Source organism: Schistocerca piceifrons, chromosome 8 (genome assembly GCF_021461385.2).
Source record: "Schistocerca piceifrons isolate TAMUIC-IGC-003096 chromosome 8, iqSchPice1.1, whole genome shotgun sequence".
Lineage (NCBI taxonomy): Eukaryota > Metazoa > Arthropoda > Insecta > Orthoptera > Acrididae > Schistocerca > Schistocerca piceifrons.
Window position 1 is genome coordinate 96,618,024 of NC_060145.1, and position 72,089 is coordinate 96,690,112.

Here is a 72,089-nt window from a genome sequence, read left to right on the forward strand (position 1 = left end):
TCTGTAACTTTATTTGTTTAAAAGATACAATAAATTTAAATTATCAGTATTTTCAGTTGAGCATCAGATCATCATTTACTTCACACAAAACACATTGAACGATGACAACATGACATCTTATTGAATCATTAGGTAATAGAATATTTGTTGTGAAGTTTAGTGCATAATAGTTACTTTTGTTCTTTATTTATTTCATTGGTGCAATGCTACTGGCCATGGCATTCAAAGCTAAGTAGGAAATCGTATTGGTTTTTTGTAAAGGAATATGACGATGGATATTACTATTACGTTATTTAGAACGTGAAAGTGGTCAACCTTTGATTATTTAAATATGTTAAAATGTAAAATAATATTGAATGAGCTGTAGCCATTCAGATGGACGGCTTCAGTCAGTTGAGCGAGGATATTCGGCGCGCGGGATACGCGGCTGGCGACGGGCAAAGTGGACAGTGCTGGTGCAGATGCGAAAGAGGACAGTTCCGGCTGGAGGCACCAAAGGGTACAGTTCGGATTGAGACTCGAAGGCGGACAATCTGCCTTTATGTAGCTAGGAAGTGAAGCGACTTAAAAAATTTCGCGTTATGTGGTATCACGGGACCTGGTCTCTGAACGGTGAGCAGCTACACATCTGGCGTGAAACCTAACTTTTCGTGTAGATAACTTGTATTTCGCGATGAGATTGTGAATGATCGAACTGTGTCAAATGGATATGCACTCGAGTATAACAGTAACTCTAAATACGGCCACTTTCGCTATTAGTTTGCTTTCAGAATAAACATTATTCTAACCAAATCGCAACTGTGTGGCCTACATCATTTATGGGTCGTTAAGTTAGTTCCCGATATTATTAATACTCTTATTATATATTACGTTAACTTTGTATTTCGCAAAATTGCTATCAGCCAGACAATTTAACCCAGGGTTACAAGTGTCTATTTTAGGGCGTGTGATGCGACACTTGCGGTTCAACCCCTAGACGATATTGAGCCAAGATATTTCGATGAAGAGGAACCACATGTGAGCCCGAACACCTTTGGGATGTTAGCACGCACCACGGCAGTTGAACATCCTGTGGTCCACTGTACAGAAGCTGCATCGAACCATTCTCAAATGGTATCCGAAGAAAATCCATATCGTTCTGCAGCTTGCACCACAGTATGCACAATGACATGTTGACTTCGCTCTCCACTTTCTCGCAAGGATTGAAGTTGAGGAGGGCTGGCCCTGTACCATCCTATGGGCAGATGAAGTTCATTTTCTCTGACGGGTGAAGTGAACACACACCATTGCTAAGTGTAGGGATCTCCACCTTCAGTCACTGTGCATGAAGTTCCTCTGGATGATGAACATGTCGCCGTATGATGTGGGTTTATGGCTGTGTACATCATTGGCCCATTATTTTTCGGACAGGCTGGCGCTCAAGGATCAAACCGTGCCGTGTGACTGGCCAGCGGTACTGCGATATATGCAGACGCGTTGAACTCTACAGTTTTCATGCAAGATGGGGCCCCACTGCACATCGCTTGTGAAGTTCATCTGCTTCTCCGAAACACACTTGGAAACAATCGAATTATCAGCCGATCAACTGATCTCACTCCCTGTGATTTCTGGTTGTGGGGCTACCGGAAGGAAAGGTTTTATCTGGTGAACATTCACACATGTGCTGACCTGAAGCATATCAAAGAGGTAGCCAGCATACTTATGGACATGCTTCGTTTTGCTGTGCAGAATGCAATCCTGCGCTTTCAGACGCTTCCGGACACCGATGGGCGCCATATTGAGCCCGTTTTGTAGCAGTAATGGTGCCGGTGTGTAATGGTATGATGTCCCATAGCGCCACATTAAAAGCGCTTCAGTTAAATTGATTCTGCATTATTTCTCTACCCCATATTCTTGACATTAATGCTACCAAGTTATGTACTCATATGGTATTTAGCTTCTGTTTTATAACATGTTAAATAGGGAAAATTTAATCTTATAACCACCCGGTACATCTGTGGTATTGCCAATAAAATCCCTTTAAGCGCTTACTACATAAAATATGAAACTCGCTTTCTGATTTTCTACTTTAAGGAATTAAACTGTTCGAGGCAAGAATTACACTGACAATTGCTGAAACCAGTGCTCCGCAACAGCTAGGCTTCACAATGATGCTACTAGTCTAGAGGTGTGGATCCGTGAAGTTAATAGACTAGAGGTGGTGTGCATTTTATAAGCTACCGGATACAGTTAATGAGTCACACCCCCATGGAGGAATTTTGCAGAAGTACGCATTTGTACAGATGGGACACACGGACTGGTAACTACGATTCTGAGCAAACGACATTACTGGTATTGGATGAGACAAGGATTCCTATGTGGCTTTCTCATACTAAAGTCCTGTCACTATTCTTTGACTATGTAAAAACTGAGGTTGGAATCATTTTACCGAAAGTTTTCACATCAGAAACCTTTCTTTAACGCGTGGACGATTTCAACGGGAGCTCCGAAAATGACGAAAATGTACATGGCACGTAAACAAGGCCTGGAGGGAATACATAAATATTAAAGTAAGAGGCCGAGAGAAACAAGTTAAGGCGTACAAGATCCCCACGGCATTATTGTGGGAGCGACATGCTTCTGCACTTCAAATTATGCTCCCTGCTGAAATAACAAATTTAAAGCGTGATTCTCGTACAGTAGAGTTTGTAACCCACTTTCTGGAAAACAGTGACCATAATACGCACTGCTGGACGAATTGTTACTCACTGCAAGCCTGGATGAAGACGAATTATGCATATCGAAAGAGTGCATCACACTTTCAAATATACATTACCGAGCCAAAGAAACTGGTACACCAGCCTAACGTCGTGTAGGGCCCCCGCGAGCATGCAGAAGTGCCACAACACGACGTAGCATGGACTCGACTAACATCTGACATAGTGTTGGAGGGTATTGACGCGATGAAAACTGCAAGGCTGTCCATAAATCCGTAAGAGTACGTGGGGGTGGGGATCTCTTCAGAACAGCACATTGCAAGGCATCCCAGACGTTCTCAATAAAGTTCATGTCTGGAGAGTTTGATGGCCAGCAGATGCGCTTAACAACAGAGGAGTGTTCCTGCAGCCACTTTGTAGCATTTCTGGACGTGTGTGGTTTCGCATTGTCCAACTCTGTCAGAATGCACAATGGACATGAATGGATGCAAGTGATCAGACAGGATGCTTACGTATGTGTCACCTGTCAGAGTCGTATCTAGACTTATCAGGGGTCGCATATCACTCCAACTGCACAAGTCGCACACCATTACAGAGCCCCCACCAGCTTGAAGAATCTCCTGCTGACATGCAATGTCGATGAATCTGTGAGGTTTTCCCCATATGTCCATCTGCTCAATACAATTTGAAACGAGACTCGTCCAACCAGGCAAATGTTTCCAGTCATCAACACTCCATTGTTGGTGTTGATGGGCCCAGGCAAGGCGTGCAACTTTGTGTTGTGGAGTCATCAAGGCTATACAAGTGAGCCTTCGGGTCCAAAAGCCGATATTGAAGATTTTTCGTTGAATGGTTTACAAGCTGACACTTGTTGATGGCCCAGTATTGCAATCTGCAGTAATTTTCAGAAGGGTTACAGGATCCTTTTCCGTCCTCTGATCTTGATAACCTGCCATTGTAGCAGCAGTAACCGATCTAACATCTGCGCCAGACATTTGATATCTTATACAGCCTTTGCAGACCGCAGCGCCATGTTCTGCCTGTTTACATATCTCTGTATTTGAATACGCAACCAAGATGGCCGCCGAGTCAGATCACGTATTTTCTTAGTCCGCTAAAAGAACTTATTTAAGAGGAAATAGTGTCAAATTAAAATTTTCTTGGTTTTGTATACTTGCTGTGGTGTCCGTTCCTGTCACACAACTGAATATTAGCGTCCCAGCAGCGCTTGTTCTTGAAAAAACTAGTTCTTTAGCTGAAGCCCCGATAATGGCGACGTAACCCGAAATTTTGCGTGACATAAACACAAAAAATTCTATTCAAGTTTTCTTGATAGTGCAAATTCGTTTAAAAAAGACAGCTACTAGTTTCATCAGTGTCTATTGTTGCAATAAAAGTGTAATTAAACGTTTCTAAATAGTATTTAACTGACACATTTCTTATTGTTTACTAATTAGATAGACGTGAACTAGGCCTAAATTTTCCGAGTTATAAACGTGAAAAACCTGACCAAACACGCCTGATAACGTAAACTCTCTAAAAGCAAATTAATTACAAATTCATTCTTCTGTCACTGTATCTCTAAATCAGTACAAAAACAACAACCACCGCACGTAAGACCTTTCTGTCGTTTTTTGTTTACTCACACCCAATCTCACGTCCTTGACAAATTTAAAACATTCTTTAAACTTAATTATTCTTTCGAAACTGACCATGAGTGAGAAATGTGAGAGCTGTTATAGGGTAGTGAGTAGAGGGATTTGTTGCCAATCTTGTAGGACATATTTTCACTGGGGTTGGGGGGGGGGGCGGATGCAGTGGGGAGAATGTTGGAAGAACAGAAGAGGCTCTCTCCTGGAACTGCAGAGTATTCAGTAGGAACATTTTGATTAGGGAACAGGAAAGGAAAATCTGTGCCTTCAGGCACAGTTGGAGGAAGCAAGGAAGGAACTCATGAGAACCAAGGGAGATAGGGGGGAAAGGCAAACTCTTACTGCAGAACTACGTCAAGGGGTAGAGGATCACGCATTTATATTAGAAAAGAAACACAGTTCAAATCAAGACATGACCTTAGTACAGTAAGTGAAGACAAAACAATGAAATATCAGCTATTGAATTAACAGGACTTGATATCACCAAGAAATTAATCATTTTGTGTGTGTATAGATCTCCCAGTGGAAGTGTGGACACTTTTCAATAAGTTAACAGAAGTTCTAGATAAAGTCTCAGTGCAAAGGTCAACATAATTCTGTGTGGGGACATTAACATCAACACTAATATCATAAATGAATCCAGCAGCACCTTCATAAACATCTTTCAAAGTTTTGGCATGTCCCTATTGGTCAATAGTGCAATAGTGCTACAATGACTTCATCAGTAATTGACCAAATGGCCACAAATATGGACAGAGGAAAATGTGATGTACTGTAAAAGATCTCGGACTATCAGATCATCTCTGTCAAATAACAACAGTAAAATCAGGCATCGAATCATTCCCTAAACTAAAAGCCTACAAACGACATCTATCAGAAATCAAAATAAAAGATTTTTCAAAAGAACTAGAAAAACAAAGCTGGGATGAAGTGTATAAGGAAACCAATGTGAATACGAAATTCTCTAGATTCTCCACACTGTTTAAATTGAACTTTGAAAAGGCATTTCCAAAAGTATGCATGTGTGAATCAACATCTCACAAAAACAGATGGATAACAGCAGGTATTAAGAAGTCCTCCCAAACACTTAAACACTTCAGTTCCACAAAAAAGATTCGCAATGATCAAAATAAAAGATTCTTCAAAAGAACTAGAAAACAAAGCTGGGATGAAGTGTATAAGGAAACAAATGTGAATATGAAATTCTAGAAATTTTCCACATTGTTTAAATTTGAACTTAGAAAAGGCATTTCCAATCCAAATTTCTATCATAGATACAAAAAGATCTATATGAAGGTGCTGATTGCTGCAAAAAAAGTCATTTAATGACAAAGTAATATATAATGCAGAGAATAAAAGCAAAGCAGTTTGGGATGTTATAAGAAAGCAAATGGGGAGAGGCAAACAAGTGCAGAATAACATACTGCTAAGGGAGAAGGATAAGGTAATAAATGATCCACAACACTTAGCAAACTATGTAAACGAGCATTTTTCAAGTATTGCACAGAAGTTACAGCAAAAATTCCCCCAAACAAATATAACACCTGTAAATAATGTTGCACTAAATACAATGATGTTACTTCCAACCACAGAGAATGAAGCCAATAAAACTGTTCAAAAATTTAAAAAAATAGAGTGTCAGTAGGCTTAGATGAAGTACCAATGTATGTACTGAAACAATGCATAGGAATTATACAGGGCCCCTTAACAAATATAATAAATGAATCCTTCACATCAGGGACATTCCCAGAGAAGTTAAAACAGGCAAGAGTTGTACCTTTGCTTAAGAAAGGTAATGCAGAAGACATAGAAAATTAATGGCCCATTTCCCTGCTGTCAGCATTCTCAAGAATAATAGAAGCAATTATGAAAGACAGATTAACGAATTACCTGAATAAATACAATCTTTCAAGCGAATCACAGTTTGGCTTCTGAAGTGTCAAAAATACGGAGTCAGCCATAGTAGAATTCACAACAGTAGTACTCGATGCTCTTGGTAAAGACTCGATGCTCTTGGTAAAGATGAGTGTGTCACAGGCATATTTTTGGATCTTTCTAAGGCATTTAATACAGTCGACCACAAGATTCTATCAAATAAATTAGAAACACTATGAATAAGAGGGGTAGCTACTGACTGGTTTCGATCTTACGTAACAGATACGGTGCAAAGAGTAGAGATAACACATACTTCAAATACATCTAAACATTTAGTAAAACACTTATCAGAAATAAAATACATTAATATAGGGGTTCTGCAAGGTAGCATATTAGGACCAATACTGTTCCTGATAGACATCAATGACTTTCCCAGTGGTGTTACTTTTGGTAAAAAATTTCTCTTCGCTGATGACAGCAATATTATAATCACTGAGAAAACATGAGAACTCCTTTCCGAGAAAGCAAATGAAATTCTCAAGGAAGTTTATGATTGGTCAGTAAGCAATAAAGTGACATTGAACATAAAGCACACTAATACCATGAATTTTAGTTTGAAGAGGAAAAATGACAATGTTAAATTAAATGTAGATGGCACCTCTATAGACTGTGTAACAAATGCAAAATTTCTAGGAATGAATGTTGCTTCTCAGTTGAAGTGGTGCGAACACATGTAGGTACTTGCAAACAGAATGTCAGAAAAGAGCCGTAAGAATAATAACCAAAAAAACTAGTTGAGCTCACTGTAAAGATCTGCTCAAAACACTGGGAATTTTAACTGCTCCATGTGAATACATTTACCAGTCAGTTGTACATATCAAAAATAACATTGGTAATTACTGCACAAACAGCTCTTTCCACAACCATGCAACAAGAGATAGACTCAACCTACATTTAGCAAGAAAAAATAAACATAAAACTCAAAACAGCATTTTCTACCAAGGAATAAAAGTGTACAATAAATTATCAAAAGAGATTAAAGAAATTGCAAAAATTCACTTATTTAAAATGGCAGCTATAAAGTACCTGTTATGCAATACATTTTATACATTGAAGGATTACATAGCTAAAACAGAGTAGGGGTTTGATTAAAAAAATCTTATTCAAACAAATAATAATAATAATGATTATAAAATATCCAACATTCCACATAACATCTTTACTTTGTGGCGTCGATAGGTCATATCGACCATGATTAACACCATCTTTGGACTCTAATTGCTCTGTTGAGCCTCCATGTTAGTTTTTAGTTCTGTTCTGTATCTCAAGCTGTGTTTACATATTTGACGTACTCTCTATGTGGGATTTATTGGGAACAGTTATTGAATTCGACCGATAATCGTATCCTGTTCCCACACTGGTGACCCTGAAGTTTCTACGTCTTCTGCGTCTTCCGCACCGGGTGTTGTAAATCAACAGGTTATGCGCATGATGCCATGGCTGCCTCACCCAATGCTTTGTTCGAGGATTTGGAGGCCCAACTATGACAACCGGGCCACTCCAATCCTCTGCCAATGGTCGGCTCTCCACTAATCGACAGTGATTCGCGATCTCCAACCAAGTTAACATCAAATTTTGTTGTTTCACAACAGTCGAGTGCTACACCGTTAACTCAAACAATGGACTCAGGTTTCATGTTGCCAGACTGTGCTCACCAACATTTGAAATGTGAAGTGGATAATTTTCAGAACTGTGTAACTACCTATCGATCATGTAATTTTCAAAGTGATCTACATTCGCACATGTACTTTGACTTTCAACAGGCAGCAATGTCGGTTACAGTCATGCCGTGTGTAACACCGCCATTTGTGCAAAACGCACACGCTATCAACCACTATGAACCTATTCCGGTTTTGCCTCACTCACAAACTAATGATGCACATTTTCATGCGTCAAATTCCCCTTGCTCACCCACCAGTCCTGTTGCTCAGTTTTTCGACCATGTGGGCTCGAGCACATCTTACGGCGCATCGCCTTCCAAGAATGTTTTACCGCAACAGTGTGATCTTTAGCAAGTTTCACCCGTAATTTATTGTCTGACCACACAGGGTGTGTTCCCGATGTACACAGAAAGCCCACACTGTTGTCACACAAAGTACCAACCCACCACCCCTACCCCCCCCCCCCCCCCACAGGCACGGGGGGGGAGCCCAGATTCTGACCATTAAGCCCCTCGCCTCTCCCACAGTTCCGTCTGTGTCTACCACGCTAGCCTTCCACATCATTTCTAGGGTGGACAATTTCAAATCTGTATCTTAACCTCCGGTCCAGTTTATGGGACTGCCACACGTGTTGTGCAACTGCTTGTTCCCACGGTACTGAATGTGGCAGCCATATCATGTTTTCGTGACACGTTGCTTCGGACGTACTTGTCAATAACACACCTATGCCTAGGGCGCCATGCTGCAGTACAGCCCCTCCTACCATGGACCAGCATGCCTTCCAAGATACACCGAAACTGCCTTCATCCACCCCCCTGGCCGTCTGCTGAAGTGGCCCCCTTTATATGGGGACAAACCCGTATCATGGTTTATGCTTGTGGCGCATCTGTTCGAGTTACATCATGTGTCCAACGACAACTCTAAATTCCTATGTCTCGTCACGCACCTCCATGATCACTCAGACTTAATTTGTGTACTACTCCTCTTGCCACCACCTCCACCGAAGTACGAGTTCACAAAGAAAACAATATTGGACTGACTCGCCTGCTCAATACATGAATAAATCATCAAGATCTTGTATGAGGAGCACCAGGGGGACCGAACCCCATCACAACTGTGGTGTCACCTTCGATTACTTGTGAGTGAACATACGATGCCGGACGTTACTCTGTGGGCGGTATTGTCCACCAAGTTACCTACCGACCTATAGATTCACCTGCTACCGCACTCCTTTGAGTCAATCAGCTCTCGTCTTCGCATTGCAGACCAGCTGTATGCATTGCTATGACAACACCAACCAGCACACCGCTCACCACTGGTTTCCACAACTGCTCCTGTTTACCAGCCATCTGTGGGCAGAGGCAGAGCTCGCTCCACCTCTGCGCTGTCTACACTGCCTGGCAGTATCCGCTCACTCTCTCCTCCGTCCGAGCACTCAAGAATCATCCACACACCATACATGCCAGTACACATCCTGGAACAAATCAATGAGGACAAGCCTCCTCCACTGCCGCAGTCACCACCGCCACCACCACATCCGGCTCATCCGTATCGTTGGTACCGTAAAATTTTCGGCGATGATGCCAAGAAGTGTCGATTACCTTGCCAGCACCCAAACGCCGAGCACAGGATCTAGAAGACGCCAAGTCCTGTGGGGAACCAATTCTCGGTATGGATTTTTTGTCACATTACAAACTCTCTCTGAACATGGTTCAGATCTCCGTGCTACATCATCCCACTGACACTCAGATACTGTGCTCCCGCACTTCTGTTCCATGTTCTGTTTCTCTTGCGACATGTGAGATAGCAAGCGAATGCTCCGCACTAACAGGCGACATTGTGACCTGCGTCACTAACCTACTGTCAGAATACGACTTGGCGGCACAACTCCGCCAGAAAAACGACGAGCTGAAACAACGAATAGCACACACAATGAGCTCGTCGCAGCTTGTACCTCGCTGCTGAGACTGCAGGCCACAGTGCCGTCACCTAATCGTGTTTCTCCAGCAGACACAAGCTCGGACACTCAGCAGGTTAGTCGAAAAACATTAATTGCATGTGACGATTTGCGTCTGGTAGACACCGCACCCCCGACAAGCTCGCCACATTCAGTGCCATGTGTTTCAAACAGTGCTTCTAATGACAGTCGCGTGCACAATACGACCACGCCCACCGCATAGGCAGCCGCCCCGCGTATTGATAAACATGCCCTCTCTCTCGGGCGCCAGCCACATGACTCGGCGGCCATCGCTGTTCCCCGTGCGATGCCAACGCCTCTCTCGCCTGCGCCAGTTACCCATGACAAGGCTGACAACAGTCACTGTGCACCCCGACCCGCTCCGTGCTGTGCGTGCAGCCGACCTCTCCAAACAAGCTCACGCTGCGCTCACGTAATAGGCATGTGACTTTCGTGCTGCCTTTTCCCACTCGTGCTAACGGTTACACCTCGTTGCGCCCCACTCCTCCAAAAACTTCACGTCAGGACATTGCTCAGAATCGTGCGCAGTTCTCAGTTCCTTCCGTCACTGACGGAACGACACACATGATAATTACCACTGCCAGCCATCCTATCAGGCACAAGGTTAGACGCCTCAACCCCCTTAAGTTGCGTGCAGCCCGGCAGCAAATTAACAAACTTTTGGAGGCAGGTATCCTGCAACCATCGGACAGCAACTGGTCTTCACTGATTCACCTGATCGCCAAACACGACGGTTCTTTCCGAATGTGCAGCAACTACAGACGCTTAAATGCTCGTACCATCTTGGACAATTACCCAGTGCTGAACATAAATGATTTCACTCATATCTTATCAGGCGCCACAATCTTCAGTGTTATTGACTGTAAATGTGCCTATCACCAGATTCCTGTAGCACCAGAAGACATTCCAAAGACAGCTATTATCACGCCGCTCGGTTTGCTCCAACACAACTTCATGCTGTTCGGCCTGATACATGCGGCACAAACATGGCAACATTTCATCGACTCAATCTTACGACAGTTCGACTTTTGCTTTGCATATCTGGATGACACACTCATTTTCAGCAACTCAGCTGAGGAACACGAAAATCATTTATCCAAGGTCCTCCAGACCTCGAACTCCAATGGCGTCGACATCAACAAGGACAAATTCCAGTTGCGCCAGTCTTCTGTCACATTATTGGGTAACACCATCTCCACAGACGGAATACAGCCTCCTAAATCCCGCGTGCAGGCCATCATGTCACTGCCGTCTCAGGCTACTTAGAAAGAGCTCTGACGTTTCTTGGGTACAATAAATTACTACTGCCATGCAGGCTCTGCTGACAGACTCACTGTCGGGCAAACAGACTTCAAGCCTAAACCAGTTCGCTGGACTGAACCTATGCTGGAGGCCTTCGAGGCTGTAAAAACTTCCTTAGCTCACGGCGTGACACTCGTCCATCCCGACCCGTTGGCCGAGTTATTCATCACTCCGGACGCCAGCGACATCGTGGTGGGGGCAGTACTACAGCAATGCAAAAGCGACACGGTCTCTCCCCATCATTTCTGTCTACAGCTCAGAAGAAACGGTCCGCTTTTGATAGGGAACTTTCCGGCGGTCCATGAAGCCATCAAACACTTTCGCCTTGATGTCGAGGGCCGTTCTTTCTTCATCCTTACTGATCACAAACCACTAGTAGATGCTTTCTGTAACCCTTCCTCGAGGATCCACCCTCTCGTCATTTCCGACACTTTGATTTAGTCTCTCAATTCACAACAGCCGTTCGCTACATCAAAGGCACAGAAAACATCCTTGCTGGTTTTTTCTCACGGATCAATACTGTCTCACGCATCATTGACTTATCCAACGTGGCCACTCTCCAGGCCTCTGACGAGGAATCTCAAGCTCTCCTCGCAAATCCTCTTGTGTTTACCAAAGCCAAGTTCCCCGGTGTTTTGGACGAGGTGTGGTGTGATTCTTCTACTGGCACCCTGCGGCCATTGCTCCCACCCACATTGCGCCGGCAAGTCTTCGACACCTTGGATAACCTTGCTCACTCTGGCATCTGCACCACCACACAGCTCGTATTTGAGCGTTTCATTTGGAAAAATATTAAACGGGACTGTCAGACCTGGGCATGCAGCTGTGTCTCCTGCCAATGCAACAAAATCGGCTGCCATACCTCCCCTCCACTAGGCAAGTTCGACATTCTGCAAGTAAGATTTTGTCATGTACATACCGACCTTATCGGTCCACTACCACCATCGGAAGGCCACACGTTTATATTCTCCAGAATCGACCGCATGTTTCACGGGGTGGAAGCTGCTCCTTTACCCAACATCACCGCTGAAACCTTGGCCAAGGGTTTTGTCTCCTCATGGATTGCCAGGTTCGATTCCCTGACCACCATCACCACCGACCAAGGTCAGCAGTTTGAGTCTGCCCTGTTCACCATTTTATGTAACATCTGCAGCATTAAAAAAATTCATACAACAGCCTACCAGCCGCAAAGCAACGGATTCGTTGAACAGTCGCACTGCACCCTCAAAACTGCCCTCAGGTGCCATGTCTGCCTCTGGTCTGAGGCGCTTCCATGGGTGTTACTCGGTCTCAGTTCTACCTTTAAACAGGGAACCATCTCTGAATTCGTTTTTGGGGAGAACCCAGTCCTACCAGGGGAACTTATCCTGCCTCAAGCACCCGAGGATTTTGCCCCCTCACCGTGTTTCATTAGTCACATGCACACTCACTTCAGACATGCACAACTACACCCGCCTATCAGCCATTCCCCACTGGACACTTACGTGCCAACCGCACTCGACACTGGCTCCCACGTTATGCTCAGGGATGATTCCGTTAAACAACCCCTGCAATCACCCTGCCTCAGCCCCTTTTAAGTACTCCAGCGGGGCGAGACAACGTTCGACATTATGGTTAAGGATTGTCCTCAAACTGTTTCATTAAACAAGCTCAAACCTGCTTTCATGGACTCCGACGCCCCTCTACCATCTCAGTCAAACCCTCCTGACGACTTTTTCGCTACGGAGCCTGAAAATACTTTGTCTTATCCCACGGCGCTGTTTTCTCCAACCCATGATTCGTCATCGCCATTCGCAGGTTTTCCAGGTATGTCGCCATCCACCACATGTGCATGTTTCGCCGCGGCTTCACCGACTGCGGGAACTCGCTCTCCCACATTCAACCTGTGCTGCAATGTGCCACCACACCGCGTGGACGATGTGTCGATCGTCACCTTCGATGACCGATTGCTCGTGCTCCTAACAGACACCGGGGCCTTGCTCTCCAATGGGCAGTTAAATATTAGTGTCGTGCATAGCCTGTCCTTCCCCAGCGAGTGCGACCTGTCAGAAATTCGCGCGTTTATCTCCTCAGATTGCTCTATCTGCATTCGGGGCAGGCACACCTGCACCTTGCCACACGCCGTTCCACAAGCATGCTCTCAGGCCGGCCAACGCATCGTCAGCCTCTGCTACTTGACTGACTACGAGGTGAACCTGCCGCCAATCACTCTGCCTCTGCGCACCGTGTCGACCAAGATGGACATCCCCGTTGTACCCCTGCTGCCTCGCACGACTACTACCAACGCCGACACCCACTTGACCTCCACTCAAGCCTCACAGGTGGTACTGTGTACTGAGGGGGGGGGGGGCTGTGTGGCGTCGATAGGTCGTATCGACCATGATTAACACCATCTTTGGACTCTTATTGCCCTGACGAGCCTCCATGTTAGTTTTTAGTCCTGTTCTGTATCTCGAGCTGTGTACACGTTTATGACTAACTACGAAATATATCCCTATGTGGAATTTAATGGGGACAGTTATTGCATTCGACCGATAATCGTATCCCATTCCCATAACTTTATGTTTTTTTCCTTCTTCTTTCCTTTCTAGAAATTCTTACCCCCCAAGCTATGCTAGCACAATACTAACACCTCTTCCTCTTTCTGAGCTCAAAATCTCACTCATTATGGAGGGATGCTGACTCAGTTTTTTCAGGACAGCAAATGGGAAGCTGTACAGAAAATGGCCCAGAGATCACCAGTGTATGTGTGTGTGTGTGTGTTATGAAACAATGTGTGTATAGTGTGTGCAGTGACTGATATGCCATAAAAATATTCTGATGAAAGTATCAAAGTCAATATCTATGTACTTAGGTACATAGTAAGTGCTGGTGATGTCCTGGATGTGTCCCATATTTATACAAATAACTGAGTCTAGTAGAGGGCATTAATGCTAGGGAACATGAGTAACAATTATTGTCAATTCAACAGTTAAAATGCAGTATGCACAGTCTTTTATTAAAATTACTTCATATGGCAAAATGAGCATCTGAGTGAGCAGTGTGGCATTACATTATTTAATAAGTTATTTGTAAAAAAAGTATTGTATACCAGGAGTAAATCTAACGATTTCTCTAGCTACAAGTCTGTAAATATATGTGTGTACGAATTAGCTTATTTTAAATTGATCTAAATTTGTAAATACTTTGACATGTCCTATATCCTTGTAAAAAGAAATCTACGGATGAATAAACCTACTACTACTACTACTACTACTACATACCACTTTCTTTGGCGCTTCAGTGTATCTAACTGGAGGGGAAGCGTACTAAGCGTCTTCATAAAAGTGTTTTTGCGTTTATGACTTTCGTTAAAGATAATTTGTTTGCCCAGCTAATAGTTATGACAAAAAGCATAAATAAAGTGCACCAGTAGACGAGGACCTCATTGCAGAGGAAGACAGTTGTTGTAAAGTGCCATCTGAATCAGAAGCCGTGGAAGTTTATTTGACCAAAGACAATCAAGTGGGATGCAGCTGTAAACTGATGCATCGCGACTGCAAAACTTGCATTCATAGATATTCGTGCTCATGTGCCGATTAGAGCGTAAAATGGAACGTGTGCAGGCATGTACACAGTGTATGCCAAATGAGTGGCCAGTCGTTCTCAACCTCTGACGTTCACAAAAAATGACGAAACACATGCCGTAGCAAGCAACTATCTTTCCGCTCTGAACGAATGAGGTGCAACACTGGTGGATATCAGCAAACATCACACCTGTAGTAAGGTTGCTGTGATCGAAAAGATAAAATTGCTTCTGAGCTATTAAGGCCCATCCACACGCAACGATCTGTCTGCGCAAATGTCTGCGCACAGCACATCTGCGCAGACAGATCGTTGCATGTGCACAGAAGATTTGCACCAATCTGAGGTGTGTGCAGACCTGGAAGTTGGAGTTGGAGGTTTGAGCGAAACCTCTCAAATCTGTGGGTTCAAACTACATCTGCGCAGACAAGGTGGAGCGTATGGGCAGGCGATCGCTGCAAATCTGGCGCGAAACAGCTATTTGCTCAGTCTAGTGTTTGTATTTGTGCGCACAGGGCATTAAAATGGCTGATACTCGTCGGTGTTCTCGAGAGTCTGTGAGCGAATTCATTGAAATATATAGAAACCACCCATGTTTGTGGAAGATTAAAAGTAAAGAATATAGTGGCCTGAGACAAAAAGACAGCAGCATGCAATGCTCTAATTGAAAAATTGCGGGCAGTTGACGCCTCGGCAAACAGAGAAACGGTAATAAGAATAATAAAAAAAAAAATCGTTGCGAACTGGCGAAATTATTTGCGGATGGATGTCGAAACTTATAATTATCTCTTAAAGTTTGTAACCCATCATATTATGAGAAAAAATACTTGTATGAGAAGGGCAATATCTCCTCATGAACGGCTGGCGGTAACATTAAGATTCCTAGCAACAGGAAGGAGCTACAAGGATTTGGAATTTTCAACTGCAGTATCGAAACAAGCGTTGAGTAAAATAATACCCAACACATGTGACGCTATTTACGCTGTCCTGAAGGATGAGTTCATGAAGGCAAGTCAAGTAAATTAAGTCTGTCAGCGAACTGTTTACCGAAAAGAGTTATCCAAAGTTCAGAAATCTAGAAGATCTGGTGTAAGAGTAGATCGAGTATACCAGCCAATGTTATGGTATTTTGATCTGCTTGGCTTTCTTAGTGATCAAGAAACACCAAGACCAAGCAGGAGTACAATTGAAGATGAAATTGGAGTGTCAATGTGCCAGGAAATGGAACACGAGGTAATGTAAGTAAAACAAAACAGGTTCGCCCTGCAACTAACTCTCGCAGTAAATATACGTGGGAAAACTGCTTTTGCTTTAGCAGCCACTGTCTACACCATTTTGACCGCTTTCTCTGTTTCCTGCGGTTGGTCTGAATGTTTTTTGCAACACAAGTTGCGAACACAGACCACAACAGAACTTCCTCCAATTCTATATTTCAAAATAACTGAATTAAATTTTTGACGTTTACGGAGAGCGTACTCGCTTGCCACTGATATTTCTTTTCTACACCGACAGATAGCGGGCGAGTAGTAGATTGGGTTTTGTGTCGTGTGAACACACCACATTTGCACCGATCTTTTGCATGTACAGACAACTGCGCCGATGTCTGCGCAGACAGATCGTTGCGTGTGGACCGGGCTTTAGGCTTAACCTGCGAGACGTAGATGCTATCGAAAAACATGCAGCTTCCATAAAAGTAACGTTAACTGCTCTTCATTCCGAAACATGATAAGCACTTCATTCCGAAACATGTCAGACGAGAAAAATCATTCCTCAACGAAGACTGTTTTCATCAAAGCAGAAAACAGTTATCCTGCACATCCCCTTCGCAAGGCCTAATACAACGGAGAGTCTTTGTTGAATCATCGGAATGAAGCAACAGATGTTTCGCCGGATCACAACACAAACGTCTAACAGGAATAACGGATAAGAAAGATTACATATTAACTCCTCGGTGTACTCAACACAATGAAAGCTTGACCTTTTTTCCCAGATCGGTACACTGTCCATTTTCTCATAGACTTTAGTTGTGATAAAACAGCCTAGAGCAGTATTATCAAGTGTTTTCTATTTTACTTCTGTATTATTTGCATTATAGTTAGGCATGGATGTTGCCCGGGAGGGGGGGGGGGGGGGGGGGGTGCTGTCTGTGCCAGGTGGCAATTTCGGGGAGGGCCAAAATCATATTCTTGAAGGAAAAAAACTTGTTTCACGAAGCGCCTAGCACCCAGCGCACGTTGGTCTATCGATCATTCATATTATTTTGAAGTGCATCCCATTTGGTTTTTGAACATTTTTGAAGACATTGTAAGTTGATTTCTCAACGAATCATAAGTTGCTTTTTGAATGCGTGCATAGTGTACGTGACGTCTCTGCCGAGAGAACCTCTGTCGCATCTAGGAATACAAAGCATTACCGTAGACAAAAAGAGGATAGGACTATACGAGCTGAACCGAATAAACCGAACGTGTGAATGCCAATCGCTGTTTGTCTCTATGGCTAAGTGGGCGTGCGAATGATTAGCGTTATTATAATTATTAGTGATATCGATAAACTCAGACTACCAGTATGGAAATAAACGTCTAACAGGAATAACGGATAAGAAAGATTACATATTAACTCCTCGGTGTACTCAACACACTGAAAGCTTGACGTTTTTTCCCAGATCGCTACACTATCGGTTGTACAGTCCCCGGTTAGCAGCCGCTAGGTTCTGTTCTCGGAATAGCGAGGGAAAACGCATTGTACGAACACGTAAAAACGCCCTACCAGAGAATAAATGAGGGATACCTGTGATTCTTGTGGGGTTAGTGAAATTAACTGGAGGATAAGTTTTGACAATGGCAGGAATAGTTACAGAATTAGAAATGCAAAGATTCACGGTAAATGATAAAGAATTATTTTTTCTTTATTGAGTTTCGATTCCCCCCGAAGGGGGCGGACTGGCAGCGGCGTAGTATGCCGCTCTTCAGCCTACAGACTTTGTTTTAAAAAGATGAAGATAATAAATAATAAAAACAGGCGATAAAATCGGAGACTTAAATGGTAACATGGCGAAAAAATCGTGGAACTTAAAACATAGAACAAAGGGATGTTGATGCTAATAAAATACATATGAAGCAGACAGGTAAAATAATAGGCAGGCAATTAAAAAACACGGCGACAGTCTGGTTTCTGTTCGCAAAAGACATAAAATTCACACCCAGCGAAAGCATGGTTTCTATTCGCAACACTTTGGAAAGACGAACAACACTGAACATTCACTTGAACACTACACTAAAAAGTTGACAAATATGACATACCACAGCCAAGAGCAGGTGCGGGAAACTGGACAGATGATGGGAAAAACGAAGGGGTGGGGGGGGGGGGGAGGAGCCGATGGAGAATGAGGTCCCAGATGATACAGAAAAAAACATTATAGCTTAAGTAACTGTAAAATTACCAGAGTATTACAAGCACAAAAACTTTTAGTCACTTACTAAAATCACATCCTGCAGTGGAGATACATAAAACAATTGTGCCAAAGGCGTCGTCGTAGTTAAAACATCATCTCCACTTATACAACATAATTATGGACAGAGGGTTGATGCGAACACAGCATAGCATCATTACCTCGCCTGTGAACTAGCGTGAAGAGGGTGTGAAAGCCCTAGGGCAGACAGTTTTACCGAGAGAGGGCACTTGTGGCTCTTTCTCAGTTCCGATGCTACGTTTTTGCCATTGCAGGATTCTGCCCGTTCAGGTGTATTTTACTTCTGATGAAGGTATATTTAGATATTCCGAAACCGTGGTCAAGAATTTTAATAAATCTGTATCCTGCAACTGTTTGGCTGTTATTATTTACTGTGAAGAATTTCAACAGTTGCTTTTTCAGCAATCTGAAAGATGCAAAGATTGTTTGTTACAACGAGGTAGAAGAAGAAACGGGGACATCACACAAATCATGTGGAAGAATATGACGATTCCAAATTTATGTGAAAATTTCGGACTATTACTACTTTTCGATCTCGTGTTTCAGAGAATGGAGAGTATGAACGAAATGTGAAACTATTTCCTAACGTAAAACTTTTTGCTTGTAGTGGGCCTAATAGGCATTTCATGTTGGTACTTTGTGAATTGTATTCTCTCGTGTTATTCATGTAAATGAGGTAGTTAAAATGACCTTCTGTGCCAAAATAGTCTCTCTTATTTGGCATGTGTTACAACTGCTGCGATACTAGAAAGACCAATTTCGTTTTATCCAGCAGACAGTGACAAAATAGACGTAATCATATCGAGAAACCACATTAGTTCAAATGGTTATGAGCACTATGGGACTTAACATCTGAGGTCATCAGTCCCATAGAACTTAGAACTACTTAAACCTAACTACCCTAAGGACATCACACACATCCATGCCCGAGGCAGGTTCGAATCTGCGACCGTAGCTTTCGCGCGGTTCTAGATTGACGCGCCTAGAGCCGCTCGGTCACATCGGCCGGCACTACACTAGCTTGGGTACTATTTGTATTAACAGCTTTTACACTACTGGACAACGACCTAAAGATTGAAGAAATGTGTACTGTCTTGCTTGTCTCTTGTCTTTACTGGTTTTATGTTTCTTATGTTTAATTTTGTCACACAAAAGAGATTAGCTAACAGACAATAAAGAGTGATCGTGAGGTTTCTTTTTTTATTATTTTTTTTAAAGGGGTGGTAGGATGTCAAACCGGCCGACTGGCAGCAGGAGAGGCACCACAGAGGATATTTTAATTTCCACTGTCCTGAATGTAGGTTTGATGGCTTCCATTATGAAATATAAACGTTTGAATTCCACAGAACGAAATAAGAGTGTCGTGCGATAGAAGAATATCGTGTGAAGAGCCGTGGCACTGCACTTTGGCACACTTAAGACCAAATGACACGACTAACATTTCCTCGATCATAACTGTTTTATACAGCAAACTCTTCAGAAAGATGTGCGCAATAAAACGAAAATATTTTGGAAAAATCGATTTTTAAAATAATTTATGATGTACTATCTCAAACGCTCCTGTTCGGAAATATCGTAGATCTGGGGCTGAATATAGTATGGAAACTCATGAACGTCTCTCCAAACGCATTAAGTATGGTACAAGATCGCAGGCCAGCAACATTGATTCCAGCTACGCTGTCGCCACCAAACTGCGCGACTTGTAACTGTTCGGCTGTCTTCGGTGAGGTTCGCGAGCGGAGCCCAGGACGCCGTCTGTCAGTAATCAATAGTGATAGCCCGCTATGTAATGACACACGTCCGGCATAATTCGACAGTGAAATACGGAGGTGTGGCTCTAATCCATATCTCTTATTTGTAAGTGAACAAATATGTTCTTGTAATCGGTGGGACAGGCAATCGCTCGCATGCAATACCGCCCGTTTGTATGTTGTTTTATTATGTTCGACCGATAGCCACACCAAGCGGACTTACACCTGTTGTGCACCAAGACTTTACGTCGTTTTTGTAAAATGGGGTACGAAATCAGCTTTTTAGAAATATTGGGTACAATATCCTTGATCACAACTAACAGTTCCCAAATTTCGCTGTATATTTACTTGGAAGAGATATACTTGAACTGTAGCCCGAAAATCGTTGCAAATGTACGAAGCGTTTCAAAGTATGCTCTTTACACCAAAATGTGTAACGAAATTTGGGAACTGTTAGTTGTGAACGATGATATTGTCGCCAATAATTCTAAAAAGATCAGCCTTACAGTTGCCGATACAACACTGCACAATATAACGCATTCCCGAAACCTCAGTTTAGGTTTACAATTCATGTGTACTATATATGAACTGAGAAAGAGATTTATATGGACAAATAATTAAAATTTAATACTACTACACAGTATATCTCGACACTTGCTCGGACTAAAGTTATGTATTGGACCCCCCCCCCCTCCTCCTCCTCGACTAAAATCTTTGTTTTATGTCGGTTTTAGCCATAAATGCCAAAAGACTGCTGATAGTATTTGGGGGTCAAGGGGAAACTAGTGTTGACCATTGCTGTGTATCCAATATTTGTTTCGTATCAAACCCATAAACTGAAAGAGAATCAGCAGGCTTAGCATAAAGTTATTTGTTTACTGTTCTGTCTTGTATAACAACTTAATCATTGGCAAATAACATCATGTTAATATATTTATTCATCCCGTTATTTATACCTGATGATGCCCAGTTAGCCATGCGGTCTAACGCACGGCTTTCCGGACTGGGAAAGAGCGCTTGGTCCCCGACACGAATCCGCCCAGCGGACTTGTGTCAAGGTCCGGTGAGCCGGCCAGTCTGTGGATGGGTTTTAGGCGGCTTTCCATCTGCCTTGGCGAATGCAGGCTGGTTCCCCTTATTCCGCCTCAGCTACACAATGTCAGAGGTTGCTGAGCAAATGAGTTCTCCACGTACGTGTACACCACTGTTACTCTACCACAGAAGCATAGGGGTTACACTCGTTTCACGTGATACGTTCCCCGAGGGGGGGGGGGGGGGGGGGAGGGCGGAGGGTGGCCGAAACGCACAATAACCCTGAAGGAGTGGTTCGGTGTGGGGTGGCGGAGGGGTGATATGGACTGCGGTAGTCGCCGTGGGGTTGTGGACTACTGCGGCTGCAGTGGGAACAGAACCTCTCCATCATTTATAGACTCCCGGTTAACATACAATACAATATACCTGATGATGATCTGTTTCTTTTCCATTTGCTGATCATGTTATATATATAGGCTAGATACTGAATAATTTTGGTGACAAGCTACACCATAGTAGTACTTGTCAATTTGTTTGTATTTCAGATGTTATCACTTTACTCGTGTCAGTGCTAATTCTGATGTTCACATACAGGCTTTTTTGCGACTTGGATCAGGTGTTTAGGGATTCCCATTATTGCTCATAACTTGTCTCTGTAAATTCTGTCGTATGCTTTTTCATAATACACAAATGCAATTCAGTCTGGAACCGCACGACCACTACGGTTGCAGGTTCGAATCCTGCCTCAGGCATGGATGTGTGTGATGTCCTTAGGTTAGTTAGGTTTAAGTAGTTTCAAGTTCTAGGGGACTGATGACATCAGATCTTAAGTTCCATAGTGCTCAGAGATATTTGAACCATTTTTGAACAAATGCAAGGTGAGTTTCCAGATTAAATTCTCATCTCTCATGAATTACCTGTTTCAGTGCAAAAATGTCCTGTATACATGATCTCCCCATCTGGAAACCTGCATGTTCCTCCACTAAGATCACACCAGTGATACTTTAGAATGTTTCATTTATTATTTTTCTGTAGATTTTATAAGCAATGTTCTGATTACTTATGCCCCTGTTGTTGGCTGTGTTACTTCTTTCATCTTTCTTACATATTGAAATGAGCTTAGCTAATTTCTATTCTTTTGATACCTCATATTTTACCCAGCACCTGTCAGAGAGGTGTAGTTACTTAATTCTATGAGACATTCTCTGTGTTTTTAATCGGTTTGGTATTTATTCCATCTAGTCCTGGTGACTTTTGGTTTTTCATTTATTTTAAATTGTCTTCGATCCTGTCAGATCAGTGTAGTCTATTCTTTGCAGTTGTTCTTTTTTATTTGTTTCTTTAATTTCTGGTTTGTACCATAGTTCTTTATAATGTGAAACATAGTCAGATGGTTGTATTACATTTAAATTTCCGGGTCTAGTGCAGCAGGGGATACAACCCGTCGGCTTTGGACAATGACGTCACAAGTCGCCAGATAGCAGTTTACCATTTTCGCTTTTGCTGTTATGTTTCAGTTTCGTTTTTTTACTGATTGCTTAATAAAGTGGATCTGTTTATTCTATCTCGTGAGATTTTTTTTTTAAAAGCCAAAAAACACTTATCAGCCACTGAAGGGAGCTACAACACTAAGAAGGATCGCTTCTTGATTGGCGACTTGTGACGTCAATGTCCAAAGCTGACGGGTTGTATCCCCTGCTACACTAGTCCCAAATTTCCAGTATCTCTTTCTTCTTTGTTGAAATGTTTCATTAATTTGGATGCTGTTTCTTTTCTCCCATGGATATCATGTTCAACTCAGCTTGCCGATGTGTCCCACAATCTCCTTTTTGTTTGTTTGTTTATTTATTTATTTTATTCATTTGTCTGTAGACAAATTTCTTTATGTGGACGTTGTCATTACACACACACACACACACACACACACACACACACACACACACACACACACTTATACGCATAATTTATAATAGAGGCGTGTAAGATAATGGATAAAACAGGATATACATAAGAAATTCATTATACAAAAAAATAAACACGATTGATCACTGAATTATACAAGGCAGAAAGAACAGGCTTTAAACGAGAGAAATGAATCCTAAGACTCCTCTGATAAAATACCTTGGCTTTAGATTGTGTGGAGTAAATTACAAATTAAAATTTATTGTGTTGCTTACACATTTACTCAATCCTCTTTGTCTACATTGTAATTGGTCAATCTAATTATTTATTTGTAATAATTTTATGATACAAAGTATCCTTTAAGATATGTTTTAAATTTGTAGAGTTCCTTGTGTCTTTGTTCACTGTTGATAGTTTATTATATATCTTGAATCCTTGGTAAAACAGAGTGGTTTGACCCTTTGCTCCATTCATTCTGTCTAGGCAAAAGCGATCACTTTATCTGGTTTGATGATCATGTATGGAGCTGTTGCTGCATATTGCTTTTATTAAAAAAAAAAAGTTTGAAATATGTATTCACTTGGAACTGCCAGAATACCCCATTTTTTGAATAGCCCAATGCAGTGGGCACTGTTTTGACTCTTGCTTATTGTTCTGATGGCTCATTTTTGCAGTTTGAGCACATTTTCCACATTCATAGCATTTGCACCTCAATCCCACGGGCCATTATTTTGTGGAGATCTGGGGAATTACCCCAGTTACAATACCTTAACAACCACTTATCACAACAACCAAATAAGTGGCCAGTACCGACACCCCACTTGTCCCACTATGACACACACTAATTGCAGATATATGCAAGGGTGAAGGATATACTTGTGTCACAGCATTCTACAAGTATTATCATCCAGGCCTTCCAATGCAAAAGGATCCTAACCTAACTTAACCTAAAGTCTGCTAATAAGGGACACTTTCATAATCCCTGAAGTATAAAGTACGTGTGGTCCAATGCCTATTACTACTGTGGCATTAACAGAAATGGTAAGTATTGGCATTAGCTCCTGTCAATTCATGACTACCTTGAGGACCACCAGTGTCAACCTGTAGCCTTGCTAATCAACTCCAAAGCTGTTAGCTTGAGCTACATAGCAATTAAATTCATATTAATATATAACAAGCAGAATGTGTGGCATCATCAGCCCTGCCAGCAGTTGCATGGCTAATCTGTGCAGTATGTAAAACCCACAAAAATTCAGTCAATAAGTACAACTCAAATGAACTCAACAGCAGTCCAGCTGATTGCAGCAGCACCTAAAACCAGTGGTAAATTTAAATGACATACAGCTACAATGCAGACGAACACAATGGGTACCCAACTGATCTATGCAGCACTTAAAACCCATGAATATTCAATCAGCAACTGCAAAGACAACAAATGAATTCAACAGCTGCCCAGCTGATCCGAGCAGCATCTAAAACCGCTGGTAAATGTAATCCACAAACAGCTAAGAAGCTAACAATCACAGTGGCTCCCAGCTAATCTGTGCAGCACTTAAAAATACATGAAAATTTAATCACAACTGCAACAACCCAAACGAATTCAGTAACTGCCCAACTGATCCTTGCAACACTTAAAACCACATTAACACCTGAACACAAGTCGAAAGAATTCCCTTCAAGGAAATGAAAAGCCAGCACAACCACCTCAAGGTGGCCCACAGCACAACCCACTGAAGCACGCACTCAACAACTTTCCGCTTCCGTGCCACCACCGGAGCTCCACATGTCCCCTGACCAATACAGGAGGGTATCACCTGTTTGCCCTGTGTGCAACAACTTAAACCAGCAGGTCTTTCAAATTAAACCTGTAGTTGACTTGTGCCAAAAGGAGAGATATGCTTGCAGCAAGTACCATATGGCACAAACTCCAGGGCACAGAATTTTTGGCCTGGCTAACTTGGGTAACCTAACCTGCTGCAACCAGCTTTAACTGAGATATATGATCCTAATTACATCACTGTGCTGCAGTCCAAGCAATTGAATTTTTGACAGGTGTCAAGAAATTGATTATTGAAACAGTTTCCTGAACTGTAGTAGTGGCTTCTTCATGATCTTGTCAATAGCCCTACTTTTTGCTTGATAATTCTTAACGAACACCATCCAATATTGATTTACCTGCCACCCTACAATGTATTTCTTACACTGCTATCAATACACACTACGGATGTTACCCTAAGCGGCCTTCACCTGCTGTGCAGTTATGTCAGCACTAATCATATCCGGCAATGAATCTGTTTTGCCTAAGAGGTTGCTGAGGGGCGAATTGGCAGTAAAAGTAAACATCCATTGGGCAGCAGTTGCCTGAGGGGCTTTGTGCCTGGCTATGTTAAAGGCACTGAGCCAGGGCACTGACTGATCCCACTTATTTTGACTGTCATGATGATAAGGATCAATGCTGCCCAAACATTCTGGTTAACTCTTTTGGCATATGAGGGGAGTGGGTAATAGGGTGTGGTTGTAATGTGCCTAATACTCAAACTAAAACATAGACTTCTGAAAAGATTGGAGTGAAAAGCAGTTGTGTTGTTGTTAACAAGTGTCCTACTAGGCTCAAATACAACACATATTTGTTGCAAACCCTGCACCTTGAATTCGGCAATAGCACCCTCGGTGGGAGATAACCAAACAAATCTGGAAAACACATAGAATCACCATAATATACTTGTCCATTACAAGTTGTAGGCAACAGCTCAACAAAGTCCACATATAATTTATGAAAGGGACTGCATCTGGGTTGAATGCCAGAAAAATGTACCTAGTGTTTTGCACTGGCTTACTCGTAGGACGAATCTGACAATTTCTTACTTCACCATTAATTTCTTTATCTATTCCTTTCCAAATAAACATGTTCAGATTTTTCTGAGTCCTTAAATGACCAAGATGTCCACCTACCAGACATTGATGAAAGAGTTGAAATATGTATGATATTTCCATCAACTCTTTCTGTACAGCACAACACATTTTCCTTAAGTGAATAGGGTGGCACAGACACACTGTTATGTAGCTGATCCTTAGCACCTTAATGGCTACAGCTTGGTCTTGACTCCCCAATCCCTTCACACAATGGCAGAAAGTCTATTACAATTAAATTAAGTTGTGAGAGGCATATGCTGTTCAGTTGTTTCCTGGTTAACCAATCTACTAAGACTGTCAGCAACATGATTTTCAGTCCCCTTAATGTGCACAAACTCAAACCTAAATGCTAATATCCATGTAGCCCATCACACTATTCGCTTGTTCTTAGTGTTTTCCCAGGATCCAGCTGAATGCCTGGTTATCTGTCTCAAGTTGAAAAGTAATATATTTGATATAATAACGAAACTTCTCCAGTGCAAAAAGAACCGCCAGCACTTCAAGCTCATAAAATGAGTATTTCTTCTCTGCATCAGATAATCCCCTCAATGTGTATGCAGCGGGTTGTTTATCTTAATAGCACATACAATGATTTTTTTTAAAACTGAGCAACGCTGATATTGGAGCCAAGGCGAAGGCCTGAAACACAGCTTTTTGTGCTGGACACCACTCAAATTTCTGCTCCAATCACTTACGTGATTCAGCAGGGCTGCCTTTTGGGCTATTTGAGGGACAAATTCCCCTCCTCACCCACAGAAAAAAAGGTAAGCTTGTAAAACTGGGAATGGCTTTGACGTCGATAATTCTTGGACGACTGGGAACTGCATGCAATATCTTGGGATCGACAACTAGGCCCTAGACAGACACTATATGGCATAGACACTAAATTGGTCTCTGTGCAAAGTTCACCTTACTGGATTAACAGTCAATGCTGCAATATGTAATCTACCAAAGATGTGGTTCACATGACCCCAATGCTCCTCCACAGTCCTATAAACAAGCACATCATCCAGATAGTGTAATGCGAACTTAATATCTGATAATTCTGCTGCCCCAGTGGTGAAACCAAGTGGCATCCTTGCAAAGTCAAGTAAATTCAAGTCTATAATAAATTCAGTGATTTTCATAGAGTATGTTGGTCACTTGCCTCAGGGCTCCTGGGGAGGGGAGAGGAAGATTGGAGGATGTGAGAGGGGAATGTTTTATTGTTTCTCTTCCAATACTTCCCAAGTCACAGGTGTACACGGCTTGTACTGATTAACTGCTATGATACAAATTTTGACACGGAAGTAACGTGGATTCACGAATGTGCATTGTAGAGACAGTCATCTTCAGACACTGTCCATATCCTTAACAAGGAATAAAAAATTAAATTAAGGATGATGTTATCCAACATAGTGAGTAGAAGAAGTATGACATACAAAACATTTAGAAAACATTTGTGCCTCATATTATGTTATATGGTTGAATATAAGTACAACTGCGATTCTCCCAAAGGCAACACAACAGTTCATCAAGCAGTTACTGTGACACAACTTTGTGGACAGTGAGGGTGGCAGCAATCTGAAACAGAGAACATTCTACACATCAGTCCATCAAACAAAGCTGATTGCTCAGCTGTGTTGGCAGGTTACATAAAGATTTAACTACAAGAATACTTTGTGCTTGATGAGTAGCACATTTGTTGAATTCTCATTAAATGTGAAAACAAATGTTAGCACCATTTTAAGAAGAATACAACTGATTTGTAGGCTAGTTCATTGCTGGGGGTGAAACTTGAGTTTGTGAATACACATTAGAAGTAAAACAATGATAAAAGCAGTGTGTGTAAGCTAGTTGCCCAGCATGAAAAGAAGGCCAAGTTGATTTCACCTCCTTGATTTGACGGCCATCTTTTCTGGGATGTAAAAAAGGAGCCTTGTGGATCAACAGAATGAAACAAATAGACAGACTTCCATATGCAGCAAGATATCATATGGTTTGTGGTGGGGGTACCTGTCATTTTCCCACTTGCTGTTCTGTTTGTGAATGGTGCGTGGGAATGTCGATTGCTGATAAACTGGCCAGAATTGTGAAAGAACAGAATAAAATAAAGTCTTAATTATACATGTATGCATAAAGTTGCTTTGAAAATTGGGATTTAAGTATGGATACTTGGAGCAACCTCACTATTATTGACTAGAAGTGTCCATAAATTCTCATATCCAAATAAATGTGTTGCTGGAAAATGTTTTTTTCAATATGTTGTAGCAGCTGTAAAGTAATATTTTGCAGATCAACCGGAATTCCATTTCAGGAATGGATCCAACACAAGTGAAGAATAGGCTAGAGTTTTACAGTGCTCCCCCCCCCCCCCCCCCCCCTCCTCCTCAACATCTTTACAATGATCTGTAACATAGTCTTAGGTCTAAGAGCATGAAATGTGCCAGCTTGGTTGGGAGTTAGCAAAGCTTATGAGTGGGTATGCAAAGTAAATATTTTGGTAACAGCCTTATCTGTAGTGTAGTTTGATGTTTATGTTTGTGCCACCTTTAACATACTTCTCATACAAACTGAAACTGAAAGATAAATTTAGAAAATCTGTATAATGGTCTAAAATCCAACAAGTTTTTTGGTGTATATTATGTACACATACTGCATATCAGCTGTGAAAAATGTAAAGGGTGGGGGGACATTACATAAGTCGTACCAAAAAATGTTGTGTAAAGTAAACTGACATGAAAGGACACTACATAACAAACTTGGTGTATTATTTTTCACCAGAAGGCACAATCTTTCACTGCAAAGTTGAGAGCTTGTCAAATTTCTCTTGTAACCACAAAATTAAGTAACACATGAAAATTTGTGTCATGGCTGACTGAAATGATGATATGGACAGCACAATGGACTTGCATTCAGGAGAACAATGATTCAAGTTCCTGCCTGGTCTTAGAGACATAGATTTTCCGTAGTTCCCTTAAATTGATTAGGATAAATGCTGGGATAGTTCCTTGCAAAAGACATCCCTACCCCGATCAACCAGCCTTTCACTCACTTCTCCACTCCATTGTGTTCCACAAACATCTTCCTCTGCCTGCACTAGAGTGAATTTACTTGTGCCACATTCCATCAAGTTCCCTTGCCACCTCTCCCACCTGGCCATCAGTCTCTCTTCCCTCCCAACCCTCCCTTCTCCTCCCTAACTGCTTTCTCCTCCCACCCACTCCACTCACCACAATCCCCCCCCCCCCCCCCATTTTGGGCTGATATGCAGTGATAAAGTAGTTTTTCTTTCTTCCGTGTGAGTGTGACTGTGACTGACTGGCTGTGTGCCCACCATTTATGTAGTTAACCCTGAGAAGGACATTGTCCAAAAGCTTTGCAACATTTTTAGTCTCATTCATGTGCTTTTCGAGTGTTCAATGCCTCAGTTGTATGCTGTGTGGTTACCATTACTTGCTTCTGTACAAGAACCAATTAAGATGTGTATCAGCAAAGTCACTATGGTATGAGGCAAAATTTACAGAATTCTTATTTTGAGGTTTGAGAAGCTGGAAAAGGTGATTTAAATAATTCTACTCCATACTGTTAGGTTGCCAAGAAAATGACATGCAACTTTTAATGGGATGTCAGCTGATAAACATATGTTGTGAAGACTGATAATGAATGTAGTGGCTAGGAAAGTTAGAGAAAGACAAAATACATTTAAAGTGGAGTCCTAGTTTTTATATTACTAGGATGGGGAGGGAAATTAGGCATACAGTTTTAAAAGGAATGTTGCTGACATTTACCTTAAAGCAATTGGATGGGACTTCAATCCAGTTCTTTGTGAATGTTAATCCATTTCAGTAATCATTGTGTGAAGCAGAAAACTGTTATGCTGTTGTACACACTTCTGGAATTTACAGAAAAAAAATTCTGGAAAGATATCATTCTCATATGGGTATAACTGAACTTGTTCAACAACTGTAAGTAGAAGTCAAGGTCTTTTTCTATGTAAAGAAACATAATGGCAGGGCACAAAGACTACAAGCAAGACACTAATTGATATATTGACAACATATGCCACAATATTATAGCAAAAATGTGATACAGTTAACAACAAGAAAATATTTTATCTTACTACTGGTTTGTTATTTGATAAAAATTAAAAAATTGTGTTAAATGAAGAAATGTCTCTGATAATGCTTCTATGATTCCATTTCCACAGCCCATATATGCAGTGTTTCAGACTGCTAAATTCCTACCTGGGATTGTAGTACACAGACAAAAAAGCCAGTGGAAAACCACATGAAAATGTGAGAGCAGTTGTATGGAGTTAATGATCATTTCCCAATCTGTGAATGGTTCATTAAGGCAGAACTAAACTCCCATAGTTTCATTAAAAAAAGTTCCTAGCTCAAAAGCTGATGTGGGCCAAGTAACAAGGTTCCAGTTTAGGTGGGCCTGAGAGAGAGAGAGAGAGAGAGAGAGAGAGAGAGAGAGAGAGAGAGAGAGAGAGACTTCAGAATCAGTTTTTATAGAAACGTAAATTTATTTGGAAAAATATAGAACAAAGCACAAGAACAACACTAATATTGTTTTCTGCCTGATATTTGACATCTCATTTTTGCTACTATCTTCACTGTTTTGGAAGAAAACGTAATGGCAGTAATTACTTTCAAAACTGATTCTAGGGTAAAATCTGAAGTTACAAATTTATTTTCTTTCATAATTTAAAGTAGATGCTCACATTGATAAGTATACCCAGATGTGGAGATAATTTCATATGCAAATTTTCCAGTGTTTTCAAAATTGGCAGGCAAATATTCATGAAATTCAGATACGCCAACTTCATAAAATTTTGTATTCAAATCTGACTTGTACAGGAAGGGAATTACCACCATTTGCATTGATCACTTACTGATTTAATATTTAGTGCAGAAATTGAAGAGATCAAAGAAAACTAGTGTTTCAGCAATTTAAAATCTACAAATGTTGATTTAAACTTTCGGAGACTCAAAATTTTTTATGGATGTGTTTTGTATGGCAGTGTTTCACGTGATAGTAATGTGAACACTATTAGGAAAAATATTTTGCTGCTCACTGTAAAGATGACATGTTCAGTTGCAGATGGGCACCTTTTATTAACCTGACAAATTCCACATCATTACGAAGTGTCGTATTCATGATCTATGGAACAAGTACTAATCTAATCTAGTCTAAAAAAGACTGTTGCACATTTAGTTTTCAGTCAAAGTTCTCATCACACACCTCACGCACACCTGATTGATGTTTCTGGCAGCTTGGACTGGAATGCAGCTGTTTAAGGAGTTGGGCATTCTGACTAATGATTCACAGTACATTATCCCCTCACAAAGTTTGTTGTAAATAATCCATGACAGTTCAAAAGGAATAGTGAGGTAAGGTAAATAATTATAATACCAGAAGGAAAAATGAAATTTCATGTTAAGGTTGTTTTAAACACAAAAAGGGGTGCCGGTGCTGCAACAAAAATTAGTGATCACTTACCCAGTGATATGAAATGTCTGACAGAAAGCAAAGAAAAATTTGTAGCAAACTGAGTGTTTCTACTTGACAACTCCTCCTATTCCGTAGGAGAATTTCTTTTACTGTAATGTGTAGAAGATGGTGGGTAGGAGTTGCTAACTCATCTGCATATCTTTTTTCTTTGTGGGAAAAAAATCTCATAGAAATCTTCAGAATGTAAACGTATGTACAAATTAATTCGCGATGTAAATGACTCATTCCACATCATTACGATCTAGCATGTTAAATGATCTATGGCATGTAACTAACCAACACCTGTCACGTTGAATGAAAGTAGCAATCTGGAGTGGAGTGGAGTGGGGTGGGGAAGGGGGAGGATAGCAGGGTACAGGTGGGGGGGGGGGGGGGGGAGTGGAGAGAGGAGAGCTGCCTGGCAGAGCATGCAGGATTTAGATGGAGCCATGACAAGACTGCTAGGAGCAGCATTGGGGGGGCTGTAAGGCAGGTCGGGATGAGGAGTGGAAAAAGAGAGGAGCAAGGAAGGAGAAAGATGGGAGGGTGAGGAGGGGTGGTTTGTTTTGGCAGAGGGTGGCACAAAAAAAGGATGAGGGGACGTGAACATGGAGAAGGTGTTAGGACAGAAAGTGTTGGATGGAGGGTGTGGGGACAATAGGTCACTGTAAGTTGAGGAGAATATGTTCTGTTAACTCCCATCTGTGCAGTTCAGAAAAGCTTGTGGTGGAGAACAGAATCCAGATAGCCCAGGTTGTGAAGCAGCCATTGAAACAGTATGTTATGTTCAGCTGCATCTTGTGACACAGGTTGGTGTATCATGCTGTTGACCACAGTTCAGAAGTGGCCATTCATCCTGGTTGACAGCTGGTTGGTAGTCATACCAATATAAAAAGCTGTGAAATGATTGCAGCAGAGCTGGTATGGCATGGCTGTCTTCAGAGGTTTCTGAGCCTCTAATGGGGTGGGATAAGCCTGTGGCAGGACTGGAACAGGGTGGGTGGATTGGGCTGGTCTTGCACTGGGTCTGCCACCAAGCCACTTATTTTGGAATCAAAACTGCAGGTCAAATCCAGTTAATATGGTGGATGTTTGCAATAATTGGAACATCAGTTCGAAAATTTTGTCCACTGAAACTATGCAGGTGAGCACCCATGCATTGTTGTGATTGAGGAGGATCTTTTTATTTTTTAATCCCTTAGAGGGTCATGGCTCTTTCGTGTATGTCAAGGGGGTTGGGATTGGGAGTGGCATAGGGATGGACTAGGATGATGGGCTAGGATGTTATGGAGGTTTGGAACACCACTAGTAGTAGTGTGAAGGATCTTGGGTCATAGGTCCCTTGTGTCGGGCCATGATGAATGACGTATTTCAATATATATATAGACGCACACAGAACACAATCCTATTTTAACTCTATATAATTTTCCTAGCCTTGGTCCAACGTTTTGAAGCTATACAAAAAATTCCACCAAGCCACTTATTTTGGAATCAAAACTGCAGGTCAAATCCAGTTAATATGGTGGATGTTGCAATAATTGGAACATCAGTTCCAAAATTTTGTCCACTGAAACTATGCAGGTGAGCACCCATGCATTGTTGTGATTGAGGAGGATCTTTTTATTTTTTAATCCCTTAGAGGGTCACGGCTATTTCGTGAGTTTGTGCGTGGTGCACAAGAGGCCCCAAGCTATTGCAGTCCATTCTTCCTTCCCAGGCTGCATTTCTTTCCACGTGCTCTTTCCTTCCTCTTCTCGCTCCTTCACCTCTGCCCCTTCCTTCCCTTGCTCGGTGTTCTTCATGATGTGGACCTGGCTGCCCAACTGCTTTCTTGTATTCCTTCTGGATTTTGTTCCTCTTGCCTTTTCTTTTTCACCTTTTCTTTTTTGGTATTTTTGGTCTCCCTTTGTGGTTTGACCTCCACTTCTAAATTTTCTCTCTGTAGTGTGATCCATGTGGGGAAGAACTCCCTCCCTAGCATCTACGGTGTGCATTCCTCTCCCTCCCTCCTTCCCCTCTTCCTTTCCTGCAGTAGCCCTGTCCTCTCTCCCTCCCTCCCCTTGCCCCACTAAGTCACCATTGTGTGTTGTAGCCAGTACATGTGATGAGGTTATTTTGTACCCATCTGGCTGAGCCCGCTGACAACTCAGGGATCACACCTCTTGATATGTGAGCTGCTGCCTCCCTTTGTATGCCTAGGAATGGTTGCTCATCATTCTGGGGCATCAGAACTCCTGGCAACGACCACCATGTCGGATGGCTCTTACCACAGCTGTGTGGCAACCACAGGAAGAGGACGACGGTTCAAACCTGTGTCCGGCCGTCCTCATTTAGGTTTTCTGTGATTTCCCTAAATTGCTTCAGGCAAATGCTGGGATGGTTCCTGTGAAAGGGCACAACTGACTTCCCTCCCCATCCTTCCCTAACCCGATGACCTAACTGTTTGGTTCCCTCCCCAAAATCAACCAACCAACCACAGGGAGAGCCCCTTATCAGAGTTTATAGTATCAGGGCAGATACTTTGCATATGAAAAGCATTAAGCTCCATAAAACTGGCCATTCTTGTATGGTTGTTTCCTCGGTTGGCAGTGGATCATTTAATACTGCTTGTTACGACCCTGCGGTCTTCTTCTTGTCTGGCTGCACCCTGGGAGGAGGGCCAGGCTCACTGTCTTGGGGTGAAACACTTTCCTTGCTACCTGGTGTATGCTAGGACTGATGGGGTCACTTTCATCACCACAAAGCCTTTACTTTCTGTGGAAAATATCAAAGACAAGTTTGGCGAAGCTGAGTCTCTCAGTAAGATGTGGTCGGATCTGCTGTTGATCAAAACTTCTCGTGCCACCTGATCTGCAGCCATTCAAACTTTGACCATCTTGGCAATGTCTTGGTGTCCATTACTCATGACCAGTCTTTGAATGTGGTTCAGGGAGCCATTTTTCATGGGACCTCATCCTTAAAACTGATGAGGAACTCCGGGCTAATTTGGAATGACGGGGCATTCATTTTGTTCAGTGTGTTCAGAATGGTCGTAAGAACAATCGTATCAATACTGGCATCTCTATCCTGGCATTTGAGGGAGCTACCCTCCTAGAGGTCAAGGTTGTGTGTTATAAGTGTGACGTGAAGTTATATGTCCCGCCACACGAGACATTTTCGAGATTGGTATTTCACATACGTGTCTTCCTGCTGTATGGAAGACCCTTTATGCAGTGAATATGTACACCCACTCCATGAGGGGAGGCCGTGTTGTGCCACCCGTGTATATTAATTGCCACAACTGTAACACTCTGTGCTCGCCAGATTGCCCAATTTATAAGAAGGAAAAGAAGGTACAAGAGTATAAGCCCCTTGATAATTTATCCTACACTGAGGCTAATCAGAAACATGACCATCACCAACCTATGTCAGTGACATCTAATTTTCCCTCTATTATGTCCTTTCCCCCTACTGCCTCCTCCTTACCCCAGTCCCACTCCCCTCTTCTCTCCGCTTCCCTTGCAGTTCCTGCGACCTCCCTTGCAGTTCCTGCGACCTCCACTACAGATGCCACTCCCCCTGCCCAGCCGGAGAAGTGTCCCTTCTTCAGCACCTGCCGGTGAGGAGGCTCCCTCCCAGGACCCCTACTCCGGCATCCCCCAGGCTGGAGGTCTGTTGCCACAACTCAGCCATGGGACCAATAGTCCATGCACCCCAACAGGTACCATCACCCTCTTTGCAACTTGAGCCTGATCTCTTATTTACGGATGTCAAGTCTTCTCATTGGTGACTCAGCAATGCAATTGACTCCAGCTCGTTGACCTCACATTTGGATCCTCATTATATGCTTATTCAATGGAACAATAATGGATACTACTGTCACTTACCCAAGTTGCAGTCCCTTATTTCCTTTTACTTGGCAGCTTGTGTTGTTCTACAGGAATCTCATTTTACTGATACTCATCGACCCTCTGTGGGTTCTGTCGGAACCAGGTCAAACCTTTGAGGGCTTCCGGTGTCATTTGCATGTTGGTCTGTACGGATGTTGTTGGTACCTGGATCCCCCTTCGTACCACATTGAAAGCAGTTGCCATCTGAGTCCACTTGTACTCTGTGATCACAGTTTGCAATCTCTTGTCTCCCTCCTGACCAGCCAGCTACACCTGTTGCCCTAATTGCCCTCCTTCAGCAATTCCCCCCTCTGTTTCTCTTCCTTGGGGATTTAATGCCCATCACCCTTTGAAGGTCAACACTTTCTCTTCTAGTTCCCTTACTCATTTTAGTGCCGCCTACGTCACTTTCTCTGCCACTGATCTTTCACTCACTTCCCCTCCCTTGTTCTTTCCTTACACTAGTTGCCGCATTGACCTCTGTGATAGTGACCAGTTCCCGTTCATTGGGCTTTCCATTGAGCTGATTGGCCTCTGTGTACCTCCCAGGACATGTTTACACCTTCTTTGTCAGGTTGTATTCATATTGTTCGTGATCTGTCCGATAAGATAATTTGTCCCACTGCCACTGCCTTGCTCGAAAGATCCCGTTCGCTGCTGACCAGTCCTGTGGCAGAGCACGGCCATTGCCAATGCTGTCCATCTTCACCGTCGTGCCTTACATCTTAAATGGCAACTGTCCTCAGCTGGGCTTATTACCTTTAAACATCTTCTCCTCAAAGCCTGTTACCTAATCAAACACAGCAAGTGGGTGTGGTGGGAATGCTTTGTCTCCTCTCTAGGTTCTTCTATCCCTTCCTCTATAGTTGTAGGATACACTGCACACCCTCAGAGGTCGTCATCGGAAGTCTTCCATTCCAGATCCTGCCCCTCCAAGTGGCCTTTGTACAGATCCATCAGTTCTTGCAGAACACCTCGCGACCCATTTTGCGATGGCGTCAACATAGGCATCCTGTCCAGCCATCTTCCTCGTCCGGAAACAGCAGGCTGTAGCTTCCCACCTGTGTTTTACCCCATGTCAGGAAGAATCCTACAGTGAACCTTTTACAGAATGGGAACTTCTTCTGGCCCTCTCTTCTTTCCCCAGTTCAGCCCCTGGCCCTGATTCCATCCACCACCAATTGCTTCAGCACCTCAGTACTTCACAACAACAATCTCCCCTCCAGGTGTTAAACCTTATTTGGTTCCAAGGCATTTTCCCCTCTCACTAGAGAGTCAGTATTGTGATTCCTGTCATTAAGCCTGGCAATGATGCATTGTCCTTGATAGTTACTGGCCAACCAGTGTCCCATGCAAGTTATTTGATCGGATGATGGCTCACTGGCTCAGTTGGGTCCTGAAATCTTGGGACTTGTAGTCTTGTTACCAGTATGACTTTTAGGAGGGATGGCCTCTGATCAGTCGTCTGCTTTGATTGGAAACCAGAGTTCAGCAGGTCTTTCCTTAGTGACGCCATCTTGTCACAGTTTCTATGACACAGCTTGGCACCCTCACATCACACTCCACGAGTGGGTCTTCTGGTCCCCCCTCCCAATTTTTATTCACCATTTTCTTTCCCACCAATCGTTCAGAGCTCGTGTTGGCGGCACCTTTCTCAGCCCTCTGCAGACGCAGGAGAATGGCATTCCACAGGGTTCTATATTAAGTGACCTTATCCTCATCACTATTAATGTGCTTGTGGCCTCTGCGGGACCGTTGGTCACCCCTGCTCCATATGTGGACTAGTTCCCATTCAGTGGCCTCTGTGGAGCCCAGCTCCAGGTTGCCATCTGGTGGATGCGTGGACACTCTTGCACGGTTTTAAATTCTCACCCCTGATGTTGAGGGTGGAGCATTTTGCCACCCTTCTACTGTCCATCCTGATGTAGTACTCTACCTTGATGCCCAACGCTTGACTGTGACCCCTAGGTCCAGTTCTTGGGTCTTCTTTCTCCAACGAGCTGAATTGGTTGCCCCATATTCGCCTTCTGAAGGTTGGCTGTTTTTGTAAACTCAGTCTCCTTTGCTTCCTTGCCCACACCTCTTGGGGTAAGGATCATTAGACTCTTCTCTGTCTGTATTGGGTGTTAGTTCTGTCCCTTGTGGACTATAGTTGTTAAGTTTATGGGTCAGCTTCTCCTTCCACACTGCTCCTCTTGGACACGATTCACCATCACAGCTGCTGTTTAGCCACCGGTGCCTTTCAGACTGGCCCTGTCAATAGTCTTCAGGTTGATCTGGGATCCCCCCTCCCATTTCAGTTGAGTGGTCCCAGCTCCTGGTTTCCTGTGCCATCACTACCTGCTTTTCTCGCGCTCACCCCCTCCTATTCTATTATTTTCATGGCTTGGGGACATCACCCACCCTCTGCACACCTACGGGTGGGTTTACCAATTGGGCTCCGCCTTGCTTCTCTTCTCCATGTTTTTCATCTCTCCTCCTTGTCCTCTTCCCCACATTCTCACTTGTCCACCGAATCTTGGTTAGTTCCTCGGCTCCAGATTTGGTTGGATCTCTTCTGGGGTCTGAAGGCCTCCATCATTCCATTGGTGTTCTGTTGATTATTCCACCTGCTCTTATGGGAGTTTCAGGATGCTATTGTTTTTACATCAATGGCTCTAAATCCACCAATTACGTGGGATAAGTCTTCACATCTTCTGTTGGCACGGAACACCATCTCTTGCCTGTCATGTGCGGTTTGTGTACCGCAGAAGTGATCAATATCTATTGGGCACTCTGCGTTATTAAACATCCTCCCTCACCTGAATTTTATTATGTACAGACACAATGAATGGCCTTCAGGCTATTGCTCGGTGTTTTTGCTGCCACCCCTTGGTCCCCATCATTCACAACTTTCTCGCTGATCATGGTGCTGCTGCTCCTTGGGGTTTATTTCCTTTGGTATCGTGGCCTAATGGGTATCCCAGGTAATGAAATGGCTGATTGTCTGGCTGGGGGGGGGGGGGGGGGGGGGAGGTGGTCCACCAACCCCCGTTCTCTGTGACCCCTCAGCAGATGGATTTGCAGCCTTACGTCAAATCCCTTTTTGGTTAATTGTGGGCTGACTCTTGGCGGAGGGGTGGCTACCCTCCATCCCTGTCTAATAAACTTCATGCAATCAAGGAGAATCCCACCATGTGAGAAGTGGGATTCTCTCTGCCTCTCCTGGTGGGAATCTACCATCCTCTGCTTTGTATCGGCGGTACTAGATTGACGCATGGTGATTTACTTCACACTGAGCCGCCGCCCCCCCCCCCCCCCCCCATGTAGCTGTGCGGAATTGTCATAGTGATTTGTATTTTGCTGAACTGTCCCCTTTTTGACCCTTCACGCTAAATACTCCCTCCTACCTTTCTTGTCCCAGGTGTTATAAGCAGATGATCCTTGCATGGTTACATCTGTCCTTGGTTTTCTTCAAAAAAGTGGCCTTCCAGGTTTAAGTACCTGAATTTCCCTGTAGAATTGAAGTCCCTCTGTTAGTGTTGGCATTGGTTATAGAGGCCTTATCCTTGCCTCCCCGTGCATCAGGTTCCCCCGCACCTTTTCTCTGTGTTTTGTTTTGTCTTGTCTCTTGTGCTGCTTCGTTTCCCCTTTTCTTATGTCCTCTTCTCCTGGAGTTGCTCCTGTTGTCGTGATTCTGGTATGATGGGGGGATCAGGAAGGGTCAGCAGCGGTGCTGGTGCCCCAATGCACAGAGCATGACTGGGGCATCCTTGCTCTTATTGCACCCCCTGCCCCCTCTCATCTCCTCTCCTGTTGATTCCTCTTACTGCTGCCCCAATGTTCTTTTTACTTCTGTGTTTGAACGTTTTCCGTTCCCCTTGACTTGGCTGTGCTGTTTGTGTAGTTCCTCCCTTGGTTCGTACCACTTCAGATCATGGGAATGATGACATCACTGTCTGGTCTTCTTCCCCAACCAGCCAACTGACGAAGATGTCTTTTTTAAATAAGTATGTTTGTCCTTGAGTTATTCACTCAACCAGTGCAATAATGATGCATAATATTTGCCAGTAATTGTTTGTTGTCCTTTTTCCAAGTAATTGGCGTAGATGATACTGTGAGCATCACAGAAAGCAATGGCCCTCATCTTGCCAGCCAATTTCACTGTCTTTGCCTTTTTTAGAGCCTGTTTGCTTTCAAAAACCCAATGTTTTGTTTGTTTTTTAGTCTCTGAAACATCTAGTGTATTCATGTTTCGTCCAGAGTTATGTATCAGTGCAGAAATCTGACAGGATTTTGATGGAAAAGTGCCAAAAATATCTCAGCATTGACCACAAGTTGTGTTCATTCTCCACTAAGAGCAAACATGGCACCCATCTTGCCAAGATTTTTTTTGCACCTAAGTTTTATGCAAAACTGCTTGTGGCTTCAACTATTTCATGCACTTGATTGATTTGTTAATAACTCAAAACCATAGTATATATTTTGAAACCATTTTGAGGGTAGTCACTCGCACTGGATGTCCCAAACACTATTTTTTTTTTTGTGGATGTATGACCATATTTAAATTCATTTACCCAGTTTTAAACAGTTTCAAACAGAGGGGCAGATGTGCTGCGAACTTCACCCAACTCAGCTTTTATCTGTTTTGTTGTTAAGACTTAAACACAAGTGTTTCATCACTGATTGAAACTCAATTTTTTCCATGTTACAAATTAAATATGAGCTTGTTGTTTAAATCGACTGGGACAATGAAATCAAGCAATGGATACGGCTGCAACTTTACCTGCCCTCTAGCGATGGATGATGCTTAGTGCCAACGAACTGTTTCAATATTAGGAGTGGCATCTCTTGGATTTTGTAGGGGTTTATGAACGATCCCCATAAAAACTGAAAGCCAGATCAGGAAAAGCCATACACCTAACCATATCCAATATTCTGAAGGTGCTAGTTTATAGTGTATTGGGAGAGACTGAAGATTCTTGAAGAATGGGTAACTCTTGTAGTGAGATAGAGCTTTGAGCTTGAGTGTAGCATAATTGTTGTTTCATTTCTTACTAAAGACATGCATGGTCAAGGTGACAAGTTTAACTTGTTACACAGTGACACTCTGCTAAAGAATATCTTAATTCAGTCACAGCTTCTGAATATTTTTACACTGTGAGGAGCATTGTTTATTAACATTTTAAAGTATGTGACAAAATATTAATTCCTGCTGTTTATAAAATTAAACTTTACATTAAAGCATTAACAATTAAGTTTTATGGAGCAGTATGTTGTGAAACACTTAACTAAGGAAATAACGTGATTGTGGATGGAGAAGTCTCCCCAGATGCAGCCAACAAATCAGTTCTTCTTATTAGATATTCAGTGAGTATAACAAGATAATGTGAACAGTAAAAAAGAGGAGGGGGGGATAGAACAGAGGCTGAGGAGGACAGCCAAGAGGGGAGGGTGGATGTAGATTAATGGGCTGAAGCGGGAGGCAAGGGTCTTTGGTGGAGGTGAATTTTGGATAGGAGCTAGCAGAGACTGAAGTCAGGATGACTGTGAGGTCGAAGTGTTTGTTGCAAGGACAATTCCCATTTACTTAATTCAGTGAAGCTGGTACGGGGAAGTTGAGGGGATCCAGATGGCAGGGGTTGTGAAGCAGCCATTGAAATACAGTCTGTTGTGCTCAGTGGCATGCAGTGTCACTGATTGGTCAACTTCACTTTGGGCTGAGGTTTGATATTGGCCATTGAAGCAAATGGACAGTTGGTTGGGGGTCATGCCCACATATATGCTGTGCAGAAGTGACAGTAGAGTTGGAATATGAGAGGAATACCTGCACGGGTGGCCTTGCCTCTTATTGGGGACAAAATGCTTGAGGCAGGAATGGAATAGGCCAATAATTTTCCCTCTTCCAGGGTTATGCATCTCCCAACCATCAGCAAGGATAGTGGGTCTCTGTGGTCATAATTACTTGCTGAATTAAAGGTAGTAGATGACATCTTAGAAACTCATTATGTCAAACAAGTTTACTGTTACCTGTCACTGTTTATTTCTACAACACATTTCGGAGGCGTAAACCTCCATCATGAGGTGGATTTGAGTATAAGGGGCACTCAAACAACAATGAGAGAGATGAAAAAAAAAGTAAACAGCAGTTTACTTTTGAAATAATAATTGCCATAACTGCTAATACATTTGTCCCACTGTGAGACAAGATGGCAATGCCTTCATAGAAAAATGTTTGTGAGTGCCTACAGAACCATGATTGTACCCTGGCATGTATCTCTTTGTATAAGCTAATCGACTGCCACTAATGTTTTTCTTCATGGCACCTAAAATATGGGAAACACATGTTTTGACTGTTACAGAAGTTTTGCGGGAATCCCTCACATGTTCTCCATACAGTCAGAGTCTCTCCCTATGCGATTTCTATATTTGTAGAGCCCTGAAGAAAGGCCTTTGTCGCCGTCGATTTGGTCTGGACAAAGAGGTGTGTGTCTGATACAGTGGTACAATCGTGGTTCCATAGGCAGCTGTAAATATTATTCCATGAAGGCATTGACCATCTTGTTTCACTGTGTGATAAATATAGTAACAGTTATGGCAATTATTTTTGAAATAATAAATAATTTACTTTATTCCCATCTGTCTTGTTTTCATTTGACTGTCCCTTATAGAGTAATATGGCATATATGTATTGTGTTATAACTTTGTAGTAACCTGTGAAACTGTCTCCAATGGTCACGGGCTCCTCTCTGTGTCATGGTACCCCACGCACACCATCACACTTTGCGAACACTGAGGGAACAAAGGTGGCACCTAGAAACTAATAAGTGCACTTATATTAGCTTTGTTCCCCTCTGACTTAGGCAAATAATTTCAGAATTTGCCTTAAACCTGTGGAGACAACCTGTATGCTCAGTATACTTCTGTGTTTCAATACTGTTCACATTGTTGTGAGTATTTGGGTGAAATGCAGTTCATATAGCGGAACTAATGCAGCCGTAGCTCAGTGTATCAGCAGAATTAAAACTCATCTCCCAGATTTCACTTTCTCGCATTTTAGTGCTGCTTCACAAGAAATCTATTCAAAATCCTTCCATTTGCTATCAAATCTAGGATCTCAAGAGATTTTGCAAATTCTTTTTGTGAATTCAATCAGTTTTCCTTCTACTTTCTTACGCTTTGCAATTTCGCAGCAGCTGAAAGTGGTTTCTTTTGCTTTTGTGTGCATCCTTTGTACAGATCACTAAACACTTTACTTTGCATGAGTGAAAATATAGTTCCTTCAAAGTGTAGTTTGTCACAACTAGACGGATGTGTAGAAAACACAGGCTACTACGCTGTCCAGTCACTTTAATGTTACCATCTGTCAAAAGCTTGAACAACCACTTTTTGCAGTGTTGGACATCCAGAAACAGAGCCAGTGAGTTTCTGGAAGGTACCGACTAGGGTCTGGAGCCAGGCCGACTCCAGTGCCATAGTCATCTGTGCTATGTTTCTGGTTTAGAATCCATGGCACGAACAGCCCAGTCAAGGTGGTCCCACCGATTCCCAATTGGGTTTAAATTGGGGAGTTCGGTAGATGGTAGATGCCATGGTCCTGAGGAAAAACAAACTGCCTGTAAGGCTGGACATGGTCCCCGTATATGTGTGATGGTGGATAACTTACAGTGCTTAGTCACTCAGCAAGAGAGAGTACAGAACTGAGCTTCATTAAGGTAGTTCACACTGCATCTGTAATAAGTCCAAAATTCTCTCATCCTCAGCATGTGATGTTATTTCTATTCCAGCTGTCTGAAGTAAATGTCCAAGCAGTAGCTGCAAGGGTAGAACTCAGAGAGGAACACCAGATGCGAAGAGCATTTTGGGAAAATTAGACTGCCTGGCAGGACAAATTCCAACAGCTAGAGGAACAGTTTTCTACTTACCGAGAAGAAAAGAACAAGGTTTGTTCAGTTACCTTGCCAGATAATTTTTAGGCTAGTAGCACTTATTTTTGTTTGGGAATGGTTAGTTGTTTTGTACCGTTTCTCCTTTAATTTTAATTTCATAAAAGTATAATATTCTTGGTTATTTTCATTCAGAGTGTGCTTATGCAAAGAATCCACATGTCCTTTCTATTTTCAGGAATATTTTAAATACAATTTAATTTCCAATGTGTTAAAAATAGCCATTCAGGTCATGAGACATGTACTTATTTTATTCGTTCCAAAATAAAAATGACATAACATGTTTGTATCAGCTCAACACAAAATTCTGTAACAAAACTGAGCTGGTATTAAGTTTTTAACTGAAAGAAGTCCTTCACAGTTATTGTTTTCTCTGTGGTCTTTTCCTATTGGGGGGGATAGCAATTGATGGATGATGTTAAACACGAGCTGGACACACATCAAAGACACCATCATACTGCATTGCTGGAGGCACCCGAAACAAATATTAAAATTTGCCAGCACCACTGTATTTACAAATATCCCCCTAGACAGGCAGTCAATCTACCCATTTATAAACCAAGTGTTTGAACCTTTTCAACTCGAAGATGAGATGGTCAGCGAATTCTTGAAAAAAATTGAGCACTGGATCCTACGTTTCAATTACATTCAAGCCCCCATAATTGTATGGTACTTTTGCAACCCCCAGATGCCTACACTCTTTAATTGTACTGTACAATATTTAAGTGAGAGATAAAGAGATGAGTATTGTGACACAAATGCGAGTGTGTACTACACAGTGATTATTTTTGAAGTGTAATTTCACTTGGAATACTAATTTTATTGCAATAGTTACAGGAACTTCCACAGTTGTGTGAGCAACTGAGGGATGAAATGTTCTACCTTGAGCCCCAGAGGCAGATATCAGAATTGTCAGACCATCACAAAATAGCAGAGAGGCAAATAGTTGGCACAAGCCATCCACGGTGGCTTCTCATGGAGGAAGCACAGCTGGCCAACATGGTTGCCACAGGTGCAAGCACTGTACTACATTATAATTCATCATCATATTCTAAGTGTTGTATCGGATGACGTATTTATAATAGTTGAAGGTGATACTTGTTGATCTTGTATCCCTTCTTTTGCTACAAAAATGAGGCCACACAACGCAATGTGATTTATTTAGGTTTTCATTGGGTAATCAAGTAAAACTGTATCTTGCAGTTTGTAGGCCTGTAAATTGTATCCAATTATGCATATAATTTCCAGCCTTCGTGCATGCTGCAGCGTACTACTTGATATTATGAATCTGATTACAGCATTACAATTTTTTTATATGACAGGGAAGACTACACACAATTGTGGGAGGAAGCACTAACATTTGTGTGGAAACGGTATGTAAAATAAACAAGAAAAACATTATTTTACTCCCTGTCAATATCCAAATTGAAGTTAGGACAGTTGTTGGTGTTGCAACAACTTTACTTATCACAAGTTTCATTTTTTAATGCTATGATAAAAGCTTACTCTTGTATATTTATTGATCAGCTGTTGCTGTTCAAGCACTAGTAGCTGGAAAGGACATGCTTATTATGATACAATGTATATCTAAATAAAAGTGTTAAAAAAATTATGTTAAATGTTGCAAAGATCTAGATTGTTGGTTGAGATTTGTTCTAAGTGGAGGAAGTGTTAATCATTTTTGTAACAAATCGCCATCATTATACAAATATACAGTTACCTAACTTTGAGTAATTATTTGTGTGTTCTGCATGGACAAATACAAGGATTTGTTTTTGCATAGTTTACATATTGATCATTTCCCCTTATAACATTGTGGGAAACAATTATATACAATAGGCCTACAGATAAAAAATTATGTTCCTTTTCTTTTTTTTGGTACATGTAAATACTATTTATACAAATGAAAGTATTCTACTCCTCTGAGAGGAATTCCTTAATACTATATAGCACACTGGACTCGCATTCGGGAGGACGACGGTTCAATCCTGCGTCTGGCCATCCTGATTTAGGTTTTCCGTGATTTCCCTAAATCTCCCCAGGCAAATGCCGGGATGGTTCCTTTGAAAGGGCACGGCCGACTTCCTTCCCCGTCCTTCCCTAATCCAATGAGACTGATGACCTCGCAGTTTGGTCTCTTCCCCCAAACAACCCAACCCTTTAATATTATAAAAACACTTATCGCCGAGGAACTCCTTCAAGGCAATTTCAAAGCAGCTCCCACTTAAGCTTTTTAATTTCTTTTTTTTTCAAAATTTGTTATAAAATTTGATCCCCATGTAATAGGGGCTCTTGTCAGCACTTTTTGTATTTCTTTCTTTCCAGGTGATAATCATGGTAGCTCCTAGTATTGTACATGTGCACTTCTCTATTTAGATGATTGTACTGCTTGTATTTTAGCATCAGCTGAACAGTTTTATAAATATATAGTGATGGTAGTGTTAATAGTTTCTTAATTTTGAAATTGGCTTTGTAGGACTCATTATATCTAAGCTTACACTGAAATGATGTCTCCATAGGCACAAAGAAAAATCTAAACTATGAAAACTGCACTTCATGTCCATAGGATCATTCAGTTGGGCTGTCAGTAGCAAGTGCTGAATTTTTTGAGAATGTAGGCATGTTGTCCCATTTAACTTTGTTTCCTATTGGAGTACAGAATGCAAAACATTCAGACTCTTAGTCTAGTTTATATTAAGGATTGTTAATGTGCTTTAAAGTAAGGATGTATAAGCCCATCGTATTTGTGTATTGATGTAGGCCTAGTAATTTATATCTCCACTGAAATAGGGTTTACCACATCAGAAATATTATGTATTGTGCACATAAAGATAAATTGGTTTACTACAGGTAGTTCTGTTAAGGATTGTGTAGTATAGTTCTATTAATACTAGAGCTAATTTTAAAAAAGAAATTGTTGTATGTCATGTGTAAATATAATGATGGCCTGGGTGTTTTGTACTTGTGAAAGTTTTAGAAAAAAATAAAACATTGTTGTCGTAAGTTTGCATTCATTTATTACAACTGTTATTATAATGCAGATGAACATTGAAAGCTTTGTTACGACAATCAAATTATTTTCCCATTCCATTTTTGTGTATCTCCTGAACATTGTGATGTGTAATCACAGTGCTTCTGCAACCAGCAGAAAGTTAACTGCTGACCTCCTGGCAACAGTAAGTCACATGGAGTACATCTGCCCTGATGCTCAATATAAGCTCCTAGTAGCACTGTTAACAGGTAAGCAATGAAAGAATAAGTATAACCAGAGAAAAAGGCTCTGTTCACAGCTTTAGAGCAACTGAATAAGTGTGTGTGTGTGTGTGTGTGTGTGTGTGTGTGTGTGTGTGTGTGTTATTCGGCTACTCAAAGCTCCATCTGTACAGCAGCAGACTAGGTCGCAGGTGGGCAGACCGACCTTGTCTGAAAACTCGAGGCAGTTCCTTCCTTTGTGCTTTTACATCTATAATAAATGAGCTTCACATTATTGGCCTTGTCAAAATAATATGGACACAAACTTGGCATTCAAAACAGCAAAAGTGCTGGTAATTATCAAGCCATACAACAGTAAGTAGTAGCCACTAAAATTTTACACAATTATTTGAAAAACTATTTCAGTTCAGATATAGATGATGGAAAAAATAATGGGCTCTTAAATTTTCACCCAACCTACTTTTTGAGGGTAGGTAAGAGATGTTATGCTTCTTTTGCTAATAAAACCAACCTTTGTCATTTCCAATCAAGTAAGTGTTGGCTGGCATCATCTTGGAACAGCCAAGGATCCTGAGAAAGATGGCGGTACCATTAAATAACTGTCTGAGACTCTCACAGAAGTCATCAGTTACACATCTTTCAGTGTGACTAAAAGACTCAATGAAAACCATAATACAGCTATTATGGTTGGAAGAATATTGTCTGGACTGTATAATTCTGTGGTGTTGTTGTATACATAACCATGCAGTGGGGGACATTTATAATCATTGGAACATGTTACTTGTTTCCATTGTTAGCGCTCCACAAGTTGTGATCATGTGATAGTTGGAGCCTCTTCTTTGTATTTCTCTGTGTTAAAAGACGTGTGGCAATAGCAACTATGATGATGGAATGTTTTGTTTATCCTGTTTCTATCACATTCAATTCTCTAGATACATGTGGAGTTCATAAGTAATTTTCATGATATTAGTCTTTTAATTGGAGATAGGGGTTACTATTGGTAATTTTAAGTCAGAAAATCACAGTAGCTCTTCTCATTTCCCAGTGCACATAACTATACACACTGGGCAAAGTGTTAGTGGCAGGATTTGGACAGTTTGGCGGGGGGAAGAGAGAGAGAGGGGGGGGGAGAGAGAGAGGGGGGGGAGAGAGGGGGGGGGAGAGAGAGGGGGTGGAGAGAGAGAGGGGGGGGAGAGAGAGAGGGGGGGTTGCAAAACACATCTACAAACAGTGTGTTATTAGCGCTTGAAGGCAATTTTTACAGATGTGATGAAAACGTACACTATTTTTTTAACCTCATTTGTGTGAGCATTCAATTACTTGATTTACTCACTTGAAGGGGATAACACACCATGTTTAAGACTATCTGTTCTTCCAGTCTAACTGTTGTCTGTCCATTTGAGAATAAACTAATTTTGATTTTATTTGTAACAACATACTAAACTGTTTTACTGAATGTACTAAATTATTTTGTCACCAGGCAATTTACTGCAGAAGAATTTCTTGCAAATGAAGTAGTAACATAATAGAATATGCTGAATTAAAGCTTTCAGAAATTTTCACAAGGGTGTGAGAAAAATAAGGGGACACATTTGAATATAACTAGGGATGAAGGCAAAACAGAAACTTGGGTTGGGCAGATACCACCTTTCTGCAGTTAAAATTGCAGGCAGTGCAATAAATAACAGAGAAAAAGTTACAATAAGAGAGAAGGAAAGTTGCTACTCATCATATAGCGGAGATCCTAAGCCATGATAGGCACAATAAAAAGATCCACACAATTAGTTAGTAAGATAAAAGCTGAAGGAAAATTAATACAAAAGGAATTGCAAAATTGTTTACAGAATGCCTGCAGAGGAACATAATTCTCCAGGATTGGATATCACTATAATAATTATTATTATAATGCGAGTGTATACCTGTCCCTTTTTCCCCCTAAGGTAAGTCTTTCCGCTCCCGAGATTGGAATGACTCCTTACTCTCTCCCTTAAAACCCACATCCTTTCGCCTTTCCCTCTTTCCTGATGAAGCAACCATGGGTTGTGAAAGCTTGAATTTTGTGTGTGTGTTTGTGTTTGGTAGTGTCTCTATCAACATACCAACACTTTCGTTTGGTAAGTTACATCATCTTTGTTTTTAGATATACTATAATTATTATACTTCATAAGAAAGGAAACTCTAAACTCTGTCTCAACAGACCCTGAAGGGGCACCGGTAACAACCAACCGCTGTGTCATCTTCAGCTCAAGGAATCACTCAATGTAGACATGGAGGAGCATGTGGTCAGGACACCACAAAACTGTCCGTTTTTGTGACCTGGAAGAAAGAACATAGGCAAGACAAGCTACAGACCTCTCAGCCTCCTCTCTGTAATGGACAAGGGATTCACTAAAACTGTCAACAACTTTGTAGAAACAACAGTAGATTTTAACCAAGCAAAGGAACAATCTGTCTTTAGAAGATAATAAATCACAATGGACCATTTGCTAACCACAAAATTATGTAATGTAGCTCTGAGCATGAATTATCACCGTGTCAGAGTTTGATAGATTTTTGAGAAATCTCTACTAACAGCCTAAGAAAAACGTGGTACTGATTCAATCTGTGTGAATATATAGAAGAATAAACATATCAGTGCTTACAGCTTCCATTTGGCTTCATTAGGATGGAAAGAAATTTAAAGTTGAAGGATTAATAATTTGATGAGTAAAGGCAACAGCCTGCTGAGTAGTGCTGGTACTGAATCATTGACAAGCGTATCAACAAGAGTGAAAATTATGGTTGGATTGGAGAAGCACGAACTGCACAGTGCAGGGAGTGGCACTGGTGATCTGGTTCCATTCTCATTCGAGAGCAGGGGACGGGCACAGAAAGACGGTGAGTGCAAGGTGAGTGATGGGCAGTGGGTGTATGGCAGTGGCTAGTGGAGATAGAGGATTTCCCAGTACTGAATGGAAAGATGAGTCTGGCACAGATTTTGGAAAGTACATTTAGTTTCAATCTGTCAGTCACTGTTTTATCATGTTATTTTGGGATAGTTAAACAGTAATTAACACTCTGAAAATAATTTTATTTTCTAGAAATAAGTATCACGTATTGCTCCCTACTGACAAGCAACAATAATTATTACCGAAATGATTTTCAGTAGTTGTAGAGGAACTTTTCAGGTCTTTGATCCGGGAGAACTGAGTACATCACAATGGAACATATCTGTATCATCTTCATTTTGTTGCTAACAATGTACTTAGTCTGCTGTTGAGTTAAACTGCAACAACAAAGGAGTATCCTAATATAGAAAGTTCAAAAGTGGGTATGAAAATCAAAGTAAGACTAATATAATGTGCAGCCAACATGCTAAAAACAAAATAGTAGCAAACAACACTGAACCCGTTGAACCAGTTTAGTTTTTGTATTTAGAGCAGTTTAGAACCACAACTGTGTGGACAGTGAAATACACGACAGAAGGGTAAAAATGGTCTGGAGTGTTTGTGGTTAACTACATAGTTTTTTCTAAATTAAGCTTCTATTGTGTCTGAAAAGAAAGTTTACAGTCAGTGTATTTAACTTGTTTTGATGTTAGGAAGTGGGGTATGGACTTTTAAATGAAGAAGCCATTCAAAAAGTGTGTCAGTCAGCAAGGTGCATGTTGGTAATTATTAGGAGAGACAGGAGAACAAACTAGTGGATGAGGGAACACATTAGAATGGAAAGTGTAATTATGACTCAAATGAAAATTAAATGAAGGTATGTGGCACCAAATATGTGCTAGATGGCCAAAGGATGTTCCAAGAGATAAGGAAACACTAAGACGACAACTTAATGGAAGGTGAGTCCACGATGATAAGAAATATGCAAGAACAACATGGGTGCTTGTAGCTGAAGAATGTAATCCACATATGAGTGTTGAGGAGGCCTTTATATAGCAGTGGATATCATGTAGTGTAACGAGAATTATACGTATAAAAATTTTTTTTCTTTATGAATTTAGATAAATTAATAATAGCAATGTGTTGAATTTCTTTTTCGATTCTTTTCGTGTCATGTTAAAGAAACTGTGAGCAACTTTTGAAACGAATATTATTATTTATGTTAGATTTCAAATAATGTGGTAATCAAAGGAAAGTGTATTTAATATTAAAACTATTGTAAGATGTGAAAATTGTAATTTATACACTTGGTCCATACGTAGGTAATGCATTAGGATATGTGTAGTAGAAAACCTGTGGTGAATACCCTACCTGTAGGGGAGCGGGAAAAGGTGGAGGCAGGCGAGGCGGGAAAACGCACACTGGCGCGGTTCGGCACAACGGGCTCAGTAAGACAGTCGGAGGCGAGCAACAGTCGGAAGTACACGTACTGTACCAAGGAGGCTACCCAGGAAAAGTGGATTCCATTGAGCCTCGGGTGAACCGATTCTGACAACTACTTGGCATGGCTATATTCTGAGGCACAAAATTGGAAAAGTTACGACGCTAAGAAGATGGAAAGTGCCGGTGTTGTGTGAGCCTTAGCCGTGCTTGTATGTGTGCCGTGCTGCCCGCTATCTCGCTGCCTGCCATCCGCCGCACCGACTTGCACAGGTCAAACATTTATTTCATCTTTAGAAGTGTATTTGTGTGGACCAGTGTCGAAACTGTTTCTAACGGTTCAATAATAATGTGACTTTTACCAGAATTGCTTTAGCCATGACTTATCCTGATCACTGACCTAGACAGGATCCTTACCTCGTATTATGCAATCCGAGTATCCTAAACTGAAAGTTTAATGTTAATGTTAATGAGAATTATCAGCAGATTAATCTATGCCATAAAGGGATCTAAAGTTCTGTGTGTTGTTGCAAATGTTGGTAAAGAACAAGAGAGTTTTTTTTTTAATTGAGTTAGTGATGTTATTTAATTAATTTGAGACAGAAATAATGACAGTTAAATTATTCAGAAGTAAGACTAAAGAGTAGTTATCCAGAGATTGATAAATTTTGAGTGTTAATTTGCCTTCAGTACTTAACAGTTTCAGTATAACCACTATAACAGTTTCAGGCCCCCCCCTTTTTTCTCTTATCCATTCGTTTAAACCTTGATGTGTACTGCTCAGATTTGACCAGTAAAGCTAAATTCTATATTATACCTAAGTGTATTAGTGTTTTTCCATCTTTAATAGTAACATTGTATATGTGCTTTCAAAACTGCTAATTATAGGGTAATCTATGCCCGATTTCAGTCTGCTCAACATACAAAATGTAGTTAGTAGTAATCATTACTGTGTGGTGTTGTGTAAATGTAGTTCGTCCAAATTAGTACAAAAAGAGAAAGCTTTAGTTCAGTGGATTTTTCGAGTTCCAATCTTTGCCATATAACGCATCATTACTACGTCTTACTATGCTTGTACATGCACCCACTTGTACAAGGAAAAACTCACTAATTGCCTAAGTGGGCTGGCGACCGAATTGTTAAATATAGGTAGCATCTACTGTGTGTATTTCTTGTCCATGCGAAAGAGTAATTATACTGTACATTTGCTTGATGCATCACTGTGGTTATTGACTGAATATAAGTCCGATTTTGCTTCTATTAGGTACACGCGGTCAACTAATGTACTAAAATCCTTGTTTATAAGGTGAAGCCCGTGAACTTATTACAGTACAGGCTTTATATAGCTAACCTACGTCCGAGCAGGGCGGTAGTATTACAAGTGGCTTCCCGGTGACAGGACATCCATCTGTTGTCGGTTACAAATTAATGTAAATACCGAACAGTGGATGTTTAGTGGCACGAATAGCAATAAAGTTCAGTAAAAGAAACTGCAGTGTGAGCCAAGTATAAGAGTGTGGTGTAGTTGGCATTTAGTATGGACAGAAACGTAGGCAGGGTAAATGCGCCAAGTGAAATGGAGAATGCGGCTGGCAGTAGCCGGAGTTTACGCGGCCAGATAACAGATGGCGTTAGCGAAAGACAGTTGGCGTACATACAATACCACGAACATGTCAATGAACAGATTGAAAGGTTGAGATCGCCTCGAACACAGCAAGGGACAAAACAGGAAGCAGAGGATGACTTTGTAGATGATAGTGGGTATGTGAATGAATCCACTGACATGTTTGATTCTCAACAAATAAAGAAAGAACCGAAAGAAACTTTTGAAGTAGGATCGGAACACACCGATTCCGTAGAACAAAACAGTGTGAAAATTTTAAGCATGAACGATTTATTTGAACAATTAACCAAACAAATTTCAGGACAGAGTGAGCAGATCAAAACACAGAATGAACAGCTCAAAACACACGTTGACGAACAGCTCAAAACACAAAATGAGCAACTTCAAAAACAAGTCGGCAATCAGGTTAATCAGCTTAAAACACACGTTGACGAGCAGCTAAAAACACAGAATGAACAGCTCAAAACACACGTTAACGAGCAACTCAAAACACAGGTGGATCAAATTAAAGCACAGGTTGAAGGACAGGGAATTAAAATTAGTAAACAAATAGAACAAGTAGAACAAAAAGTGGGTAATTTAAATTCTGTGGTAAATACTCTGAAATTTGAAATTGATACCATTAACAAAAATATGGATACTATGCAGGAGGAAATTGGAAACATTAATAGTAGATTCGATGTTGAAATCCTCAACATCCAAGAGAAAGTAGAACCTCTGGTGGAAACTAAGGTAGTCGAAAAAGTTTTCGGTCTTAAAACTGAGATCGTAAACGAATGTCAACACGGGATATCGCAATTGAAAAAGGTAGTTTCAGACACTGAAAGGGATTTAAGCAAAAAAGTATCCGGATGTGTTCAAAATTGTGAACAAAATACTACGAAAATTCAAGGCAAAATTTTCGATCTGGAGAGCAAAATTAAAGATAGGCTTGGTGTTGTCTGTAATGGCACACCAATTACGAAGCTGTTAGAAGGCGAGGAACGCTTCGATCCAGCCAAGAAACATAACGGGTGGCATCCGTTGGATTTTATCAAAAATTGCGAGAGAGTGTTTCCTGAGCACCTGTCTGATCAGGAAAAGATAAACGTTGTAATTAGCGCCTTAGCGGGTGATGCTAAGCGCTGGGGAATAAATTTAAATACCGAACAAATGACGTTCGAAGAATTTAGGCAGAGATTTACGGAAGAATATTGGTCTGAACAAAAGCAGGACCATTTATGGCGGGAGTTCATCATGGCCAAACAGCATGATAACAGGGGCAGAAATTCTTTGAAAGATTTCTGTGAGTATTGGTACCGAAAATTGACACACTTAAGGGGTAGAAGATCAGATTCAGAAATTATCTGGGAGCTATATAAAAAACTTCCAGAAGATTCAAAGAGGTATGTAGGAAGCAATCATCGCAGCTTCCAAGCATTTCTCGAAAGAGTCGAAGACGAAGATCATTGGCGCGAAAGTCGTGCCAATTACCAAAATTTTTGTAAGCGTAATAACCGAAACAATGACGAACGAAATGACGGCGATGGATTTCGCGTCAATGTAATACAGAGAGGAAGAGGCAGAGGAAGAGGCAGAGGAAATAATCCAGGTCGCGGTAGAGGGTATACCGCACAAAATAATAACGACGCGGGAAACTAATTTCCGCGAACGTTGCGGGCCAAACGGAAGCGGACAATACATACCGGCCCCGATTCAAGAAAAGATACCGGACCGAGTGTAATGTAATGAGACAGGCTAGGGACGAGCATGGAACGCCGCGACGTGTTGTGGCGAAACAAGCGTCAGGTGCGAGCCAGAATGAATCATCGCTGCCGCACAGAGCGCTACATGTTAACAGGCGAGTGGAGCATCAGAGGGCAACGTCCCAGCCTAGCCGAACATCTGTTCGGAAAGAAGCCGCTAGCAATACGGCAGCAGTAGGTACGAACGTAGCAGTCAGAGCTAATGAAAATTTTACGAGTGATAATTCCGTGGCAAAGGAAACAATAAATGAGACTGTGAGTACACAGAGAGGTGCGGTTAGCAGTGTTTGCAATGAGATAAAAGGCGAGGATGAACTAGCAGAAGTAACTGATTGGCGTGTGCAGATCGATGATCTGTACAAGGGCCTAAAGCAATGTGAGTGGGAGGATTTTAAGAAGGAGTATGAGGCGAAGAAATTAGTTGGTGGAAAGAGAGATAGTAGGGACGTCCATAAAGTGACGTGGCCCAAATTTGAAGAGGGGAGAATAAATAGCGCCGCGCAAAGTACGCGTGCTGCCAATAGGATGAAGGTTAATGATAGGAAGGATTTGGAGGATGAAATCCTCCGCATTGATGAAGAAATAACTTCTGCTAGCAGGCCGCCAATAGTACAAGCTGCTACCGAGAGGCACCGTGGAGAAGGGGTAGATGATTACCTGAAAGTAATTAAAGTCCACGAGGATTACACCGAATATGAAGTCACAGTGGATGTGAATAAAGCTGAAGATGAGGCCGTTTTGCCAAAAGAGGAGATTGAATTAAAATCTAAGCCTGACGACAATACAGAGGAAGAACTTAGTGCCTGTCTCAGAAAAGCTTTTGTGTTAGAACCTGAAAGCGATCCGGAATGGTCGGATTCCGACAATAGTTCGGATGATGAAAGATACACAAATACAGACGAAAATGAATGTACTAACTCTCCCTATTGTACAAAAGTAGCGTGCTTAAGTGAACCTGATGTTGAGGAAGAGAGTAGTGATGACTCTAGTGAAGATGAATTTTCAGGTGTAAAGGAAAATGAATATACTTTTACTGAAAGAGGGTATCAGAAAATCAGTGAAAATAATAGGGATGCAGTTAATTGCGGTATTGTATCTAATGAGGAAGAAACTTCAAAGCAAAATCCAGACGTTGAGACCGAACAAAGAAAGAAAGAACCACCAGACGACTCAGGGTTTATTTAGCAAAGAGTTCAGGTAATTGATAACTTTGAACTTCCGGAACCCAAGAAACCGCCAGATATATGTGAAGTGAATGTTAAAAGCATATCTTGGGACGATGTTATTGTCGACCCGGATTTGCTCAAGGAAGACCACGGTAACGAAAAACATTCGACGGTTAAACAAACTATAATACCAATTGAAATTTATAACGTGGAATTGCAAGTACTTCTTGATACTGGGTCTCAGATAAGTGCAATTTCTCAGTCATTTTTCGAACATATTTGTGATAAGCCTGGGCTAGTAATTATGTCAGTGACAGGTGTAAAAATTGTTGGTGCAACTGGTAAGGCTAGCAAGCCGGTAAAGAACCAGATTTTGGTTGAATTTAGTATAAAAGGACAAAACTTTGAACATGATTTCTTGGTTGTGCCAGACTTGAGTACTGAAATGATTTTGGGGATAGATTGGTTGGATAAAGAAAAGGTTATTATTGACTGTAGCCAGGGAGTGATCAAAATAAATAGTACATTTAGGAATTTGGAATTAATTTTTGAGGGAAGTGGGAAAGTGTTTGATTCAGAAATTGATTCTTTGTTGTTGGAGATCGACCAAGGGAATGATGGGTTGACAAACAAGTACGAGGTGTACCATGTCCAGAGAATGTTAAATGAGAGTGACGAGCAGGGGCAGGAATTTAAGGGAATGGTGGAAAATTTAGAGGGAATATCTCCCGAACAGAAAGCAGAATTACTCGAAATTTTAGATAGTAACCGCCCCGTATTTTCGGACAAACCTGGCCTAGTTAAGAATTTTGAATACCAGATTGAGACCATAGAGCATAAACCTTTCTTCGTAAGACCGTTTTTGATACCCATATCAAAGAGGCAGGCTGTTCAAGTGGAAATAGATAAAATGATAGAGTGGGGGGTAATCGAACGAAGTAGCAGCGAGTATAATAGTCCCCTTATCATAGTGAACAAAAGGGATGGGGGAGTGAGAGTAGTTATCGACGCCAGGACTTTGAACAAAATTGTAAAGAAGGAAATAGACAGACCTGAAAATCTGGACGAAATGCTCCAAAAATTTTATAACGTGAAGTATTTAACCAGTCTGGATATGACAGCCGGATACTGGCAAATCCCATTAAGTAAAGAATCCCGTAAATATACCGCTTTTCTATTCGCCGGGAAATGCTATCAGTATAAAGTAGTGCCGTTTGGGCTTAGCACTTCTGTGGCAGTATTTATTAGGGCACTGGACTTTGTGTTAGGGAGAGAACTGAGTTCCCGGCTAACCATTTATGTAGACGATTTACTGATTGCTACAGAAGCATGGCAAGAGCATTGCAAGTTGTTGCGGAAAGTTTTTGTTGCTCTACAAGCAGGGGGCATGACACTTAAGTGGAAGAAATGTGAATTTGTGAAATCGGAAATAAAGTTTCTGGGGCACATTATTACCACAAACGGCATTGGCAAGGATCCGGAAAAGTTAAGTGCAATATCAGGATGTCCGGCTCCTAGAAATAGAAAACAGTTGAAAGCCTTTTTAGGTTTATGTGGGTTCTATAGAAAGTTCGTCATGGGGCAAGTTTTTAATAGTCCTCATCTGAATAATTTACTTAAGAAAAATAGTGCTTTTGTGTGGACTGAAGGGTGCATGAGAGATTTTGAAAAATTGAAGAATGAACTTTTGAATGACAATATTTTGCATCACCCCATACTATCGGAACCTTTCCATATGAGTACTGACAGCAGTGCTTATGGAATTGGTATAGAAGTTTTCCAAGAAATCTGTAATGACAAAGAAATCGAACACAGGACTATCGCATTTGCACGTAGAACTCTAACAAAATACGAGAGGAACTACACTATTTCGGAAAAGGAAGCTTTAGCCATTATATGGGGGCTAAAGAAATTTAGAAATTATCTGTGGGGCCATAAGCTCATCATACATACTGACCACAAAGCTTTAACTTTTCTTAAAGATTGCCGTTTACTTAATGGTAGGCTGACTCGTTGGGCTTTGTACCTACAACAATTTGATTACGATATTTACTATGTTAAAGGTACTGAGAATTATGTGGCAGATGCTTTATCTCGATTGCCTAATGGTATGAGTGAAGTGCCAAATGAAAATGGTGAAGAGGGTACTTTTCAGATAAGGTATATGAAAGAGGTTTCAGGAAAGAGGAAAATGGAGCAGATATGTAAAAATATGAGACACCATCAGAATGAGGATTCAACCTGGAAATCAGTGAAGGTAAATTTTGACAGTGTACAGTATCCTCAAATTAAGAAATATTACAAAATATTTAAAGGCATTTTATATAGGAGGAAAGATTTAGCCACTGAGGAATGGAGAGTATGTTGGCCACACCAGTTTGATACCGAGGTCATAGATTATTTTCATTTAGCATTGGGGCATAGTGGGCCAAAGAAGTGTTTGGATAAATTGAATAATGTAGTAGTGATTGTTGGTAGTGTCAGTAAGAAGGTAAAGGAACGAATTAAGTCATGTGATGTCTGTCAAAAAGCCAAAGTGCCGAACAAAACTAGTAAGGGACCAATGCAAAGTACGTTGCCTGAAGACACCCTAGACTTATTATCGGTAGATTTATATGGTCCCCTCCCAAAGACTTCGGGGAACTGTGCATATATTTTGGTGATATTGGAGGTATTTTCAAAATTTGTGAAATTATACCCCTTGAAAAAAGCAACAGCAAAAGCTGTATTTAATAGGATGATCGAATACTTTAGGACCATCGGGAAACCCAAAGCAGTACTATCTGACAATGGACCCCAGTTCATATCCAAAATTTGGAAAGAAGGAATGGAGAGAAATGGTGTGGAGGTTAAATATATCTCAGCTTATCATCCTGCTAGCAACCCGGTTGAAAGGTACATGCGAGAAATAGGGAGATTGTGTAGAACATACTGCAGTCACAATCATAGAGCCTGGGGCAGGTTTATGTCGGATTTTGAGAATGTCATGAACACATTACATCATGAAACTACAGGATTTCCACCGGAAGAAATTTTGTTGGGCAGAAGTAGTAAAAGTTTAATTGAAGAAAAACTAGAGTTTCCACCTTGTACAAGTTTGGGGTTGGATAAAAAAAAAAGAGTTGGTGATAAAAAGGGCAAAGCAAAAAGCTGAATCTAGATCTAAAAGACACAACAAAAATTTAAAAGTTTCAAAATTTAAAATTGGAGATTATGTTCTTTTAAAAACCCACGAAAAGTCTAGTGAACTAAACCATGAAATTTCAAAATTTAAATATATTTATAATGGACCATATATAATACAGAATATTCCACACGACAATGCTTACTACCTGATCTACCCAAAATCCAAAAGACCTTTAGGTGTAAGAAATATTGTGGACCTGAAACTGTATGTTCCTAGGAACGAGTAAATGTGCTGTATCTTATGCTGAACCCAAGTTATTCTAAATGTATCTAATCTTTGTAAATGTCTGTATACCCTTGAAAGTGTGCTAATGTAGTTATGTGAGTTTCAGATTACCAATTGTACTGTAACTATAAAAATGTATGGAGAAAAGGACTGAAAAGAAAGGATAAATGCTATCAGCCAGATAAAAGATGGGACTGTCAAAATGAAAATGGGCAGTGTATGAACCATAATATGAAGGACTGCCAAATACCAATGAGGGCAGATAAATAATCGATGGAAAATTGTAAATGTGATCCAGGAGATGTCACAATATGAAGTGAAAAGGACTGCCTAAATCCGCATAATAGGCAGCAAATATGTGTAATTAATTTTCTGAATATATGTGTGTGTGTTTTGTTTAGTAAGTAAGAAAATGGACTGCTATTCAAAGCAAGCAGCGACAAATTATCTTATATTATATACAAAATATGAAATTGTTTTTGTAGTTAAATGTTTGTATTCCAGAATTTTAAATTATTTCTTTGAGAAATTTAGAAAAAATGAGTAAATTGCTATTTTAGTGAGGTTATGATGGGAAGTTGGACTGTGCAAAAGGCACTTGAGTAAATGACAAGTAGTTATTCTTGAAGTGTTAAAGAAAAAAGTGTAAACCTATATACAGTGAGCAAAAGGAAATATGTAGTGTAAATCTATTTGGACAATTAAGTAAAGATTCGGAACCACTGTATAATTGTAAGATTTAGTGTTCCCATGAAATTTGAACTTAAGAAAATTTTCTGGAAACAGGGGCATGTGTAACGCGAATTATACGTATAAAAATTTTTTTTCTTTATGAATTTAGATAAATTAATAATAGCAATGTGTTGAATTTCTTTTTCGATTCTTTTCGTGTCATGTTAAAGAAACTGTGAGCAACTTTTGAAACGAATATTATTATTTATGTTAGATTTCAAATAATGTGGTAATCAAAGGAAAGTGTATTTAATATTAAAACTATTGTAAGATGTGAAAATTGTAATTTATACACTTGGTCCATACGTAGGTAATGCATTAGGATATGTGTAGTAGAAAACCTGTGGTGAATACCCTACCTGTAGGGGAGCGGGAAAAGGTGGAGGCAGGCGAGGCGGGAAAACGCACACTGGCGCGGTTCGGCACAACGGGCTCAGTAAGACAGTCGGAGGCGAGCAACAGTCGGAAGTACACGTACTGTACCAAGGAGGCTACCCAGGAAAAGTGGATTCCATTGAGCCTCGGGTGAACCGATTCCGACAACTACTTGGCATGGCTATATTCTGAGGCACAAAATTGGAAAAGTTACGACGCTAAGAAGATGGAAAGTGCCGGTGTTGTGTGAGCCTTAGCCGTGCTTGTATGTGTGCCGTGCTGCCCGCTATCTCGCTGCCCGCCATCCGCCGCACCGACTTGCACAGGTCAAACATTTATTTCATCTTTAGAAGTGTATCTGTGTGGACCAGCGTCGAAACTGTTTCTAACGGTTCAATAATAATGTGACTTTTACCAGAATTGCTTTAGCCATGACTTATCCTGATCACTGACCTAGACAGGATCCTTACCTCGTATTATGCAATCCGAGTATCCTAAACTGAAAGTTTAATGTTAATGAGAATTATCAGCAGATTAATCTATGCCATAAAGGGATCTAAAGTTCTGTGTGTTGTTGCAAATGTTGGTAAAGAACAAGAGAGTTTTTTTTTTAATTGAGTTAGCGATGTTATTTAATTAATTTGAGACAGAAATAATGACAGTTAAATTATTCAGAAGTAAGACTAAAGAGTAGTTATCCAGAGATTGATAAATTTTGAGTGTTAATTTGTCTTCAGTACTTAACAGTTTCAGTATAACCACTATAACAGTTTCAGGCCCCCCCCCTTTTTTCTCTTATCCATTCGTTTAAACCTTGATGTGTACTGCTCAGATTTGACCAGTAAAGCTAAATTCTATATTATACCTAAGTGTATTAGTGTTTTTCCATCTTTAATAGTAACATTGTATATGTGCTTTCAAAACTGCTAATTATAGGGTAATCTATGCCCGATTTCAGTCTGCTCAACATACAAAATGTAGTTAGTAGTAATCATTACTGTGTGGTGTTGTGTAAATGTAGTTCGTCCAAATTAGTACAAAAAGAGAAAGCTTTAGTTCAGTGGATTTTTCGAGTTCCAATCTTTGCCATATAACGCATCATTACTACGTCTTACTATGCTTGTACATGCACCCACTTGTACAAGGAAAAACTCACTAATTGCCTAAGTGGGCTGGCGACCGAATTGTTAAATATAGGTAGCATCTACTGTGTGTATTTCTTGTCCATGCGAAAGAGTAATTATACTGTACATTTGCTTGATGCATCACTGTGGTTATTGACTGAATATAAGTCCGATTTTGCTTCTATTAGGTACACGCGGTCAACTAATGTACTAAAATCCTTGTTTATAAGGTGAAGCCCGTGAACTTATTACAGTACAGGCTTTATATAGCTAACCTACGTCCGAGCAGGGCGGTAGTGTTACAGTAGGTAATTATGAACTTCCTGCAACACATTCTGTTTAACCACAGATGCAAACAGAGGGATGTTAAAAAGTTTAATGTGTGCAGCCGTTTAAATTTCAATAGCTAAATTTAGTAAAAATGATTTCTGCCTGTGCGCTATCTTGATGTATGCTACATAATAAAGAGGGTCTCGAAAGTTTATATTTGATGTGTCAAAATAAAATAGAGGTTGAAATTATCAACAAAATCTTTATTACTGAAATATACAGTATAGGAATTTATTTCTGAAAAAGTCATTTAAATGCAATCCAGCATGTTTACAGCACCCATTTAAATGATGAACAAAACTTTTCATGGCGACTCGGCATGTAGACACTGGGATGGCTGCCACTTCATTACTTTGAAATTAATGAACTCTACAGATGTGCAGCATGGTTCCTGGAAAGGCAATTCTGCAACAGCAGAATAAGATCTGATTACTAGGATAAAGCATAGTTTTGAAAACAAAGAATCTGTAGCACTGATACTTTGTGACCTTAGTACGGCATCTGACAGCATTCCTCATAAGGTACTCCTAAACAAGCTCAGTAAATATGGATTTGGGGGCAGTGTTCTGGCAACCCTCAAATCTTATTTGGTAAACAGAAGGCAGATTGTATCAGTCCAAGGAGCACTATAATGTGAGTGAAAGTTTGAATATGCTGTGCCACAGATATCTGTAACAGGCCGCCTCCTGTTCCCAGTAATGGACACTACATGCAGTTCACAGATGACACAACTCTGTACTCAAAAGGCATTGATATCAGCAACACTCAATAAGTACAGGGCGTTTCAAAAATGACCGGTATATTTGAAACGGCAATAAAAACTAAACGAGCAGCGATAGAAATACACCGTTTGTTGCAATATGCTTGGGACAACAGTACATTTTCAGGCAGACAAACTTTCGAAATTACAGTAGTTACAATTTTCAACAACAGATGGCGCTGCGGTCGGGGAAACTCTATAGTACGATATTTTCCACATATCCACCATGCGTAGCAATAATATGGCGTAGTCTCTGAATGAAATTACCCGAAACCTTTGACAACGTGTCTGGCGGAATGGCTTCACATGCAGATGAGATGTACTGCTTCAGCTGTTCAATTGTTTCTGGATTCTGGCGGTACACCTGGTCTTTCAAGTGTCCCCACAGAAAGAAGTCGCAGGGGTTCATGTCTGGCGAATAGGGAGGCCAATCCACGCCGCCTCCTGTATGTTTCGGATAGCCCAAAGCAATCACACGATCATCGAAATATTCATTCAGGAAATTAAAGACGTCGGCCGTGCGATGTGGCCGGGCACCATCTTGCATAAACCACGAGGTGTTCGCAGTGTCGTCTAAGGCAGTTTGTACCGCCACAAATTCACGAAGAATGTCCAGATAGCGTGATGCAGTAATCGTTTCGCATCTGAAAAATGGGCCAATGATTCCTTTGGAAGAAATGGCGGCCCAGACCAGTACTTTTTGAGGATGCAGGGACGATGGGACTGCAACATGGGGCTTTTCGGTTCCCCATATGCGCCAGTTCTGTTTATTGACGAAGCCGTCCAGGTAAAAATAAGCTTCGTCAGTAAACCAAATGCTGCCCACATGCATATCGCCGTCATCAATCCTGTGCACTATATCGTTAGCGAATGTCTCTCGTGCAGCAATGGTAGCGGCACTGAGGGGTTGCCGCGTTTGAATTTTGTATGGATAGAGGTGTAAACTCTGGCGCATGAGACGATACGTGGACGTTGGCGTCATTTGGACCGCAGCTGCAACATGGCGAACGGAAACCCGAGGCCGCTGATGGATCACCTGCTGCACTAGCTGCGCGTTGCCCTCTGTGGTTGCCGTACGCGGTCGCCCTACCTTTCCAGCACGTTCATCCGTCACGTTCCCAGTCCGTTGAAATTTTTCAAACAGATCCTTTATTGTATCGCTTTTCGGTCCTTTGGTTACATTAAACCTCCGTTGAAAACTTCGTCTTGTTGCAACAACACTGTGTTCTAGGCGGTGGAATTCCAACACCAGAAAAATCCTCTGTTCTAAGGAATAAACCATGTTGTCTACAGCACACTTGCACGTTGTGAACAGCACACACTTACAGCAGAAAGACGACATACAGAATGGCGCACCCACAGACTGCGTTGTCTTCTATATCTTTCACATCACTTGCAGCGCCATCTGTTGTTGAAAATTGTAACTACTGTAATTTCGAAAGTTTGTCCGCCTGAAAATGTACTGTTGTCCCAAGCATATTGCAACAAACGGTGTATTTCTATCGCTGCCTGTTTAGTTTTTATTGCCGTTTCAAATATACCGGTCATTTTTGAAACACCCTGTATATGCTTTGTTTGAGACTACAAAGGAATGGTTTGCTGTATACAAAATGGAAATAAATGAAGAAAAAACACAAAAATTGGTTTGTAGACTCTGTGACAAAGGATACATAAAAAGTGCAGGGACTGTGAAGTTTCGGGGGGGCAGGGGGGGGGGGAGGGGGGGGTCATGGTGGATAGTAAACTCGCTTGGCAAGAACACACTGCACATTTATGTGTAAAACTGTCACGAGTCGTAGTTTCTGAGGAAACAAGCATGTAATAACTCATTGGTATGTGCTGGTGGTATATTATTCACTGTTCCACAGCCACATTAACTACAGCCTGTTACTATAGTGTCACTCTACAGGCTGCAAAACAATAAAGATCATAACCTGTCTCATGTATGTGGAAGAAAATCATGAAACATTCACCAACAGGAGTGATGTCCACAATTATAATACATACAGTAAGGGAGACAGACATCCCAAGCTGTCAACTCTATGCCATAGGACAGTTTCCCTCTGGTAGCTATTAACATGTTCAACCATCTACATACTAAAATGCAATCCTTGGACTTTGTGTGGTTTTGAGGAAAGACGTCACATCGTCGTCGCCTATCATCTTTTATCTCCTCTTTCCTTTCAGTCTTCTCCAACAAACCAATCCCTCCAAAACATCTGGTAGCAAGCACTCCCTTCTCAATGAATGTCCCAACCAGTTCGTTTTCCTTTCTTGTACAAACTGCAGCAGACATCCTCTCTCATGAAACCTTTCCAATACTTTTTCATTACACACTCTTTCCATCCAGCTTATTCTCTCCAGTCTCCTCCACATCCACATCCACATCCCAAATGCTTCTAACCTTTTTCATCCCCTCGTTTCAGTGTCCATGTTTCTGCCCCATATAGTGCCACACCCCAGACAAAACATTTGCCAAGCCTTTTCCTTTGACCTTTATCTAATTTACCACAGAAGAGTCTCCTCTTTCTGTTGAATGCCTCCTTAACTATGGCAATTCAAGTTTTCACCTCTTGGTGAAATCTCAAGTTTTCAGTTATTGTGCTTCAAGATATTTAAACGCACTTACTTGGCTAATGGTGGATTGTCCTATTTTAATATTGGGCAGTCTGCATCTTGTACTGATGACCATACTCTTTCTTTTATTTTTTTTATTTTATTTTATTTTTTGCTGTGTTTATTTGCATCCCATATTCGACACAAGCTTCATTCAGATCTTATAGCATGTTATTCAATGTCCGCTCACTTTCTACCACTAATACCATGTCATCAGCAAATCTAACACGTTCTATTCTCTTTCCACCAATACATATTCCTCTTTTCCCATCTAAGCTTTTCGCATTAATCTCAAGGTATGTGTTAAACAACAGTGGGGAAAGGCAACAACCTTGTCTAACACCTCGTCCAATTCTCCTTCCTTCTGACATTTCATTTCCAATCCTTATCCTTACTTTCTGGTGTAAATATAGATTCTGTATCAGCCGTCTCTCTCTCCAATCTACTCCTTTCCTCTTCAAAATATCCAGCAGCTTCTTCCACTGAACTCTGTCAAAAACCTTTTCTAAATCTATAACAGGCCAACAGCATCTTTTTCTCTTCTAAGTCAGAACTGCTCTTCTGCAATCCATCTATCCAGCTTGCCATATAGCCTTCTATTCAACATTATCAGCAAGACTTTAGCTGCATGAGAAATTAGACTGATGGTCCTATGCTCTTCACACTTTTTAGTGTTTCCTCTTTTTCTCTATTTGTATCACAACTGTTGCAGGAAAGTCCTCAGGCCATTCCCCTTTGTCATATATCTCGTTACAGAGGTAGACTATTTCTTTTATTGCCTTCTTTCTCAGACTCTTCAACAGTTCTGCTGGCAAATCATCAATTCCACATGCCTTCCTATTCTTCATCTCCTTCTGCACCTTTTCTACTTCTGCTTCCAAGATGGCAAATCCCTTTCCATCTTCCTCTTCAACCTTAATTTTGCTTTGTATTTCATCCCCCTTATACAGACATTCAATATATTCTTGCAATCTGTTCAAACCCTCCTGTGGTTCTGCTAGAGTACCATCCACTCTATTTTATGCTATTCCTCTTTCTTTTACATTCAAAAACTATCTCACTAGCCACTCTATACATCATTTCATACTTTTATACTTTCCTCCTTTCTCCATTTTCCCTATTTGGTGAGTTTAAATGAGTTCTTTGACAGTGAAACAGCAAACTGGACTCCCTAAACAATGCACTACCATGTGAAGTGAAGTCATACTTGTTAAAAATTCCTCACTATGTGCCATTAAGTGTAATACTATACTAAATGCAAATTTGTTCATCATCAGGTACACTTAATGCTAATTTGTTTTTGTATTATAATGGTTGCGTAATCTTGATGGTGTAACACTGACAGTTTATCCAGTCTTGACTGGCAAACTACATAGCTATGCTAATAAATGTTAATAATCCTGAAGCTTTTAATTCTTCCACCAATCGTATTTTGTAAGGGTGTAGTTTAAGGACTTTTTACAGAATTTGGTGCAATGATGGTTATGTACATTTGATGACTTTACACATTTACAAATGGAGACGTTAGGATGGTCACAAACTTACTGATTTACTCTCTTTGGATTTGCCCAGTCATGTTTACCTTGATAGCCCAGATTTTGGTTTTGCCAGTGTTGGACCAGTCTCCTCTAAAGTTTTGATCCATTTCCAGATAAAGGGAACAATTTGAGCATCATTCACATTATGCAATCCTCTGTGCCAAGCAAGTGATGCGTGTGTGTCACCCACACAGCCGAGGTGCTACTGATCTTGCTGCACTCACGCCTGCACAAGACACTACTACCAGCATTGCAGCAGGTGTCCAAACTACACGGGCCACTGCATCCGTGCAATTGCAGTTTGATGACACTGCATGTGACTTTCACCTCTTGTGACTACTCAATAGTGCCTGCAACAAGTTCATCCTATTTGAGAAGACTTGTCACCTAAGTATGCTGCATGCCAGTGAACCTTCTCTTATTCCACCAACAAAGATTGCTACCAGTCTTCACACCTCTGACTGTGCACACAGATGTGATCACTTTGGACAGACAAGTATTCCAAATGGCTTCTTCATTCATTCACTGTGCGAGCTAACATCCTAAAGATGTTTGGGCTCACTTGCACTTCCCCTTCATCGAAATATCTTGGCTCATACTCATCTAGGGGTTGAACCACACGTGTCGCATTACACGCCCTAAATTAGACACTTGTGACCCTTTGGTTAAATTTTCTGGCTGATGGCAAGTTTGCGAAACACACACACACACACACACACACACACACACACACACACACACACACACACACACAAAATTCTAATAAAAGTAACAACAACAACAACAACAATAATAATATTAGGAACCAAATTAATGACCCATAATTGATGTAGGCCACACAGTTGTGATTTGGTTAGAATAATGTTTATCCAGAAATCAAACTAATAGCAAAAGTGGTGGTATTTATAGTTACTGTTACACTCTAGCGCATATCCATTTGACACAGTTCGGTCACTCACAATCTCAAGGCGAAATACAAGTTATCTACACAAAAAGTTTCAGTTCACACCAGAAACATGGCTGCTGACTGCTCAGAGACTAAGTCCCGCAATACCAAACAACACAAAGTTTTCTAAGTCGTTTTACTTCCTAGCTGCCTAAAGACCGACTGTCCACTTTTGCGTCTCAATCCAAATTGTACCCTTTGGTGTCTCCAGCCAAAATATACACTTTCCTGTTTGCACCAGTACTCCCTCTGCCCATCCCCGGCCGCGTTTCCTGCGCGCCGAGTATCCTCCTCAACTGACTAGGGCAGTTCCCTTTCCTGAAGCTGTCCATCTGATTGGCTACAGCTTATTCTACATTATTTTATATTTTATCATATTCAAATAATCAAAGCTTAACCACTTTCACATTCTAAATAAAGTAACAATAATATCCATTGTTAAATTCTTTAATGTAAAACCGATATAGTTTCCCTCTTAGCTTTGAATGCCAGGGCTAGTAGCATTGCACCAATGTGCTATCTGATAAATAAAGAACAAAAGTAACTATTATGCACTAAACTTTACAACAAATGTTCTATTACCTAATGATTCAATAAGGTGTCATGCTGTCATCGTTCAATAAGTTTTGTGTGGAGGAAATGATGATATAATGCTTAACTGGAAATACTGATAATTTAAATTTTTTATTGTTGTTGTCTTCAGTCCTGAGACTGATTTGATGCAGCTCTCCACGCTACTCTATCCTGTGCAAGCTTCTTCATCTCCCAGTACTTATAGTAACCTACATCCTTCTGAATCTGCTTAGTGTATTCATCTCTTGGTCTCCCTCTACGATTTTTACCCTCCACGCTGCCCTCCAATGCTAAATTTGTGATCCCTTGATGCCTCAGAACATGTCCTACCAGCCGGTCGCTGCTTCTTGTCAAGTTGTGCCACAAACTCCTCTTCTCCCCAATTCTATTCAATACCTCCTCATTAGTTATGTGGTCTACCCACCAAATCTTCAGCATTCTTCTGTAGCACCACATTTCGAAAGCTTCTATTCTCTTCTTGTCCAAACTAGTTATCGTCCATGTTTCATTTCCATACATGGCTACACTCCATACAAATACTTTCAGAAACGACTTCCTGACACTTAAATCTATACTCAATGTTAACAAATTTCTCTTCTTCAGAAACGCTTTCCTTGCCATTGCCAGTCTACATTTTATATCCTCTACTTCGACCATCATCAGTTATTTTGCTCCCCAAATAGCAAAACTCCTTTACTATTTTAAGTGTCTCATTTCCTAATCTAATTCCCTCAGCATCACCCGACTTAAATCGACTGCATTCCATTATCCTCGTTTTGCTTTTGTTGATGTTCATCTTATATCCTCCTTTCAAGACACTGTCCATTCCGTTCAAGTGCTCTTCCAAGTCCTTTTCTGTCTCTGACAGAATTACAATGTCATCAGCGAACCTCAACGTTTTTATTTCTTCTCCATTAATTTTAATACCTACTCTGAATTTTTCTTTTGTTTCCTTTACTGCTTGCTCAATATACAGATTGAATAACATCGGGGAGAGACCACAACCCTGTCTTACTCCCTTCCCAACCACTGCTTCCCTTTCATGCCCCTCGACTCTTATAACTGCCATCTGGTTTCTGTACAAATTGTAAACAGCCTTTCGCTCCCTGTATTTTACCCCTGCCACCTTCAGAATTTGAAAAAGAGTATTCCGCTCAACACTGTCAAAAGCTTTCTCTAAGTCTACAAATGCTAGAAATGTAGGTTTGCCTTTCCTTAATCTATTTTCTAAGATAAGTCGTAGGGTCAGTATTGCCTCACGTGTTCCAACATTTCTGCGGAATCCAAACTGATCTTCCCCGAGGTCGGCTTCTACCAGTTTTTCCATTCATCTGTAAAGAATTCGCGTTAGTATTTTGCAGCTGTGACTTATTAAACTGATAGTTCGGTAATTTTCACATCTGTCAACACCTACTTTCTTTGGGATTGGAATTATTATATTCTTCTTGAAGTCTGAGGGTATTTCGCCTGTCTTATACATCTTGCTCACCAGATGGTAGAGTTTTGTCAGGACTGTCTCTCCCAAGGCCGTCAGTAGTTCCAATTGAATGTTGTCTACTCCTGGGGTCTTGTTTCGACTCAGGATATAAAATGAGATTGACAGGAAAATTTAAATTTACTGTATCTTTTAAACAAATGAAGTTACAGAGTTGATATTTACGACATTTGTCATTTTAATGATGCACTTCTATATGAAATGTTGATCATTAAGATCGACTAAAGCGTTCCGATTTTAGCATTCATGTCTTTGTTACAAAACTTGTGAACTTCACTTCAACAGTAAATCCTAAACTATTATAGATATGATCAATATCCAAGTTTTATTGGGATCACCATGAAAATTTATGAAGGATGGTAGATTAAAATTACTGTGGCTTCATTCCCTGTACTACTAAAGAATTAAAGTTTCCATAAATGTTTCCCTTTATGACCGATCTTAGGTCCGCCATATTCAACACTGCTATGTCGTCCTGGCCACAAACGTCTCCTCCTGGGTTTCCCTATGACATAGGTTCTCGTCTGTCTCACTCTCTCACTACAGCGCTTAGGGCTCAATAGACAATAGACACCTGTGAGTTTCCCCATCTCGTGGTGAATCTGTGCCCTTTGTGGCAAACGGTCCTCGACGACAGGGTTCGTTTTGCAACTCCGGTAGGCTGCATTAACTCACAACTGGTCCCTTTTCTGGGAACCATGTTTTCGGCTGTACCATCTGCCTCCCTCCCTCTGATGAACCTCCTTTCAGAGGACTCTAGTTCTGACGACTCACTACCGTCTGATAGCTTGACAGGACAAACCCATGTCATTGTAACTGCATAGGGCTATCAGCTCATTGATCACAGTGCATGCATCCATGCCTCACACCGTACAATGGTCACTGTCTCGATGCCTCACATGGATATTTTTACAGACATACAACTGGACCTGGGGATGGACTTCTTATGACACCTCCACCTCACTCTGATCTTACAAAACACCGCGCTCCTGCACTTTTGACATGGGCCCCTGCATCCCATGACCTTCTAACCTGATGCCCCCTGCCCTCCACCTGGTACATCAACTGTTCAAAAGACAACAGGTAGACAATCTTACATCCGTTGACAGAGTTAAGGAATGTGCCACCTCAGCTGATGAGTTTTTAGTGGTTCACCAACACCACATAGGATGCACTCCATACGGAGAACATGTTTCATGTGCAATGTAATAGTGCTACATCTGCTGCCATGGTCCTGGCCCTCGAGAAGCTCATAGCCTTGATACACAACTGCCATAACAAGAGCAGGAGTGACCGGTCATGCCCACCCGACATCCAACTCTACCCAACACCCACACTGTCAACGACCCTGAGCAAAAGACAAAGCACACACTTTGGTACACTGTGCCCTGCCTCACCATCTGGCTACCACATTGCTGGCATCATTGCTCGCACTCTTCTGGCTGTGCAACACGTCACAATGTCTTCTGTATGACTCCACTGCACAGCTCAACCACCACCTGCTGATCACACAACACCGACCTCACCGTTCAACTACCACACACCTACCATGGACTGACTACTAAAATGCACATTCAAGACACATGAAAGGAATCTAATGTAACATATCTTTCTGACCACTTACAATTGCACAATTTGCCTCCAACCGTCATAAGCAACTTTGGCACCTCTTTCCAACATAAGTTATTGAGCACAACAGCATCCAACTCTACAATAGCACCTCTTCCTGCATAAACTACAACCACTATCTGAAATGTTTTTGTATCCAGCATTCCTGTCTCCCCATGGCTACTTCACCACCAAACCCATCAAAGTTCACTCTGGCCAAAATTACTGGCTTGTGTCAACCACACTGTTTTTTCGATAGATCAAGTCTCTCTGGCAGATGTGATCTTATCTCTCCAGTTGTAATACACTACTGGTGATCTGTTTGGACACTCCCCAAGGCAGCTACAATTGTACTACCAGATGTGCAGTACTCCTACCACATCCACCTCGACTTTGAGAAATGGTGCAATTGTTTCTTGCTTAAGTTCCAGCCACACAACAACTAGTTTACATTCCTGGATCCACCACTTAAGGAGTTGACGATCCTGCTGCTTCTTTTCTGTCCTCCACAGTCCATGGGGCAGCATACGAAAGGGGGGGGGGGGGTGGAAGAGGCAATCGCAGAATTCACTCACATGCACACACGTAGAGCAAATACAAATATTGTGATAAGTTACACTGATTTATTTCAAGTGTTTTATACAATAGTTTAACATTTGGACAGCACTCTTTCAGGATGCGAGGTGTCAGCAATGAAAACCCTTCCAGTTTTAAAAGGACTTTACAGGATGAATAAAATAAAGACATCTGATGAAACACTTTAATAATGTCAACATTTAACAGATATCTTTTATTACAGCAATACAGGGACAGAAGCACACTTTAGACATAAAATCTTTAAGTGAATACAGTTGTCTGGGGGGGGGGGGGGGGGGGGAGGAGGAGACAAAAATTAAATTATAAGTATTATGTAATAATATTTGCTGTTCTAATGAGAATGATTTATCACATGCTTAAATATTGCACAAGAATTGGCATGCAGCTCTCGTATCAAGTACAGGATGGAGGAGAACTGCAAGTTCTTCCTAACGTAACATAGCTCACCAGCTTTTATGTACGTCAGGAATGTGGCTAGTGAAGCTCCCAAGCAAAAACACAATTTCACTGATTAAACAAAGGTAACAAGAGGACCCATAAGAGAAATTAGCATTATCACAGGTCACTATTGCATGTACTACAATTTCTGATGCAAATACAAGCCATTATTCTTTCTTCCAGCTAGCCTTCAAAATATAATAATTTCACAGTTCATATATTGTTAAACCTGGTCTTTATTTACTTAGTGTGAAAATACCTATGAATTTGAAAGATGCAGGAAATGGCGATTCAAAATGCTCAAAATTAAATGTTACAGCAATAGTAATCAAGGCAAGTGTCTGAGACAGAGTTTCCAAT

At 41.2% G+C, this 72,089-nt stretch overlaps 1 long non-coding RNA gene across 1 annotated transcript; it reads left to right on the top strand.

Moving 5' to 3' along the window:
* Positions 1-19,977: 19,977 nt before the first annotated feature.
* Positions 19,978-45,028, top strand: LOC124711712. The gene is made up of 3 exons (XR_007005501.1): positions 19,978-20,114; positions 42,972-43,127; positions 43,962-45,028. It is a non-coding gene; the product is annotated as an uncharacterized LOC124711712 (long non-coding RNA).
* Positions 45,029-72,089: the final 27,061 nt, after the last annotated feature.